Here is a 72,089-nt window from a genome sequence, read left to right as displayed (position 1 = left end):
ACCACTGCACATGCCTAGTAGTAGGAGCACTATGTATGTTCAAGTGGCTGCCGTGTTTCGCACTCCTCCGTCGTAAGAGTGGAAACACTTGCTGTAATCATTTTTTTCTTTAGAAAAACAGTGGACAAGCTCTACCATGTGGATCCTCCTCCATCCATGCACTAAATTACTAACTTTCGCCGACGTGTGGGACAGCCAGCACCTGGGTCCACCAGCCATGTACCAAATTACTCCGTAGTAGAGTGACGGTAGACTACCCCGATCGAACCGCCGCAGTAATGCCCAATGAGCCATCAAATCAAAAAAACCTCCTTTCCAGCAGTAAGTTGGACGGATGAAGCAACCATCATTTCACTCTTCTCTCTTAGCTTCCTCTCTTGAAGAAAACCCCACTCGCTTCGCTTCTCCCTCATCTCGTTCCTCCTTTCACTCTTCTCTCTCAGCTTCCTCTCTTGGATGGACGTTGGAGCACCGGCCGACGTGATGTCTATGGCTTTGGCCAAAACCACCGAGGCTCATGGTACGAAGAAGCGCAAGCACCCCGCCGAGACTACCACAGACAAGCTCAAAGCCATCGCCCTGTCCAAGCCCCCCTCTCCGGGATCCCTCATTAAGCAAGTCCAGGTAATGTCTCTTGTTGACGATCTTTTTCTCGATCTTGATCGTGTTTTTTCATCTAACACGCAGTACTAGTACTGGTAGTACAACTTTCTGGGTGATCTTGCATGTGATTTTAGTGTGCCAAATGACGGTTCTAAATTCCTCTTTTGACCAAAACATGCGAGAGGTTGACACTGATTTCTTATAGATTACTTTCAACTACTCCCTTTGTCCCAAATTTCTTGTCTTAGATTTGTCTAGATACGGATGTATCTAATACTAAAATGTGACTTGATACATCCGTATCTAGAAAAATCTAAGACAAGAATTTTGGGACGAAGGGAGTACTTTATGAACATCAATGCTACCTTTTAAGAGGGTATATTTGCCTCAGTAACTTGTGTTATGGATATTGCATGTAATCCCTCTGCTCTCAAGCCTTTGAAGACATGTTCTAGTGTCTTTGTTCACTCATTTTTGTGCGTATATGTAGTCATATATGGAGTATAATATCGAAAATCATCTTATATTTCGGGACGGAGGTAGAAATAAAATATGGTTTCTGTTTGAATTAGAACCAGGTCCGCGGTGGAGATGAAGTTCTCAAAGTCATGCCGTGTGAACTGGAGGACCTGATGATGAGTTCTACTGCTGAACTATCCAGCTGTTGTGTCCTTGTCGCCACGTGTCCAGAACTAGTGTTTTCCTGTAGCATTGTTGTCAGGCGTGTTCTCGAGGCTGTACTTGACCACAACAATTTCCTGGCTGTGCCTTCGATTACGAAGGGTGTGTTTCTTGTAAAGCTTCCCAACAAATATGATGCGGCATGTCTTCATCATCATGTTTATGAGTGGAAAGACCACTCTGTTAGGTTCTCCAAGGTTGATAAGATGGTGATGGTGCGTGTAGACATCTCACACGAAGTCCATGGCCTAGTCAGTTATGCGGGGTACATCCCGTAGGTCGGTGGCAAGAAATAGTCTGCAGAGTTTAGTTAGTGCAACTTTGCTTGTCTGTAGTAAGTACTATTGTTCAGTACTTGATTTGTGTTTGTGAACCCTGTATTGTTTATTAGTACTACTGCTTTTGGTGTGTGGTCAGTCCTGAGAACGGTCTATGTTAATGTCTGTCCACTCAATTCAGTCTGTATATTTTGAAGTATCCAGATCATATTTTTTGTGAGGACGGTTTATCAATTATGGTTACACTCCAATATCTATATGCATTGCAGGGTTTATCGCACCCACCAGGATTTCCAGTCCCATGGATGTTCGGTCCATATGATTTGTCATGACCTTTGGACTGTCCTGCTTGTGGGAGTAGGCGGGGCCCCTGCATGCCACGCGTAGTTGGACGATCAATCTTCTGTTTAGTACTTCAACATAGTGATTTCCTGGTAAGGATTCACTCATGTCACATCAAGTAAATCTTATTGATTTACTGTCTAAATCTTATTGATTTAATGTCATGTTTTCTTTCTTTTCCTGCAATTTTATGATGCAGGTTCTGCCATGTGACATTCATCACAGAATAAACCGTTTGGTTTGCTCTACGATGGCTATTTTTGCAGGTTTCACTAATTATGTCGTGTCAGTAATGAAGGCACTATCCATCACTTATATTACTGGAAAAATTGGATCAGTCTGTTGTCTGAGTACAAGCTGAATCCCTATGATGAACTGTAGTTTGGTTTAACAAAAACGCCACAATTAGTCCTTCTCGCATTTAAAAGAAATGAAGAAAAAAACAGGATCACGGTAACGGATCCTAGTCAAGTTAGAAAGCTGAGCATAGCAGACCAGAAACGATCGCCGCTATCTCGCACAGATCGAGCACCGGCAGTTGCTCTAGCACTGACAGCGGCAGCAGCTCAGTCTGATCCAGCTGAGGATTGGGCACCGACCGCGTCAGCGGATCAGTCTGATCTACCGGAGGATCGGGCATCGACACCGGCACCTGCTCCGACACCGGCACCAGCTCTACAAGGAGCACCATCTCCGGCAGCAGCAGCGGCTTCGGCCCCTGCACCAACACTTGCACTTGCATCTGCTCCGGCCCATGCAGTTGCATCGGCAACAGACTGGGCTGCAGTTCACACTTCATATACCAAAGTCCTTACAAAAACCGACATGTCCACCTTCTTGGTAAGCATTGGCCGCCCAAGTGCTTCGTTCTTTTTTCTTTCCATGTTGTTTCACGTGATTCACTGTGTTGATCTAACTGTTTGGGTATGTCTTCTTGTTTGCAAACAGAGAATTCCTAGAGCAATGAGGGAATCGTTCAACAATCCGGGCGACCGCGGCCAAGTTTCTCTTACCATGCGCAGCCTTGGTGTGAATGAACCTGCTCAATATACGGTAAGTACAAAGGATGGTCGCATGATGATTGATGCTAAAGGATGGTCAAGGTTCAAATCTAAATCATATCTTGCGGTAGGGGATGATGTCAAAATCGATCTTTCTCGGCAAGGAGAGCTGGTCCAAATCAACCTTGAAATTCTTCAGTAGCAGCACGCAACTGCCGAACTGATCTATCCTCCGAGAGATTTTGATGTAATAATCTGGCATGGTGAAACAAGTGTCATGTGTGTATAAGTAGTACAACAGTATTATTTATCACATGGTATATCGTTGATAGAATTGCAACTCTGATTGCTAGTTAGGAACTGTCATCCAATTTCATTCCAACAGCTGTTGTGCTTTATTCAATTTTGTGTATTCGCCTTGCGACAGCATCTAAAACCAGTGCCATACCGATCGCTTGCAATATGAAAAGCGCCAAGGTAGAACACATGGGCCCCCAAACATGCAGGGTCGGCCTGCGGCCCAAAGTCCAGAACCGTGAGCCTATCTGAGTATTATATTCTCAGTTGAACCCCATAATGCCCATGCGTTGCAGAGGGAGTATATTTCTCGGCAAGGTGAGCATGTGATATAAAAGATTTGTATATTTCTTTACAGAGGGAGTATCTCTCTGTCAAAAAATATATTTATGTGTAACTAGTTACACCTGTCTTTCTACTTCCTTCCGCTGATATGTGGGGCAACCGGCAACGGGGTCCACGTGCCATATGCACAAATTAGAGTGCAAAACTTCACAATAGACACACCCCGGTCGTAGCGCCGCGGTAATGCCCAATGAGCTGTCAAATCACAACCCCCCCCCTTTCCAGCTTTAGCAGTAAGCTGGACGGACAAAGCGGCAATATTTCACTGGGCCTGAATCCCCTTCTCCCTCGTCTGCTTGTTCAGAGAAAACCCCCTCTCGGCGATTGCATAGGGTTTTCTCATGGAGAGCCAGGTACGAATTCTTCATCCATCCCCGATAAATCCAAGTCCCTTGGTCGCAGGTAACGCTAGGATGGCATCCGTCGCCGTTGATGCATTTTTCTTCCTACTGAATCTAGTGTGTTTCATTTGTAGTGCCCAAAGTGAGAGTACCCTACAGGTTTCTGCGCCCTCGGCGAGACGCCACACTTGTTCCTTCTCATCCTAACACAGCATTTTGAAACGCGCACAGTATGTTCCTAGAATCCTCTTTTCTATCCGGGAGGGTGGGGGTTTTTTGAACATGTTGTGTTCTCATATTATTTTTCCTGCAGTGTATTATTTGCTCTACCAGAACACATGTACTCAAGATGCTCGACCTTGCCATAACTGAATACACTAGTTTAATGGTCACAGTGAAGACAAGCCATGGATATAAGTTCCGAGTTGGGTTCATGAACCAAGAAGATCGCTGCTTTTTTTATGGCCGAACTTGGATAAACTTTCTCAAGTGTTACGGACTGAAAGTTGGCGCACGAATGTTGATGGAAATAGCAGAACCTGGTCTCATCTTCACTGCGATCTTCCACCCCGACGTCGTTCCAATTGTTCATCCATGTTAGTTTTGTATCTGGTTCTTGCTTGTTGCCTCGATTACTTCTTAATCCACCTATTCTGTCTGACTAATCACAATTTAACTTTAGAAGTAGCAACAAATCTCTCACGAAGATGCTACTTCTAACTAATATTTTCTTATAATTGGTGGCACGTGTAGGTTTTTTCAGAGTTAAGCAGTTTGCTCATTTGTTACTCTGTAATAACTCGGCTGTTACTAATGGCACTGAAGTTGACTGGATCAACATCCACAAGTTCCTACACTTTATTGATCGTCTTGAGGTCCTTGTGGGGCATTTCAATGGTGGAAGGCCACATGGGATATGTGTGCCACTGCTGCACTCGTTGAACAGGTCCAACTGTGTCGAGAAACTTATGGTACGAGCTGTTTATGTTATATATGTTGTTCATAAACTATTGCTTATACACAGTTTTACAGTTGTTATCTTCTTGAAACAGGAACTGTCGAGTTCTATTGTTCCTATACAGATGCCTGACCATGGTCGGGTCAGACTTGTGCTTGGTCACAACATGATGTTTATATCGACCTACTTAATTCCCCTTGGATATGAAAAGATACTTATTCATGGGTGGTCTCAAATAATGAAGGCCCGTCCATCTTGGAGAATAGGACAGAAGATTATGTTCATGCTTTTCCATGGCTCTAAAGCGAATATCCTGTTTATTGACCATGTTGCAAGATGAAGCCGCTTTCAGAAGGTTGTGGATGCGCGGGGTGGCGCCTGGGCCTTGTCCTGGGGCTTGGCGGCCTCACCCTTGGTTAATTGTAGGCAAAGTAGCACTGGTCGAGGCGTGCTTTGTACGGTTGAACCTGTATGAGTACTCATACTGCTTTCAGCTTTGGTTGTTAAGTTCCCCTGCTGGTTTCAGTTAAGGTTGTTAAGTACTCCTGCTGCTTTTACAGTCTGTCGTGTTTCTTCAGTCCTGTCTTCCTCCAGCCGCCAAAACCAAACCAGCGCCGGCAGGGCCGCCTTCTTCGGCCCCCCCGCGGCTGCCTGCGCCTCAGCGCACGCATCGCCGCCCCACCGTCTCCTAAATTGTTAACGCCAATGTCCTCCGCGCGTTTTGGTGCGCTCGCCGTGGCGCCGCCCTCTCGCGTTGTCAACATGGTCAACAAACAACAGGAATCGGAAGAAGTACGTAGAGAGGATGACAGTAGGGGCCCACCACGTCAGCGTATGGAAAAATAAAATGCATCCTCCTAGTGTTTTCCTGACATCTGGGACCCACGACATTGTGAGCGTATATAGTCAATAGACAAGAGAACAGCACAAGATCGGCTGACACCTGGGACGTAGCTACTCGAGCAGTATTTTTTTGTTTGGTATTGTTGAGACGGTACAGGGTTTGAATTGGGCTGTGGCCCGTCTAGCCCAGGCTTATATTTTATGTTCACCATGTGACCAGCCAGCTATTTTTTCTTTGTGAAAATGAACCCAGTTTATTTTTTCTCAAGAATACCCAATCCAGGCCTACTTATTTTTCTACGCCCTAATGGGCTGCAACTCTTTCAAGACGCCTGCAAATCTTGAAAGTAATATGAAATGGGTTGTAAATATAAAAACAGATGACAAATTGGCAATTACTTTATAATTTCTGAATTTTTTCACATTTTCAGATTCCTATTTCACTGGGCATTAACCTAATTTAAATATATTTTCAAAGTACTTTAAATCTGGCTCGACATTTCGGTATTAAAAATAGTTTGGAACCCACAGAAATATGCGAAATTGGCCCTGGCCAACCAAAAAACGACTACAATAAATTGCATAATAAGTTGCCATGAGCTATATATAAATTATTAAAAAAAGGGAGTGGTCTGACTTCTGGGCCTATTTAGTTGACGCGTATGCAAGATTTTTTTAGTTATTATATACGTCAATGAACGATTCTAGCAGATGTAACCGTTGGATGTCAATCCAACGGTCGTCGTGTTTCTTCAATCTCTGATCTTCTTGCTCCAGCCGCCAAAGCAGCGCCGGCGGGACCGCCTACTCCCGCCTCCCGTGGCCGGCTGTGCTGCCGCGCAGGCCTCAGCGCCCCCTACTACTCCCACTGCTGGCCAGGGCATCCCTCTACTCACCCACACCCCCTGTTATTCTGCGGCGACGACAGCCTCACACCGCAGCCGAACCGGTGAACCCTCGTACTCCTCTCCGCGCGGGCTTCCACTGCGGCGTCTTCCCCGGCTCCGCGTCGTCCCCTTCCTAGGCCTCGTCATCGTCCACTGCCGTGGTGCTCTTGGCGCAGCGTGGTCAATGTGGTCAACGACCGACTTCCATCGGAAGAGTACTGTACGTGGAGAGGCTGACAGCTGGGTCCACGACAGTCGCAAGGAAGTTCCTCCTTATTACGCGGAAAATAATTATGCCTCCACCTGACAGCAGGGACCCACCGGACGGGCCACCAGTATTTCGTGAGAAAAAAACATTTCCCCCTGACTGCTGGGACCCACAGGACGGGCCACCGTATTTCGTGAAAAAAATGTCCCTCCCCCCCCCCCCCCCCCCCTGTCAGCTCGAACCCACCGGAAGTGCCTCCTTATTACGCACAAAAAATGAATACCCCCTGCTAGCTGGGACCCACCTTGGTGGGAGGCTGACTTGTGGGCCTACTAAGTTGACTGGGACGGAGGCCTTTGTCAACTTTAGTCAATATATGAACGATTCTAGCTCAAGTGGTCGTACGATGTCCATCCAACCGCCGTAGTGCTTCTTCAACCTCTGTTCTTCTTGCTCCAGCCGCCCAAAGCAGCGCCGGTCGTGCCGCCTGCTCCTGCCGCCCGTGGCCGGCTGTGATGCCGCGGAGGCCTCACCGCCCCCTACTACTCCCACCGATGGCCAGGCCATCCCTCTACGCACCCACACCCCCTGTTATTTTGCGCCGACGGCAGCCTCACACCGCAGCCGAACGAGTGAACCCTCATACTCCTCTACGCGTGGGCATCCACTGTCGCGTCTTGCCCGGCTCCGCGTCGTCCCCTTCCTAGGCCTCATCGTCGTCCACCGCCCTAGTGCTCTCGGCGTGGCGTGGTCAACGTGGTCAAGGAATGGCTTCCATCGGACGTGGACTGTACATGGAGAGGCTGACAGCTGGGTCCACGGCCGCAGCAAGGAAGTGCCTCCTTATTACGTGCAAAATAATTATTCCTCCACCTGACAGCGGGGACCCACCGGACGGGCCACCGTATTTTGCGGAAAAAAACATTTCCCCCTGACTGCTGGGACCCGCCAGCTACATCTTTGCACGCAAGGAAGTGCGTCCAAAAAAATGATTCGCCCCCCTGACTGCTGGGACCCACCAGCTACATCTTCGCACACAAGGAAGTGCATCCGGGCAAAAAAAACGATTCCCCCCCCCCTAACTGCTGGGACCTAGCAGCTACACCTTCGCACACAAGGAAGTGCGTCCAGGCAAAAAAACAAAAACAAAATGATTCGCCCCCCTGACTGCTGGGACCCACCAGCTACATCTTCGCAAGCAAGGAAGTGCCTGATAGTCGGGATCCACCTGGTCGAAGCGTACGTAGCGTTGTCATTCTGGTCGCGAACGTGTACGTACATATATACTGGTCGATGTAGAGGCGCGCATGTGTCGTAGTAGAGATGCGCACGTGTCGTAGTAGAGACGCGTACGTGTCGTAGTAGAGGCGTGCACGTAGCATGTACACGTACGTACAGCGGCTAGGGTGCAAGAAACAAAATACGGCCACATACATACATACAGGCAGGGTCTCGAACGCCTACTCGTCCATACGTACGGCCAGGGCTCGTGTACATTGCTTGGTCGGAACGGAGAAACAGCGTTGTCGTCGTGTTCATGGGGAGGCAACGGAATGCGTCAGGTTCATGGGGACGCAATGGAATGCGTCGTGTTCATGGGGAGGCAACGGAATGCGTCGTGTTCATCGGGAGGCAACGGAACGCATGGCAGCCAACCGGCTGGGTCGGAACGGAATGCGTGGCCGTGTTCATTGGGAGGGCTTGGACGGAACAGTCGATGGAAACGAGGCCTGGCGTACCGCAAAACGGAGGAAACGGCCTTGTGTTCGACCGGCCACGTTCGAAACGGGATCCTGTTCATCAGGAGGGGTCTGGCGTACCGCAAAATGGAGGAAATGGACCTCCTACAGTCGAAACAGGGGTCCTGTTGATCGGAAGGGGTGTGGCGTACTGCAAAAGGGAGGAAACGGACTTGTGTTGGAGCGCTACGGTCGAAATGGGGGTCCTGTTGATCGGGAGGGGTGTGGCATACCGCAAAACGGGACTCCACGGGATACTGTTCATCTCCACCGTCGACCTCCTCCAGCCTCCACGGGCTACCGTCGATTTCCTCCAGCCTCCACGGGCTCCTGTTCATCCAGCCTCCACCGCACGCTACTCCACCGGCTACTGTTCAACCACCCCTCCACGGACACCCCTCCATCGTCTACTGTTCATCCAGCCCTCCACCGGCTACTGTTCAACTAGCCCTCCATGGGGTCATGTTCGTCCAGCCCTCCACAGGGTTCTGTTCATCCAGCCCTCCACGAGGTCCTGTTCATCCACTAGCTCGATCGATCAGGGTACTGTTCATCCAGCGGCAATGGCCTCTACTACCACAGGGTCCTGTTCATCCAACCCCCCACCAGGAACTGTTCATCCAAACTCCGCCAACAACACTCACTGTTCATCCAGAGGTAGCATCGATCGACTTTAGTTAGCAGCAGTAGCGAAGGAATCGCTCGATCGGGTTCAGTTAACAGCCATCGATCGATCGCTCGGGTTCAGTAACGCGTAGCCTGCAGTGCAATCGCTTGGGTTCAGTTAGAGCCCAACGCCTCGCTCGGGTTCAGTTAGAGCCAATGCCTCGCACACACACGCATACGTGTACAAGAGAAACGTGCATCGCTCGACCCCCGACCTCCCACCATAACCGGGAACTCCCCGAAATTTTCCTCCCCCTCGCTTCTACCACGGTTTTTTCCGTCATGGACGGCCCAAAGAATGTCATGCAGCTGTGTCTCCGACCCGCCCAGGATGAAAAGCCCATTTTCTGTCATGATTTTTTGTCATAGAAGTAGGAGCCCACCACATCTATGATGATACTGGGTTTTGTCACAATTATCGTCATAGAAGTTTCATATGTATGACAGAAAAAAATTTCGTTCGGCCCAAAATGTCATGGATGTGTATTTTTTTTGTAGTGCACTACTGCGCCATTTCTTCTTCCTCCGAATCAACGACGGCCACACCTCGGGGTGCGCCAACTTCGTCGCAGCCGACAAAGCCAACGTGATCTCGAAGGCCGGCAAGAAGGCCGATGGCTTCAGGAGCAAGTGGGTCATGATGGATGCTAAGTGCGTCCACCCATGGTTGAAGCTGCCGACAGAGATGCCCCAGTCTGACGAGGGGTGGTCCCACATGAAGCTTACTGATGACCGGGCGAAGGTCGTGCTGGAGAAGATGACCGTCGACCTGAGGCCGGGCAATGCGAAGGCGGCGAAGCTGATGGGGGCCATTCTCCTGAGGGAGTTCCTGACGCTGCGGGTGGCTCCTCTCCAGGCGCGCTTCGCCCCTTGTGGACACTCGAGAATGGAGAGGACAAGCTTCGCCTGAGTCCGGAGGCTTTGTCTGAAGAGCAGCTGGCCGTGGCTCTCCACCTTTTGGTCGGGGACGACCAAGAGTATCCGCCGAGTGCCCACGCTCCCTTGTTCCTTCGGAAGGACGGGGCGCTGGTCGTGGCCGCCATGCCCACCTTTGACGGGCGCAGCCTAGTGCCGCCGGCGCCCTCTGGAGTCCCGGTGGCAATGACGACGGTGGACGTGTCTTTTGGCGATTCCTGCAGGGATGGGGAAGATGAGGATGATGAGGAGCATGACTCGGAGGCGACCCCCGAGGGAATGGGGGAGACCTCCCCCTTGTGACATCCTCTGCACCTTGCCTGATGATGATGACGAGGCCGACGTCCACCCAGAGAGGGAGGAGCTGCTCGTGGTTCCGACGAAGGGCAGGTCGGCGCTGCTCCCCTGGGACGACGCTCCTGCCTCGACACCGCCCGGAGCTGCTTCAGGTCCATCTTCTGCCCCTGCTTCTGCTCCTGGAGCCCGCGTGACTGCGCCTCGGGCCGCGAGGCTTTCCGGCTTCAGGCTTACGAAGCGGAGGGACTACGCTACGGTGGACCAGTAAGTCTTCCTGTCCTGCCTTGTTCTTACTTCTGCTGCTCGTCCTTGACTCTTCTTTGTTGTGCAACTAGGCCGACGCCTGTGGCGAAGAAGAGAGAGGGGGACGAGGTGGGACCGCTCGAGCCCAAGTCGCCTCCTGCGGTCGCACCCCTCTCAACGGACAAGGGCAGCGACGGCGCTCGTGCTTCTTCAGCCCGATAATCCTCGCGAGGCTTGGTGGAGCATCCTCGGGAGGAGTCATCCCCCGAGGCCCCGCTGGCTCCGGAGGTGCCAGCGTCCGCCTCGAGCGCTGGGTTCCCCGAAGCTCAGGAGCTTCTGGCTTCCCAGGCCCTGGTGATGACGTCGCCTCCTCCTCCTCCTGCCGCATTGTTGTCTCCGGGTTCTTCCGCCTCTCCTGACGCCCTCGAGAGTGCTCTTTCTGTGATGGCCCTACTGCGAGAAGATCTTCAAGGCACCGACCGTCGCCTGGTGGCCGGGCGCCTGGAGCTGGTCTCTGGCTAGCTTCATTCTGATGTGTCTGTCCGGGCGACGCTGGGCCAGGCTGCTGTCGACTCCGAGAAGGACAGAGAGGCCATCGCTCAAGCTGCGGCCGCCCGCGGGGTGGCGCTGAAGGATGCCGGGGCCGCCCAAGACCGCTAGCGGTCACTAGAGGCCAAGCTGGAGACCGTGCGGAGGGAGCGCATGAAAGAAGCCCAAGGCCGCAAGGCGGAGGAGGAGAAGATGAAGGCCCGAGAGGACGCCGTCAAGGATCGCGATGCCGAACTGGAGTAGCTGGCGAAGGCGTAGGCCGCGGAGCGCAGCCGGCTGGAGGAGCTGGAGCAGAAGCTGAACGTGGAGAAGGCTGAACTTGACGTCAAGGCAAGGGTCCTGGCTGAGGACCGCGCGGCCTTCAAGCTCCTTGAGGAGAGGTCTTGGACGGCGCTGCAGTCACACTACGAGAAGGTCTTGGAGGAGCCGCTGGCTGCCGACGACGAGGGGGCCGTCTAGTCGCTTCCTTATCTGGTCGGTGCGCTGGAGGACGTTGTGAGCGGCATCGACCCCGTGGCGGACGAAGAAGCCCGCGTTCTTTCCTCAGCCACGCTGACGCGTGTCTTCAGCCACCTCCATCTCCGCGATCCTTCCGCCCGCCTTGACGAGCTGCTGGAGCCTGTGAAAGATGAGCATTATCAGGCTGCTGCTGCAGCTGTGCAGGGTCAGGTGGAGGCCCTGCTGAAGAGGTTCCGTGCCTTCGCTCCCGCGCCGCCGACCGACGGTGCTACTGATCCTACAACTCCGGCTGGTGGTATAGGTGAAGACGATGCCGTTGGACAATAAGCATCCCTTGTAGGCGACGGCGGTGTCCAGGGATGATGGGACAACTCGCTGGTGGCTCCTTTCCTATTTTAGTTTCTGCAATATGCACCATGCCTCGTGGAGGCATTAAACTCGCGTTTGGTTTCAAGAGAACAATATGTCTTGTAATAGTTGCTTCGAAATTCTGTGATTTCCTTCCCATTGATTTATGTTCTATGTTGGCAGGGCCCGACCCCACGCATACCTCAGCTGTCATTGGGCCGTCCGGATCACCAGGACAGACCAAGGAGTGAGGGGCTACGTGATCAGTTAGGCTCCCGAGTCGCGATGCTTAGGAGTCCCCCTTGACGCGCAAATAGCCTATAGAAAGGAGATATGGGAGTAGGCCTAGTGTTCTAGGGGCCCGACCCCGCGCATACCTCAGCCGCCATTGGGCCGTCCGGATCACCGGGATGGACCAAGGAGTGAGGGGCTACGTGACCAGTTAGGCTCCTGAGTCGCGATGCTCAGGAGTCCCCCTTGACGTTCGAACGACCTTCGTACCTTGGCTCCGCTTGGGAGGGCACGCGACGACCAGGTCCGAGGGACTTGGCAGGGTGGTGTGCGCTTGGGCGTGACCCACGCGCAACCCCCGTGCCCAGCCCCCTCGCGCGACTCTCCCGAGGGGAGGTGTTGCGATGGGGCCAGACACTGAGCTCGGAGGGTCCCTGAGGTTGATACGACCGTGAGGACGCCCTCGGTTGTTTATCACCAGCACGGACCATGGCGCTTCCGCACTTGCACAGGCATAGCCGCTTCTCGGAAGTGTCGACTGCCAGCGCAAAACATGATGCTTCCGCTGGTACATGGGAGGGGACTCCCTACCGCGGAGAGCCCCCGGGGCGTGTACAGCCCCGCCCTGTCACGTGGCCTACACGGTAGGGCCAGACGAGGTGTGTCTGGGCACTCGTGAGCCAGCACGGGACTCACGAGGCCCTACCTCAAGGCGGGTTTCGGGTTCCGACAAAACCCTTGAGGTTCAGACACTAGGTGCGCACGAAGATCTCTCCCCCTCTCTAGCTCGCGCACACTATGATCTCACGACCTAACTCGACGGACCCAAAGAACAAGAGACACAAGAGTTTATAGTAGCTCGGGCCACCGATGTGGTGTAATACCCTACGCCAGTGTGGTGTGGTGGATTTCCTCTTGGGCTGAGGGTGAACAGTTACAAGGGAAGAACAGCCTCCTGAGGAGAGGTGTTCTTGTGCTTGGTGGACTTGTGTGGTTGTCGATGGTCTCTCTCTCTCTCTAGATGAGCCAATCTCTCGATGTCCTCCCCTGGCTGTTGCTTGATGTGGCGCAGGTCACCCACGGTCGGGGAGCGGTCGCGAGTGCCCTGGAAGTTGGCGACGAAGTGGTCGCTCATCTCATCCCAGGAGGAAATCGAGCCCGGGGGCAGGTTCAGGAGCCATGAGCGGGCGCCGTCCTTGAGAGCCATGGGAAACCAGTTCGCCATGACCTTTTCGTCGCCGTTGGCCGCCTCGATGCTCAGCTCATAGAGCTGCAAAAAACTCCGCAGGGTCGGGGGTGTCGTCGTAGCAAGAAGGCAGATCCGGCTTGAACTTGCCTGGCCAGACGATGCTACGCAGCTCAGGAGTGAAGGCGCAGCAGCCTGCCGTGGCCACCGGGGCCCGTCGTCGAGGCGGAGCTTCATTTTGGTGCCCCTGCGCCGCCACGGCAAGTGGCGCATGGCCCTGTCGTGGCAAGCGATCCTGACGTGGTGGTGCTGGGAGCGGTGGAGCGTTTTCTTGTGGACGAGGGATCTCTTGGCAATTTTTTTCTTCGTGCGTGAGCACATGGCGCGGTGGATCACGCCACGGGACCGCACATCTTGGAGCGAGGACGCCATCTTGACACGGAGGAGGTGGAGGCGCTCCATGAGCCGCACGTCTCGGTGCGAGGGCGCCATCTTCGTGTGGAGGGGACGGAGGCGCTCCATGAGCCACATCGCCCGCAGCCGGGGACCGGCGAGGCGGCGAGAGGGATGGTGCAGGAGAGCCCCCCGCGACGCTGACGATCTCGGCGATGCGGTCCAACCAGTCCTCATAGAGGTCGTTGACCGGGCGGTAGCGCAGGAGCTTGTGTGTCATGAGCAGCGCGGCCTACGCGTCCATGGGGGCACGGCGAGCGTGAGACGATGAGCCGGCTGGAGTCAGCGACGGGGTGATGATGCGGTCGTCTCGCTGCACGGAGGGGTGCAGTGAGGAAGCTAGCTGCTCGTTTGCCAGCGGGACGGTGGCGGCGTTGGCGGCGGGCGACGGAGAACGACGGGGAGGCCCGCCGACAGGGGCTGTCTGAGCGACACGGGTGGCGAGGGCGGTGCGGCGCTCAGCGCGGGCTCGGCGAGCATCGGCCATGAACTTGGTGGAGTGGCGAAGCGCGGATTGACGAAGGGGAAAGCTTAGGCGCACCCCTACCTGGCGCGCCAAATGTCGGATTTCAGGTTCCGGCAAAACCCTTGAGGTTCGAACACTGGGGTGCGCACAAAGATCTCTCCCCCTCTCTAGCTCGCGCACACTATGATCTCACGGCCTAGCTCAACAAACCCAAAGAACAAGAGACACAAGAGTTTATACTGGTTCGGGCCACCGATGTGGTGTAATACCCTACTCCAGTTTGGTGTGGTGGATTGCCTCTTGGGCTGAGGATGAACAGTTAAAAGGGAAGAACAGCCTCCTGAGGAGAGGTGTTCTTGTGCTTGTTGAACTTGTGTGGTTGTCGATGGTCTCTCTCTAGATGAGCCGATCTGGTGATGTGATTCCATCCTCCCTAGATGGTGGTGGCTAGTCCTATATATAGAGGCCCGGGTCCTCTTCCCAAATATTAGGCGGGAAGGGATCCCACAACGGCGAATTTGAAGGGGGAAAGCTAGTACAAGCTATCCTGACAAAAGATGGTCTTCGCCTTCCAAAGGCTCTGGTGGTGACGCCGTCTTGGGCTCCACGGTGACATCTGTCCTGCTGTCCTGCTGGTCTTGGTCTTGTTGCACCGATATGGAAACCTTTGCATGATGCCTCGGGACTCCTCGCCTGCGCTTGCCTCTTTAGCACCAAAGAGGAAACGAGGACACTGCGCGCTGGTGCCTGCCTGGCTCTAGTCGTCATGGCTTGCGTCACAGGAACCTCGTGAGGTATCCCTTGCCTTGATCTCTCCGCCCCTCGCGAGCCAGCCTGGTGAGGCCACCCCTGAGGAGGTCTTGCATTTTCCGCCTCGCGAGGCTTGGCCCCTCACGATGGTCTTGAGTGTTTGCTGGTGAAGATGGGTCGTACAGGGCCGCTGATGAAGCCACGCCACGGGCCGCAAGCAGGCAAGTCTGGGGACCGCCGTTCCAAGAACACCGACAGGTCCCACCGAAATGTCTAATGGTCACATTATGAACTAAATCGGTTCGACCAAGTTTTCTGATTCGGTCCCACCGAGTTTGGTGATTTGTGTGTAACGGTTAGATTTTGTGTGGAGGCTATAAATACCCCTCCACCCACTCTTCATTTGCGGAGAGAGCCATCAGAACGTGCCTACACTTCCAACATTCATTTTTTTAGAGAGAACCACCTACTCATGTGTTGAGACCAAGATATTCCATTCCAACCATATGAATCTTGATCTCTAGCCTTCTCCAAGTTGCTTTCCACTCAAATCTTCTTTCCACAAAATCCAAATCAGTGAGAGAGAGTTGAGTGTTGGGGAGACTATCATTTGAAGCACAAGAGCAAGGAGTTTATCATCAACACACCGTCTATTACCTTTTGGAGAGTGGCGTCTCCTAGATTGGTTAGGTGTGACTTGGGAGCCTCCGACAAGATTGTGGAGTTGAACCAAGGAGTTTGTATGGGCAAGGAGATCACCTACTTCGTGAAGATCTACCCTAGTGAGGCAAGTCGTTCGTGGGCGATGGCCATGGTGGGATCGACAAGGTTGCTTCTTCGTGGACCCTTCGTGGGTGGAGCCCTCCATGGACTCGCGCAACCGTTACCCTTCGTGGGTTGAAGTCTCCATCAATGTGGATGTACGATAGCACCACCTATCGGAACCACGGAAAAAATCTTCGTGTCTCCAATTGCGTTTGCATACTCCAATCCCATCCCTTTACATTCTTGCAACTTGCATGCTTTACTTTCCGCTGCTCATATACTTGTGTCATGCTTGCTTGATATGTATTGTGAATGTTTAAACTTGTGCTAAAACTCTACCTTAACTTGAGGAGAATAAAAACTGTAACTTTTCTTTGTTAGGAGTCTATTCACCCCCCTCTAGACACCTATTCTCGATCCTTTCAGCGCTGTAATCTGTTTCGGTGATCACTTTGATATTGTGAAGGAACAAACCTTCACCTCATGGCATGTTTCATCTCTTCCCAATTGTCAATGTGGTCACGGCCTAGCAGTAGATGATTTTCTTGCAATTGATTCCACCAAGTGGGTGCATAACCAGAAAAGTCAACACAAGCAACTCTCTTCGGATCAGCAAGGTTATGGATATGAAAAATCTGATCACACTGCTCTTCCAAATCAAAATATGCATTGGGGTCTTCCTTTCCCGTGAACTTGGGGACATGCAACTTGATTCTTGCTATGTCATCTCGACCATCTCGATCATGACGTTCTGCACGACGCCCATCTTCAGCAGCACGATGGTATGGGACACCATCATAATCATCAAAGTCATCTCCATGACCACGAGCAACACGCTCATGAGGGTCATAATAGTGCCCACGAGGACCATGGCATGGCCTCGAAGTTGTCCTCCTCACTGCCCTCCATGAGCAGTAGCACCACACCCACGAGCAGCAGCCACATGTCCACCATAGCTGTTGTTATCATCTTCCAAGGCACCGTCAACAGCAGCATGCGCGGAATTCTCATCCCCAACTTCCTCAAGTGGGTCAATAGGGTGTTGTTGGTGCCGAACCCTATCGCCACCTGCTGGAGGCCGCTCGTGAAACATCCTTCCAAGGTCTCGAACCATGTTCCATAATTCCTGAAAATCAGCACGTGTGACCGGGGCATCTTCTTCCCCATGGTTTTCTCCATGAACACTCGATCTAGATACTGCCATGTTAGTAAGGACAAAAGTGGAATAGGATAACTTTGTGGAATCACACAACCTCACCTCTTACTCACCAAAGTTCTTATGAGTTCACATCAGATTGTGCTTCTCCCGAATGTGTTAAAGCGATTGAAAGACATGGATCAAAGAACTAGCTTCAGTTTTTGGTGGAGCTCGATGGGGTAAACAAAAAGGGTCTTGTGCTGAAATCAAGTTGATGAAAACCAAGAAAATGTGAGAATAGATCTACTGCACCTTTGCACCAAGATTGAGAAACACACAACAGACAAACTTCTGAAATTTTTTCTACCAAGCTGAAACTTTTGGATCTTACACAACACTTTCTTTTTCTCCTTAACTTTTTTCCTGCCACTCTTTTCTTTCTCTCTTTGATTTTTTTGCCACTTTTTTCCTCTCTTTTTCCAAAGCACAACAACCAAATCTGAAACCAATTACGAAGATGAACTTGGTGCAGATCTAAAAGATGAAGAACATGCAAGGTATGCAACAACAAGATCTCAGCACCAACAAGGCTTGAATTTTTTGGTGGGGCTTTGGACTTGTAGGACAGAAAATATAGCATGAAAAACACTCGATCTAAAAGGATAATAGCAAGATAAACTTGCATAATAGATCCTACCGTGTCAACAAAGGCTCTGATGCCAGATGATAGGTGGGAACCCGATGAACAAGTTCACGCCCGAGGGTGGCCCGATCTTCACGTCGTAGGATCGAATCAGGAGGGATAACTAGCTTTATACCTGCCAAGGTTGGATGCAACATGTACGTTGGGTATGGATGACCGAAGCTACAAGAACTCCAACCCGCTGTCCGAACAATCACAGAACCACAAACCAGGACTAATCCACACAAAACGACCGGAACTGTAGAGCAAGAACTAGCGGGAACTATAGGCTCCTTCTCTCGAATCCGAATGAACTCACAAGAGCAAAGGTAGTAAGATCTCTCGGATCTCTCTAGCAGTCTTGCTGCATAAGCTTGTAGCTGAATGGTTTGACTAAAGGTTCTCTAGAGGATGGGGGAGTTGGGATTTTATAGCAGGGACAACCCCCCTTGGCTAGGTGTGAAAATGGTTCCAAAAGTAAGCAGGTTTGCATGGCTTCCTTGGGTGAATAAGCAGTCAACTTTGGGAGTTGTTGCAGAGCTCCTCAGAAATTCGCGAAGCCTTGACAGCCTGGATACCTTCCACGAGAATGACTTGTACTTTTGACTCACAACTCCAAATGATGTGAGGTTTTTTGCATTGCAAAGAAAATTTGATTTATCTTCTATTGATGTACCCCTATGGCCCCGTCTCTCCACCATATGGGTGTGCCACCACGAAACATCAGAGGTAAAAACTGATAGCATCAGCTTCACTTGAAATTTGTTTTCTTCTAACTCGTTCCTCCAGACCGGTTGCTTCAAGATCTCATAAGTTGTTGGATTTCTTCCATGTGATATCTAAGTTCAAACAATAGCAATGGGGATGATAGTTGTGTCATCAAGGTTATAAGGTAAAGTTAAGTTAGCGTTCACCTAGTCACTTATTAGTTTGGCGCGACTTCTTGTGATTGGACCTATAATTGTTGGAGACTTGTCGATAGTTGTGGTGTCCTCATCACCTTTGGTGACCATCTTCTGATATATATATATAAGTCATTTAACATAGAAGAAGTAAAGAGGAGGACTTTCGGGATGGAGCGCCGCTATTTCGAGGTGGAACTTGGGCAAGAGGACTTTTGCCCTCCTATAGAGTGATTCCGCCGGGGGAACTTCCCTCCCGGAGGGGGAAATCATCGTCATCATTATCACCAACAACACTCTCATCTTAGGGAGGCCAATATTCATCAACATCTTCACCAGCACCATCTCATCTCAAACCCTAGTTCATCTCTTGTGTTCAATCTTTGTACCGGAAACTCAGATTGGTACCCTTGGGTGACTAGTAGTGTTGATTACATCTTGTAGTTGATCATTATATGGTTTATTTGCTGGAAGAAAATATGTTTAGATCCATTATGCTATTTAATACCCCTCTGATCATAAACATGTTTATCACTTGTGAGTAGTTACTTTTATTCTTGAGGTCACGGGAGAAATCATGTTGCAAGTAATCATGTGAACTTGATATGTGTTTGATATTTTGATAATATGTATGTTGTGATTCCCTCACTGGAATCATGTGAATGTTGACTATATGACACTTCACCATAGTTGGGCCTAAGGGAATGCATTATGGAGTAGTTTTTAGATGATGGGTTGCTAGAGTGACAAAAGCTTAAACCCTAGTTTATGTGCTACTTCGTAAGGGACCGATTTGGATCCAAAAGTTGAATGCTATGGTTAGATTCTATCTTAATACTTTTCTCGTAATTGCATATGCTTGCGAGGGGGTTAATCATAAGTAGGAGGTTTTTTCAAGTAAAAACAGCACCTAAGCACCAATCCATCCACATATCAAATTATCAAAGTAGTGAACACAAATCAAGCCAACATGGTGAAGTGACTAGATGAATTCCCGTGTGCCCTCAAGAACACTTTGCTTATTATAAGAAACCATTTTGGCATGTCCTTTGCCACAAAAGGATTCGGCTATCTTGCTGCATATTATTGGTCGTTACCGTTACGTGCTCGTTACAAATTATCCTGCTACCAAATTATCAGTTACTTGCAATTTTAGCACTTGCAGACATTACCTTGCTGAAAACCATTTGTCATTTCCTTCTGATCCTCATTGGGTTCAACACTCTTACTTATCAAAAGGACTACGATTGATCCCCTATATTTATGGGTCATCAATGGGGCCAAGAAAGTTGTGGGAGATCAAGCTCGGCAATAGGGCAGGTCATCCCAACATCAGAAGAGGAAGACATCCTTCTGCCATACTATGAGCATCTCACCCCTACTAAAATTGAAGCTTTCAGGAGCATTGAAATGGTCCATGTGCAAAATAAATATGTCACTCGTGAAAATATTCTGTTGCAAGAGCACATCATCGCCCTTTGGAGCATCATTCGTAGATTGGAGTACCTCCTAAGCTTGAAACGTGACACTACCTCATCATCACCACCATCACCTTCTTTACCACCAAAGGAGACTTGAGTATCGGATATGGCACACCCCTTGGCTTGTGCCAAGCTTGGGGGAGGTTCCCCGGTATCGTATCACTCCACCTTCTTTTGCCTTTATCTATCTTAGTTCGATCTTTAGTTATCTTTTGAATTAGTTAATAAAAGTATAGTTCAATCTTTTTCGAGTGTTCGCTTAGTGATCTTTCTATCTATGTAATCGTGTGTGAGATATATAATAAAGTTTAGTTCAAGTTTTGCTTTCTTTACTTTTATGCTTCAAGAAAAAGAAAAGGAAAATAAATAAAAAAGAGCATATGCTACTCTTATGGTAAGTAATGACACCACATAAGGAAAAGTATAAGTGGTAAAATTTATTGGAGATTGACAAACATAGCATTGGTCAATGATGCAATTCATGAAAGAATTAATAAGGGAAGAGAAGATTCACATGCAAATACAGTATCTTGGACATCTTTTATGATTGTGAGCCCTCATCAAAATGTTTTATGCCAAAATTGTTGACGTTGGACAAGGAAGACAACGTAATGATTATGCTTGTTCATATTCACATAGAAGTTATATTTTCATAGATCCTTTAACATGTGGTGCTAGCCCAATACCTTTGCTAGCCAAAAATTCCACACTAAGTAGAGATACTACTTGTGCATCCAAAAACCCTTAAACCCAAAATCTTGTTTTGAGAGTCCACCATACCTACCTATGGATTGAGAAAGATCCTTCAAGTAAGTTGTCATCGGTGCAATAAGGCAATAAAAATTGCTTCTAAAAGTGTTGGATCATTCAGTGTAAGAGAAAATTGAGCGTTGTACGAACTTGTGATGGAAAACTAATAAAGGCGACAGACTGCATAATAAAGGTTGCTATCATAAGGGGCAATATAATGTGACATTCTTTTGCACTAAGAGATTGAGCATATAAATCAAAAAGCGTATGAAAACCTCTGCTTCTCTATGCGAAGGGCCTATCTTTTACTTTTATGTATTTACTTTTATGCAAGAGTCAAAGTATTCTTCCCTATTCCTTTTTATTCTCTCTTTTGCGAGCATCATGTGGTGAGGAAAGATCTAAGCACATATATCTAGTTGGATGTGAGTGAGCATGAATTATTATGTTGACATCACCCTTGAGGTGAATACGTTGGGAGGCGAAACCATAAGCCCCTATCTTCCTATGTGTCCGGTTGAAACTTTTTGCTCATGGGTATGAGGTGAGTGTTAGCTATCATAGAAGGTTATATGATAGTTGAGTATGTGGACTTGCCAAAAGGCTCCGATACAAGACCCTTTCCTAAAAACATGATGAATTGTAGTTGCAAAGTTGACTGAGAACACAATTTGTTGGTTTTCAATAGAGTTTATGCTTTATACTTCGATGTTGTGATGAATTGTTACTTGCTCATGAGAAGTTATATGATAAAAGTTTTATCATAAGATTTGTTGCTGTTATAATATTATGCATGATGCTTCTATGCGTGTATTTTGTTTTATCGACACCTCTCTCTCTCTCTAAGCATGTAGACATGTTTTTTGATTTTGGTTTTTCGCTTGAGGACAAGCGAGGTCTAAGCTTTGGGAGTTGATACGTCCATTTTGCATCATGTTTTCATACTGTTATTTATAATGTTTTTATGCACAATAATGCTTTATGGAGTAATTCTAATGCATTTTCTCTCATAATATGCAAGGTTTACACAAAGAGGGAGAATGTCGGTAGCTGGAATTCTGGACTTGAAAAAGCTATGTGAGAGTTACCTATTTTGCACATCTCTAAATGAGCTGAAAATTTACGGACAATTGTTTGGGAATATATGAAAAAAAAAACTACAGCAAATAACTATCGGAGGGGGCCACCCTGGTGAGCACAAGACACCAAGGCGCGCCTGGTTGTGCCCTCCTCGGTCCACCTCTGGTGCCCATCTTCTGGTATATAAATCATTTTGACCTAGAAAAAAATAAGGAGAGGACTTTCGGGACGAAGTGCTGCCGTCTCGAGGTGAACTTGGGCATGAGCACTTTTGCCCTCCGGCGAAGCGATTCCACCGGGGGAACTTCCCTCCTAGAAGGGGAAATCGAAGCCATCGTCATCACCAACAACCCTCTCATCTTGGGGAGGCCAATCTTCATCAACATCTTCACCAGCACCATCTCATCTCAAACCCTAGTTCATCTCTTGTGTTCAATCTTTGTACTGGAACCTCAGATTGGTACCTGTGGGTGACTAGTAGTGTTGATTACATCTTGTAGTTGATCACTATATGGTTTATTTGGTGGAAGATTATATGTTCAGATCCATTATGCTATTTAATACCCCTCTGGTCATGAACAGGTTTATCACTTGTGAGTAGTTACTTTTGTTCTTGAGGTCACTGGATAAATCATGTTGCAAGTAATCATGTGAACTTGATATGTGTTCGATATTTTGATGATATGTATGTTGTGATTCCCTCACTGGTGTCATGTGAACGTTGACTACATGACACTTCACCATATTTGGGCCTAAGGGAATGCATTGTGGAGTAGTTATTAGATGAGGGGTTGCTAGAGTGAAAGTGCAACTATCCCTGGGTGGTTTTGGTAATTCCTAACAACATATAGCTCATTGAACTAATGCTCTTTCAAGATGGTCATTTCAGAAATTTCAATGATTGGCATGGCATGGACTAGTAATGTGGAGCTCTCAAAATGCTAAGGACACATATTGGCAAAAACTCAACACTCTGCATTTTCATTTTAGTGATCAAAGATCACATTGAGTCCATAAGAAAAGCCAATACTATTAAAAGGGGATGAGGTGTTGCTTAATGGCTTGCTTGCTCAAAATGCTTAGTGATATGCTCCAAAAGCCCTCAACCACTTTCTCATATCCACATATGTCCCAAACCAAAAGTCAAACTCGGCCCCACCGATTTGATCTATCTGGTGCCACCGAGTTCATTTGACATAGCCATAGCTAGAAAACCTAATCAGTTCGGTCTCACCAATAGGGATCTCGGTCTCACCGAGATGGGATTGCAAACTCTCTGTTTCCCTTCGTAACGTTTCGGTCTAACTGAGATGAGCGATCGGTCCCACCGAGTTCGTAATGCAAACTCTATGTTTCCTTTTCGTAACGTTTGGTCTCACCAAAATGAGGGATCGGTCCCACCGAGTTTGCCTGACCAACTCTCTGTTTGCCTATTACAGAATCGGTCTCACCGAGTTTATGTGATCGGTCTCACTGAGATTACGTTATGCCCTAACCCTAATGAAATCGGTCCCAGTGAGTTGACATGTCGGTCCCACCGAAAAGCCTAACGTTCACATTTTGAACTGAATCGGTCTGACCGAGTTTGAGTATTCGGTCTCACCGAGTTTGGTAAATTGTGTGTAACGGTTAGATTTTGTGTGGAGGCTATATATACCCCTCCACCCATCCTTCATTTGTGGAGAGAGCTATCAGAACGTGCCTACACTTCTACCATGCATTTTCTGAGAGAGAACCACCTACTCATGTGTTGAGACCAAGATATTCCAATCCAACCACAAGAATCTTGATCTCTAGCCTTCCCCAAGTTGCTTTCCACTCAAGTCATCTTTCTACCAAATCCAAATCTGAGAGAGAGAGAGAGAGTTGAGTGTTGGGGAGACTATCATTTGAAGCACAAAAGCAATGAGTTCATCATCAACACACCATCTATTATCTTTTGGAGAGTGGCGTCTCCTAGATTGGTTAGGTGTCACTTGGGAGCCTCCGTCAAGATTGTGGAGTTGAACCAAGGAGTTTGTAAGTGCAAGGAGATCGCCTACTTCGTGAAGATCTACCCAAGTAAGGAAAGTCCTTCGTGGGCGATGGCCATGGTGGGATAGACAAGGTTGTTTCTTCGTGGACCCTTCATGGGTGGAGCTCTCCGTGGACTCGTGCAACTGTTACCCTTCGTGGGTTGAAGTCTCCATCAACGTGGATGTACGATAGCACCACCTATCAGAACCACGCCAAAAATCTCCATGTCTACATTGCGTTTGCTCCCTCCAAACTCCTCCCTTTACCTTCATATGCAATGATTTACATTCCGCGGCTATACTCTTAGAATTGCATGTGTAGGTTGACTGCTTGACTTGTGCTAAGTTGCTAAAGTCTTCCAAGAATTAAAATTGGAAAAAGGATAGATTTTTATTTGGTCAAGTAGTCTAATCACCCCCCCTCTAGACATACTTTCAATCCTATAAGTAGTATCAGAGCTTTGGTCTCCATTTGCCTTGATTTCCATAGCTTTGGTGATCATAGCCTTGGTTTCACAACCTAGAAGAGTATGACGTCTAGCGAGGGAAATTACCACCGTAGAGGTGCTTACTTTGATGGTACTAATTTTGTTAGTTGGAAGCATAAGATGAAAATGCATATTCTTGGACATAACCCCGCCGTTTGGGCTATTGTGTGTATTGGCTTGCAAGGTGAATTCCTCCATGGGAGAGAATCGAATCGTGAAGCTACCGCGGAAGAGTTGAGGATGCTAAAATACAATGCTCAAGCTTGCGATATCCTCTTCCACAGATTGTGCCCCGAAGAATTCAACAAAATCAGTCGTCTTGAGAATGCAAAGGAAATTTGGATACTTTGATTGATATGCACGAAGGTACCGACTCCGTCAAGAAATCCAAGTTGGATGTGCTTCAAAGTCAGCTTGACAAGTTCAAAATGAAGGATGGTGAAGGTGTCGCTGAAATGTACTCTAGGCTTGCTCTCATCACAAATGAGATTGCTGGCTTAGGAAGTGAAGAGATGACCGACAGATTCATCATCAAGAATATCCTAAGAGCCTTGGATGGAAAATATGATATCGTGTGCACATTGATCCAAATGATGCCCAATTACAAAGATCTCAAGCCAACGGAAGTCGTTGGAAGAATTGTTGCTCATGAGATGTCACTCAAGGATAAAGAAGAGCTTCACAACAAGTCTAATGGTGCTTACAAAGCCTCATGTGATGCTCCTACATCGTCAGGTGAGAAACAAGCCTCCAATGAGGAATTGAGCCTAATGGTGAAGAACTTCAACAAGTTCTACAAGAGTAGAAGCAAATAAAGGAGCTCCAAGTCAAGGTCCTACAATGACAAAAGATCTTCCAGTCGTGAGCGTAATTGCTACAATTGTGGAATACCCGGACACTACTCCAACGAGTGTATGGCTCCCTACAAAAGAAGAGAAGACTCACCTAAAAGGAGAAGTAGAAGAGAAGAATCACCTCCAAGAGAGAGAAGGAGTAGAGATGATTGTTGTGAACGAAGAACCTCTCGCAGAAGCAAGGATTCGGAAAGGAATGACAAGTCATCAAGGAGCTACACAAAACAAAGACATCAAGCTCACGTTGGTGAATGGGTATCCGGCTCCGACTCCGGTCATCACTCTGAGAGAAGTTATCACTCTGACTCCGAATATACTCAAGATGAAGGTGTTGCTGGTCTAGCACTTGTGTCGACCAACTCCTACGACATATTTGACTCACCAAATGAAGGAATTGAAAGATGCTTCATGGCTAAAGGCCCAAAGGTATCACACCCCGAGTATGTTAATTTCAATAGTGATGAAGATGATTTGCTAGGTGATGATGATTTACTTGTTGACAACTCTAGTGATGAAAACTATGATGAACTTGCTATTAATCATGCTAATCAAGATAAAACAAATGACGATGATATGAAGGAGATTGAGCGTCCAACTAAAGAGCTAAACACTCTTAAGTTAGCTCGTGAAACTACCTTGGAAGATCATCGAGAGATTTTAAAGACTCATGAGAAGCTACGCTTTGAAAAGCTCAATCTTGAGCAAGAGCATGGGTTCTTACAGGAAATCAATGATGATCTTCACAAAAAAAGTTCTTATTACATTGCCAAACGTTTACTCTTGTCTACTTAAAGTGCCACAAGTAAAATCTAGTAACAAGAGTAAGAAAGATTCTTCTTCTAGTAGTAACAATAATCATGTTAAATCCAATGTTGTTGCTTCTAGTAGTTCTCTTGATTCCACTAATGATTCTCTTAGCCAAGTTACACTTGAGCAAGAAAATAGCTTATTGAAAGGAATTATAGAGAAGGGTGTATACAATAGCCTTGCCGAAAGTAAGCAATTTGAGGAAATCGTACGTAAGCAAGCAAGGCACCGGAAGAATCAAGGTGTTGGTTTTGAACGGAAGTTCAATGCCAATGGAGTTGAATGGGAAGAGATCAATACCCCAAGGCGAAGTTTGTTCCTCAACAAGAGAAGTATGATCCTACTTCTTTCAAGGGGACACAAGCTCAAGATGATCTTCCACCACATGACCACAAGCAAAAAGGCAAGGACAAGCTTCAAGAAGAGATTGATGCATTTGAAGAAGCTCCCAAGGCCTTGGTCAAGTGGGTTCTCAAGACTACATCAAGTTTTTCCTCATCAAGTATGACTACAACTCCAAGGATTCCCATCAAGTTAGTTTGGACCCCGAAGAAGAAGAACTAGAGAGTTCTTGAGGGTGACTCCGCCAACATACTTCACTCATATCATTTTGGCGAGGACAAGTGCAAACAACTTTCACATATTGCACTATTTAAGGAGTCACAAACCCTCTTGTTGGTAAGACAAGGGACGGGGTAACCTAATGCTTTCATCGACATCATCTTGTGTGGATTCACTCTATGTCTATGGATATCCTTGTTTGTTCCTTGTGGGACTAACCCGTGTAGGTACTGAAAGTGCAACTCACTCCAATGGATAGCTCCGAATGATCTACATCAACATTAAGCATCCACATCTTCAACATCTACATGAAGTCATCATCGACAAAACCCAAGGTTAGTTCATCTCTCTTAAGGGGGATATCACATCTAGAGGGAGCTTTACTCTAAGATTTGAGCTAAAGCAACTCTAATGGTGTGAACACAACAATGCTTTATGTAAAAGTGGTAACCCCACTTGTGCTTAAACGATGAGTATGACCTAAGATCAAATGTTCTCATTTGACTCCTAAGTCAATATACTCATATATAGATGACCTAGTCATCGCCAATTGTTTGATAGATGCTAGAATGTTTGTGCATGCTTTGTCACATATTTCATTTGCCATTTTATTGTGTGAGCATGTTGGTTGCATATTTTACTCGTTCGAGGACATCTATTTGTTGCATTGATTGTTTGGCTCGTTTTATTTTGCCAAATGTATGGACAAGAATGCCTAAGAACCTCCTCTAGCTATCTATGCTTTTCTTGTCTCAAACTCTATTCATACTACATCACAAAGTTTGATCAAGTCATATTCGAACCCTCTGTGTGAGGAGCACTCGGAGTCACCGATTCTCCATAGACTTAAACTTCCAAAACCTCTCTGTGCATTTCGGTCTGACCGATTCATCCTTTTCGGTCTGACCGAGTTCACTAAGTTGACCTAGGTTTTCAATCTCGGTGCAACCGATTAGAACTTTTTGGTCACACCGAGTTGTTCCACTCGGTCACACCGATAGGTCAAATTTTGGAAATTTCTCCAAAACCTCTTCGCTCGCGCGTGTCCTGCTCTGCCATCTTGGGTCTCCGGATTTTCCTCTCGTCGCTAGCGACCTCCTGCCACTGGTCTACATTGCCGTCAACAGAATTCAACACCGCTGTTGCCACCATAGCAAGCTCATCACCGAACTAGGGTATGAGTTCGAATCTTTGTACGGTTCTTTCCTCCGATTCTTAGCACAAAGCAAATGCCATGTTTCTTACCACGTATGAGATCATCCTGTCCAGCAAAAACATCCTTTAGATTAGATTTGATTCAAAAATTTAGGGTTTGGTTTCCGCCAAACTCATCTTGGACCGACCGAGTTGTGGAAATCGGTCTCACCGATTTGGCTTAGGCCATTGCACTTGCACTTTTCGGTCTGACTGAAACTTGCAAATCAGTGTGACCGAGTTCAACTCTCAGTGAAACCCTAGCAATCTTGGAGCCACCGAACTGTGTCTCAGTCTGACCAATTTCACTAGTTTAGACTTCAAAATTTTCTTTGGTATCACCGAGTTTAACAAATCGGTAGCTTCGAAATGCTTTCTGTGGAAAACTAAAACTAAGTTTTTGACTCATTTGTTTTGCAAAACCTCTGCACTTTGTTATGCTCATCCACTCTATCTCATCTATAACTATTCACAAGGTCAGCTGTCAGCTTGCAGTGCCAAAATGTCTGATCAGAGTGATAGCCAGAATAAGTCTAAGGAGCAGGTGAATCTGAGTGGGGGCACTAGTCCCTCTGGCAGTTATGATGAGGGTAGCAAAAGCACCCCAAGAAACTTGCCCAAGGCAGTAACAAGGACAAGGAGAAAGAGAAACTCTTATTCAGAGGATGAGGATTATGTTGCTGCTGAGGAAGAAGTCAGCTCCAAGAAGAAAGTAGTTAAGAAAGAGTTTGGCACAGCTGCATCCACAAAGCCTGGTATGCACAAAAAGGATCCTGCAAAGAGAGTGCCCACTTCTAAGGCCAGAGCCTCCACACTTCAGACTTCCAAATCAACTAAAGAGGCTGCTGGTGAGGGCAAAAAGAGAAAGTAAAGGGTCAAGAAGACCATGGCCAAAGTCATTGGGAGTTCCTCTATGATGGAAGACCCGGCTAAGGATGAAGAAAAAGAGGAAGAGGATGCTGCACCAACAGCCAAAGCTCAAAAACTGATGGGGGATGCCATCAAGTCTGGGGCTGCCTCTTCTAAGCCCAAGACTGCCCCCAAAGATTCTGCTCCAGCTCCCAAGACTGCACCAAAGAGGAGCACAAGGAATATACCAGCTACTGAGAAGAACAAGGCCCCAATGCCTGAGACTGAGATTGAAGAAGAAGAAGAAGAAGAAGAAGAAGAAGAAGAAGTTGAAGCCCAAGTGCTTAGGAAGCTGAAGCCCAAGATCCTTGACCACGATGACAACCATCCAGTGGCAGAAAATATGAAGATCGGAAAGGATGCAAGTCTCAGACTATGGAGACAATCTGATCCATATGATGTGAGGAGAAGGACTGCTGTGGATTACAAGTTTCACACCATGGAGCAGCACGACTTCTATGAGACTATTCTGCTAGATAAGAAGCCCATTGTCTGCAATATGAAGTGGGTAGACCGGAAGTATATTGACAATAACGAAGAACACTTCCCAGGAGTGCATGAGAGCTTCAGGCTATGTGGGGTAGACAAATTTGTGGGTCAAAAGTTGACCAAGTGGAATGATGAACTTATCATGCAATTCTACTCCACAGCACATTTCTATCCTGATGGCAGAATTGTCTGGATGTCTGAGGGTACCAGGTACCAATCAACAGTTGCTGAATGGGCCAAACTGATCAATGCCCCTGCGGAGCATGAAGATGACATACATGTATATGCCAAGAAGAAGAAGAAGAAGGATCACAACTCTATGGCTAACATGTACAAAGAGATTCCTGACAAAGCCTTGGAGACTCACAAGATGGGCTCTGTGTACTATCTGTTGTCTGGTCTGACCACCATCAACACTATCTTGAGGCATACCTTGTTGCCCAAGTCAGGCGATAATAGGATGATCGGAGGACATTCCATAAACCTGCTGCAGTTGTTTGATGTGCCCCAAAAGTTTAAAGTGCTGAGTCTGATTGTTGAGAAAATTAAGAGGACAGCTGCAGATCAAAAGAGGTCATGTGGGTATGCTCCACACATCCAAGTGCGCATCAACTCCAAGATGGGCACATGCACTTACTTGTTGGACAAGAAACATTTTCCCTTGAGGCCTGATTTTGAGGACAACACAGTTGTCATGAATGCTAAAGATCCCACATCCGCAGAGGCTCAAGAGACGATGGAGAAAGCCAAAACTGAGAAGGCAGCAAAGATGCCAAGTGCTGAAGAGGCTTCTCAAGTGTTCCTCAAATCCAAGCAAGATCAACTTGGATATCTGATTCAAACCACCTTGAGGAATGAGAAAGGATTGGCCACCCTGACTCAGAACCAAGAGAGCCTGGAGAGGATCATTGAAACAAAATTCTATGATCTTGACTTGAAGATGACAGAGATGCAGACAACAGTTGAGCAGCTCCGGGAAGAAGCTGAGGAGAGAAAAGGGCAATGCTACCGCAGATGCCTTTCAGAGAGTGCCAAGGGGACAAAGATCTGCAGCAGTGCGAGTGACTGACACAAGAGCAACTACATCAACACCTGCAGCCACAGCATCAGTAGCACCTCCAGTTGCCACTCCACCAGCTCCAACAACTTCAACCGATGCATTCGTCCTTGGAGTCCTCTCAACGCCTCCTCCCGAAGATCAAGCCTAGAGAGATGCATAGCACTATGCATTTTTGAGCTTTTTGGTAACTTGTTCCCAAAGGGGGAGGAAGTGTATAGATCATAGGCTTCAAGAGAGAGAGCTTTGCTTCTTTTTGCCTCATTTGCTACTTGTTTGATACCTATTTATGTGCTTGCTTGGATGATACTTTATGTGTGTGTGAGATACTTGTTTGATCATGTGTTTGATCATATTACCTTAATACTTGTGCTTGAATAATGCTATTATTTATCTCTCATGTATGATCATTCACTTTGGTGATGAGTGCATATTTTACTTTCTATCATTTTGAGCACTTCACCAAGATGTATGTGATACGGGAGAGTAACCCATGATCCTAATCGATTGTGTATTCGCATTCAAAAGCAAAATTTAAATAATGCACAAACTTAGGGGGTCAAAGCGATGATGTTTTTCAATCTTATAATCATTTGTCGAAGCTTTAATCTATATGTTGTCATCAATTACCAAAAAGGGAAAGATTGAAAGTGCAACTATCCCTGGGTGGTTTTGGTAATTCCTAAGAACATATAGCTCATTGAACTAATGCTCTTTTAAGATGATCATTTCAGAAAGTTCAGTGATTGGCATGGCATGGACTAGGAATGTGGACCCCTCAAAATGCTAAAGACACATATTGGCAAAAACTCAAGACTCTACATTTTCATTTTAGTGATCAAAGATCACATTGAGTCCATAGGAAAAGCCAATACTATTAAAAGGGGATGAGGTGTTGCTTAATGGCTTGCTTGCTCAAAATGCTTAGTGATATGCTCCAAAAGCCCTCAACCACTTTCTCATATCCACATATGTCCCAAACCAAAAGTCAAAGTCGGCCCCACCGATTTGATCTATCCGGCGCGACCGAGTTCATTTGACATAGCCATAGCCAGAAACCCTAATCAGTTCGGTCTCACCGATAGGGATCTCGGTCTCACTGAGATGGGATTGCAAACTCTCCGTTTCCCTTCGTAACATTTCGGACTAACCGAGATGAGCGATCGTTCCCACCGAGTTCGCAATTCAAACTCTCTGTTTTCTTTTCATAACGCTTCGGTCTCACCGAAATGAGCGATCGGTCCCACCAAGTTTGCCTGACAACTCTCTGTTTGCCTATTATAGAAATCGGTCACACCGAGTTTATGTGATCGGTCTCACCAAGATTACGTTATGCCCTAAACCTAATGAAATCGGTCCCACCGGGTTGACATGTCGGTCCCACCGAAAAGCCTAATGTTCACATTTTGAATTGAATCGGTCCGGCCGAGTTTGAGTACGGTCTCACCGTGTTTGTTAAATTGTGTGTAACGGTTAAATTTTGTGTGGAGGCTATATATACCCCTCCACCCATCCTCCATTTGTGGATAGAACTATCAGCACGTGCCTACACTTCTACCATACATTTTCTGAGATATAACCACCTACTCATGTGTTGAGACCAAGATATTTCAATCCAACCACAAGAATCTTGATCTATACCCTTCCCCAAGTTGCTTTCCACTCAAATCATCTGTCTACCAAATCCAAATCTATGTGAGAGAGAGAGAAAGAGTTGAGTGTTGGGGAGACTATCATTTGAAGCACAAGAGCAAGAAGTTCATCATCAACACACCATCTATTACCTTTTGGAGAGTGGTGTCTACTAGATTGGTTAGGTGTCACTTGGGAGCCCCCTTCAAGATTGTGGAGTTGAACCAAGGAGTTTGTAAGGGCAAGGAGATCACCTACTTCGTGAAGATCTACCCAAGTGAGGCAAGTCCTTCATGGGCGATGGTCATGGTGGGATAGACAAGGTTGCTTCTTTGTGGACCCTTCGTGGGTGGAGCCCCCCGTGGACTCGCGCAACTGTTACCCTTCGTGGGTTGAAGTCTCCATCAACGTGGATGTACGATAGCACCACCTATCGAAACCACGCCAAAAATCTCCGTGTCTACATTGAGTTTGCTCCCTCCAAACTCCTCCCTTTACCTTCATATGCAATGATTTACATTCCGCTGCTATACTCTTAGAATTGCATGTGTAGGTTGATTGCTTGACTTGTGCTAAGTTGCTAGATTTTTATTTGATCAAGTAGTCTAATCACCTCCCCCCTAGACATACTTCCGATCCTATATAACGCCTGGAGTTCGGCGAAGAGAACGGGGAAGTTGTTGTGGTCCCAGCTTTCACCCACTATTGCGCGGAAACAACTCCAGAGGAATTTCGCGGACACGCAGGTGAAGAAGATATGGTTCGAATCCTCTTCAGGACCGCAGAGCGGGCTTAGCCTGTTGCCATGGCCCTTGTGCTTCAGAACCTCCACGCCGGACGGGAGGCGGCCGCGGATCCATTGCCACACGAATATGCTTATCTTCAAAGGGAGCCGGATCTCCCAGATGGTGGTGAGAGCCTTGGGTCTCAGGGAGGAGGCGATAGCCTGGTATAGCGATTTAGTGGAGAATTGACCAGATGGCTCTAGCCGCCACCTGGTGCGGTCATCTCCAATGCTCAGATCTGGCTCGTGTAGTGCGATGCAGGCAAGCGAGTCTTGCCAATCGGCGTTTTCCACCGGGCCGGAAGGCCTCCGGAACACCAGTTGCCCTAAGTCAATAAGGGTCTCCTCAACAGAGATCCGCGGTTCTACCGCAATGGCGAACAGATCAGGAAAGCGTGCCACGAAGGGGGCGTCACCAGCTCATCGATTGAATCAAAACAGTGTGGTTGTGCCAGATCCCACCGTAATCGAAGTCCCGATGCAAAGGACTGGGAGGAGCTGAATAATAGATTGCCAGAACTACGAGCCACCAGAGCGCAGACAGAAGACGAGCGGCTGGCCACGGAGGTATTTCTGCTGAATGATGCGGAGCCACAAGCCACCCTCTCCGTTCGCAATCCGCCAATGCCATCTAGTTAGGAGGGCAATGTTCATGCGTTTGGATGACATAATCTTGAGGCCACCCTGATCGTGAGGCTTATAGATCTCAGTCCACTCTTTTCCCCTCTTCTTTTTTAATGCATGATACACAAGCGTGTGCGTATTCTTAAAGAAAGAAATTTAATCTGCATACTCACCGGAGCATCCCATAGTGTAATTTGCAGGGATTTCAAAAGGAGATAATATTTTCCAAACCCACGGTTAGTTTTTGCCTCCATAAATGCATCAGCACCAGATATACTGTTCTCCGTAGCAGGGCAGGGATAGGTGTGAGGATTATTTGGACCATATTGTCTGGAATCACCTTCCAGATGAAAATATGAGCCCCACTTATGTGTGCCTTAATTGCTGTACATGTACTTGACAGTGAACTTTGAAATAACAAAAATGTTGACCCCAGCGATCAAAAATATGTTATTATGCTCCTGAGTCTGACTATATTTCCGCGTATTGGCCAGGTGCGAGAGGAAGAATGGCTGTGCCCTGCAGCCGCTTCAGTTTGTGATCATTCCAACAGTGTCAGCAGCTAGAGCTCCAGCGGGCCGCAAGCTGCAACCAGCCTAATCATGTTCGAAATGCAAGCAGAAGCAGTGACGCGCTCATCGCTCGTTTGATTACTTTTTTGAATAATGCAACAATTTGCCCGCGTCTCCGCGATATGCGCCATGTGCCCCTCGCCTGATGCATGGGCGCCCAAATGACAGGTCCACGAGGAGTTCCACGCCTTCCACTACCCCAACGCGCAGGCCTCGTCGCTCCTCTCCTCTCCACCGCCACGCCCAAAGTCACATTTGCCCATCTCTTTTTTTATGCCAAGCACGTAGCTGGAGCCTCGATGGACCTGATTGAGTTTGACGACACGAGGGATATAGCCAGCCAGCCATAAGTCAGAAGAAAGAGGAGGGGAGGAGAGGAGAGAGCTACAGCCTAGAGCTTTGCTTCCACGCCATGGGTAACTGCTTCGGCTCCGAAGAGGCCGACGTGGAGGCTGTCAAGGCAGTGGCGCATCATGCACATGCCAGAGGTATCGCCATGTTTCTCAATTGATCTTGTTCTACCTTGACTCCTTGATTCACCGTGTACTTTGGTCGATATTTACAACTTCTGACGCTTATGCAATCTGTGCTCATTCTACTCTCGCAGCAGCGATGGCGAGGCCCGGCATGGTCGCGCCCCAGCCCAATGCACACGCAGCGGCAGCAATGAGCTCCCCGGGGCAGCCTCGGAAGTCGCCGAGCGCGCCCACGACCTCCGGCAGCGGCAGCGGAAGCAGCCGTCCGGTGGCTGCAGGCGCCACGAATGGCGGCAGCGAGGCCAGCCCCAGCCGGGAGGGGAGGATCCTGGAGGCGCCCAACCTCCGGATCTTCACATTCGCGGAGCTCAAGGCCGCCACGCGGAACTTCAAGTCGGACACTCTCCTCGGCGAGGGCGGGTTCGGGCGGGTGCACAAGGGCTGGGTCGACGAGAAGACCATGAGCCCGGCCAGGAGCGGCGCCGGCATGCCCGTCGCCGTCAAGAAGCTCAACCCCGAGAGCCTGCAGGGCGTCCAAGAATGGCAGGTGAATGAAGCTACGTGGCTTTTGGTCAACCCGAACCATGTTCTGAGTCATCGACGTATTCACGTGGGCTGCGCATAGCATTGCATAATTCCCAACCGAAATGTGCGTGTGTGCCATCCATGATTATGCATGTTGAGTGATTGGCACGCACGTTGGCATGATGCCATTGGAGTTGCTGATTCGTGGCGGAATTGGTGTTGCAGTCGGAGGTGAATTTCCTGGGAAGGCTCATCCATCCCAACCTGGTGAGGCTGCTGGGGTACTGCTGGGAGGACAAGGAGCTCCTGCTTGTCTACGAGTACATGGCCAAGGGCAACCTCGAGGATCACCTCTTCAGAAGCGAGCCACGGAGTAAGTCCCGGCACATACATATCAACTGATTAGAGACGCAGACGGGGATAGCTAACACGACTAGCATTGTGCTCACCACCACCAGAAGGCGCGGGCGCGTTTCAGCCGCTGTCGTGGAGCCTCCGGCTGCGCGTGGCGATCGACGCGGCGCGCGGGCTGGCGTTCCTGCACTCCTCGGAGAAGCACGTCATCTACCGGGACTTCAAGGCCTCCAACATCCTCCTCGACACGGTACGTGCCGTGCGCTCGCCGGCGACCCTTCACGTTCCGCATGCACCGGTCACACGCGCGCGCGCATCGCGCACGTCTAACCTAACCCTCCTCTCCCGCGCTCCGCATGCAGCAATTCCACGCGAAGCTCTCGGACTTCGGGCTGGCCAAGGACGGGCCGGCGGGCGGCAGCAGCCACGTGACCACCCGGGTGATGGGCACCTACGGCTACGCGGCGCCGGAGTACGTGGCGACGGGGCACCTGTACGTGAAGAGCGACGTGTACGGCTACGGCGTGGTGCTGCTGGAGGTGCTGACGGGCCTGCGCGCGCTGGACACGGACCGGCCCAGCGGCCAGCACAGCCTGGTGGACTGGGCCAAGCCGCACCTGGCGGACCGCCGCAAGCTGGCGCGCCTCATGGACCCGCGCCTCGAGGGCCAGTACTCGTCCAGGGGCGCGCAGCGGGCGGCGCAGCTCACGCTGCGCTGCCTCGCCGCCGACCACACCAACCGCCCGTCCATGAAGGAGGTCGTCGCCGTGCTCCAGGAGGTCGAGTCCATGTCCAGGGGCGGCTCCGTCGGCTCGGCGTCGCCGCGACCGAACGCGCGGGGTGGACACGGTCACGGACAGTCGCCACGGCCAGGGTACATGTCGGAACGGGCCAGCCCGGCCGGCAGCCAGCACCCGTCTCCTCGAGTGAGGTAGCGACTGAAATTGTGCTGCGGCACTTGGATTTGCACGTGCCCCGTGATAATGATGTTGCTGCATCTGTCTTCTGGGCATGTTATTTTCATGTGTCATACATATGAATGTGCGGTAATCTATAGGTTGGCATGTTCGTATCGGAACTCAACTAGCACATCGTCAGCCAAAAAACGATCCACCCTGGAAGCCAGTTCAAATTTTGTCGCGAATGCCAGAGATCACACGGAGTTGCCTTTGCGGAATAAGGAAATCATGATCAACTTGCAGCCCTCACATTCTATTAGAGCATCTCCACTAAATCCTCTAAATAAGAATTCAGACACTTCTTGCGCAGCTGCTAAAGCAGATTGTCTAAAACCTGCCCCCATTTTTTTTTCCTATTTCTCTTCCTTCAGTGCATGGAGTACAACTTATTTGAACTCATGTTTGCATCACGATTATTAAAACATTTGTGTATTCACGGCATACAATTCAATAACATTTCAAGTCCATAATTCCAGTATAACATATAATCCAAATGAACGGAATGATGTATCGGTGAATCATGAAGACAAAGAACATTATGGAATAAAACTCTTTACCCTCGCAAAAATAAAATGAACAAACTATTGCCCACGGAGCTGCAACGTATGCTCAACTAGGTCATCTCGAAATTGCTCTGCTTAGTCTTCTATCTTTGGAGGCACTTCAATAGATGTGTAGGTTTGGTGCTGATGTCGCTCTGGTATCATGGTTGTCCCCACACGATCATACTCAAAATTCCTCTTTGATCTCACATGATGTCATCGTTTGCCAAAATGAGTTTTGATCCAAAAATCTAGCAAGTACATGAACAACCACAAAGCGATTTGCAATATCCCAAATGCTCTCTCAACATCCTTCCAGGCTGATTGAACCTTATTGAAATGAATTCTCTTCTCATCTTGTGGGTTAGAAATTTCTTCACAATTTCAAACCACAAGGGATATATGCCATCATCAAAGATAGTAGTCCACTGGGTATTGGTGACCATTGACTATAAAGTTCACCACTAGAGCATCACCATCGATATTGATGTCATTGTGCGACCAAGGTTTCCCAACGTATGAGTGCCAAATTTACAAATCTTGAGAAAGCAACAGCTTCAAGGATGATGTTTGGATTTGGTGCAACACTTTTGAATATTTGATATCGGGGGCAATGTTTTTCCTCCAAGACCAAGTGCACATGCTCACAATAAAAATAATGTTCTTTTAATAACATACCTGATTTTACAACAAACATGATTGTGTCTTCTAAATGCGAGTTTTTTCTCTCTGAAAAAACAACATATGCTGTGGAAAAAGAAAAAAAAACTATGCTCTAAAAGCTTTTTTACATCACAACATATGCCATTTCTTCACAAAACATAACACACACGTACAAACACATGAACATGTTTTTGTTGACATTTTTTTTTACTATTTTCTGAATTTAGTGCTCATCCCGGAGCATGTGAGCCTAAGCTCTATTTTGAATACCAGATCTGGTGCCACCATTTATGAGTTTGTTCGACTGCAACTGTTACGGAAATATGCAACTTGATCTTATTAGGAGGCCAAAGCCATCATATATACATGTACAAGAGAATGCCAAGAGGCTAGAATACAAAAGGCCAAAGGCCATCATCAATATAACTCTAACACCCCCCCTCAAACTCATGGTATATCAACAACACTGAGTTTGGAGAGGTGAAATCCATGCTGCGCTCTAGTCTGTGCCTTCGTGAAGAAGTCTGCTAGCTGTAACTCGGAAGGCACATACTGAAGACCAATAACATGATCCTGCACAGCAGCGCGCACAAAAAAAAGCATCAACACCAATATGCTTGGTAAGCTCATGCTTCACCGGGTCCCGTGCAATACTGATAGCACTTGTACTGTCTGACAAGAGGGTGGTAGGTGTAGTAACAGAAACACCAAAATCCTCCAATAACCATCGTAACCAAGTCACCTCTGTCGTCAGAAGAGCCATAGCTCGCAACTCAGCCTCTGCACTCGAACGAGAAACTGCAGTCTGTTTCTTCGTCTTCCAAGCAATGAGAGAACCACCAAGAAAAACACAGTAAGCAGAAAGTGAACGGCGGTCCGAAGGATCACTGGCCCACGTAGCATCTGAATAGGCCCGGAGCTGTAACGAGCTGGAACGGGGGAAAAAGAGACGACGAGAGATGGTGCCACGAAGATATCATAGAACACGAAGAAGGTGACTATAGTGAATTGAAGTGGGAGCAGAAACAAACTGACTCAGAATATGGACAGGATAGGAGATATCCGGACGTGTGACAGCAAGATAGACAAGACTCCCAACAAGATGACGATAACGTGTCGGATCAGACAATGGCTCACCATCTGAGGCACGAAGGTGAAGATTGAGCTCCATAGGAGTCTCAACAGTGCGCTCATCACTAAGAGCCGCACGAGTAAGAAGATCCTGGATATACTTTTCTTGGGAAATAAAAAAGCCATCAGGGGTGGATGAAACCTCAATCCCAAGAAAGTAACGAAGAGGACCAAGATCAGACATTAAGAACTACTCACTGAGGCGGGCCTTGACAATGGCAATGTACTCAGAATCGTCGCCAGTGATGATCATGTCATCAACATATAGAAGAAGAAGAGTCCTACCACGAGCAGAAAGGTGGACAAACAACGCTGGATCATGAGCACTGGGCAAAAAACCAGCGGCAGTCACCACAGAGGCGAAGCGCTCAAACCAGGCACGGGGGGCTTTCTTAAGGCCATAAAGAGAGCGACGAAGACGACAAACCATGCCATCAGGAACAGAATACCCAGGTGGTGGCTGCATATAAACCTCCTCACGCAACTCGCCGTTTAGAAAGGCATTCTTCACATCAAGCTGAGACACAGACCAATGGCGAACAGAGGCCACGGCGAGAAGTGTACGGACAGTGGTCATATGGGCCACGGGAGCAAAAGTCTCATCGTAATCGCGACCATGCTCTTGCTGAAAGCCACGAACCACAAGACGAGCTTTATAACGCTCAAGAGAACCATCAGAGCGAGTCTTTATCTTATAGACCCACTTACAAGTGATGGGACGAACACCGGGAGGAAGAGAAACCAGATCCCACGTGTCGGTGCGCTCAAGAGAAGCAATCTCCTCTGCCATCGCAAACTGCCATTCAGGATGCACAATAGCATCTCGACAAGAAGTCGGCTCAAGAACGGTCGAAAGACCATAGCGAGAAGGAGAATATCGGACAGGGGGCGGACAAGGCCGAGAACGAAGACCATAAGTCGGCTGAGAGGAGGAAGATGACACACTAGAAGTAGAGGGCGCATCAGTAGACTCATCCACAATACGTGGACGACGAGTATAATGAAAAGGAAAGGAGGGAAGAGGTGGAATGACTGGAGACGGAGATGGGGAATGTATCGATGAAGGTGGAGAAGGTGAAGGTATCGGTGATGAAGGTGGAGAAGGTGATGATATCGATGATGAAGGTGGAGAATCATGTGATGAGGGAGGAGAAGAAATCGTTGGAGAGGACGGCGTCGAATCTGCAACAGCGGGACGAGGAGTAGGAATACTGGGCACAGAGGGAGGTGTATCGGGAAAAGTAAGAAAATAGATGTCCTCCGTGGAAAAGGTCGAGGAGGATGGACGCGGGTAGAAAGGACGAGACTCATCAAAGGTCACATCCCGGGAAATACGCATCCGACGACCGACAGGATCCCAACACCGATAGCCCTTATGCTCATCACTGTATCCGAGAAAGACACACTCAACAGACTGAGCGGTCAGTTTGGTGCGTTCACGAGGGGCAAGCAAAACATAGCAAACGCAACCAAACAAACGAAGCGCCGAATAATCAGGAGAACGACCAGAAAGATGCTCGAGAGGAATACCACCCTGTAGGGCAACAGATGGCTGAATGTTGATGAGATATGTGGAAGTGGTAACAGCCTCAGCCCAGAAGTGAGGCGGAAGAGAGGCGGCGATCATCATTGCACGCGCTGTCTCAAGAAGGTGACGATGCTTGCGCTCAGCCACACCATTCTGAGCATGAGCACCAGGGCAAGAGAACTGAGTAAGAGTACCTTGCTCCGCAAGGAATCATCGCAATGCATGGGAGATATACTCACCAGCTGAATCTGCGCGAAATACACGAATAGGAGTGGAAAACTGGGTATGAACCATGGCAGCAAATTTTTTATATATGGATAAGACCTCACTACGAGAAGACATGAAATAGATCCAAGTGTACCGAGAAAAATCATCTATAAAGATAATATAGTAGCGATGACCCCCTTTCGAAGCGAAGGGAGCTGGACCCCAAACATCAGAGTGAACGAGATCAAAAGGGCGCTCGGACACTGACTCGCTGTGAGGATAAGGTAGCTGAATCTGCTTACCAAACCGACAACCCAGACAATCCAACGAAGCGTTACCAGAGACAGAACCCAGAACACCGCGATGAACCAAAGACGAGAGACGAGAACCACATAAATGGCCAAGACGATGATGCCACTGCTGAAAAGAGCTAGTAGATGCAGCAACAGGGGCTGCGATACTAGCGGCGGTGGCAGCAGACGGAAGGCGAAGCCAGTCAAGCTTCCAGAGACCATCAGGGCATCGAGGGCCAGCACCAATCAGAGCGCCCGTGCGACGATCCTGAACGGAACACGAATCAAAGTCGAGAATGACCCTACAACTAGAGTCAACAATCTGACCACCAGATATTAGTTGCATGGTAAGTCGAGGAACATGAGCGGCAGAGGGAACATGAAATGAAGAAGTGCTAAGTGTGCCTCGACTAGCTACGGGGAGTGGAGTGCCATCAGCCGTAAGAACACGAACATGAGAGTCGACAGGTCGAACGGAGGTCAAAGTGGAAGAATCGTAAGTCATGAAAAGATGCTCCAGTATCAAGAATCCATGGGGATGTACCTGAATGAGTAGACAGTGGTTTCTCGATGCCAGAAGGGTCAGTCACAGAACCCGCAGAACCTGTCGATGAAGAATCCCAAGTAGCAAGTAGGCATCGCAGCTGCGCAATCTCACGCGCAGACAGAGACACGGCGGAAGAGGTCGAAGTAAAAACACCCGTGGAAGCCGATGATGAGCAGTCGCCACCATCCGTGGAAGCCGTGTGTAGAGTCGACTGAGAGTAGTCACTGTCGCGCGCGGAAGCCGCGAGAGGTGTCGGTGTAGAGTAGGCACCGCCTCTGCAGGCAGAAACCGCGAGAGGAGTCGTCGAATAACCTCCATCACAGTCTGTTGAAGACGTCGTAGATGACAATATCACAGATGGACCAACACCAAGCACCGAGCGACGGCGTATGTGCGAGACGGGATCAATATATGGAACACCGTCAGAAGTGTGCGGACAGCCACGAAGACGCGGGCGAAACATCATATCAGGTTTTCCTTCTTTTTTTTATTGAACAGCCAGATCACGAACGCAGTGGCGGTGGCGGCCCACGTCAAGCCCCGATCACGATCGATTCAGGCAGCGATCGCACGGCAGACGTGAGGGAAGACGCGGGCGTCGTTGGCTGGCCGCGCGGGAGACGCCGTGACCAGCGTGTACCAACCGAAGCACGGGAGGCCAGCCAAACTAGGACCAAATCGATCCAGAGGAGCAGACCACAACGACTCGATCCAGAGGAGAAACGGCGGCCGGCGTCTGGATGTGGAATCGGTGGCCAACAGCTTGGATGTGGAATCGGCGGCCGGCGGATTGAGGCGGAAACGGCGGCCGGCTACACCACACGAGCAGGCGTGGTGGTGATGCACGGGATCCGGCGGCCAGCAGCAGCAAACGACGGCCGGTGGCTGGAAGCGGAATCGGCGGCCGGCGGCACCACACGAGCGGGCGCGGTGGTGAAGCACGGATCCGGCGGCCAGCAGCAGGAATTGGTGGACAGCGGCCAGCACAAGAATCACTGGCCGGCTCGATCTGAAGATTGGAACAGAGAGCAGCTTACTCGGAGCAGCAGCGTTTGACAAAATTTTTGAAGGTGTGGCAAGCAGCAGTCACCGGAGCAGAGGAACGGCCACGACGAAAGTGACAGCTGGCAAAGAGAGAGCACGGCGGCGGAAGGAAGCAATCAAGCACGAGTTGCGAGTGCTAAAAAAAACCCTAAGCTCTAATACCATGTTACGGAAAAATGCAACTTGATCTTATTAGGAGGCCAAAGCCATCATATATACATGTATAAGAGAATGCCTAGAGGCTAGAATACAAAAGGCCAAAGGCCATCATCAATATAACTCTAACAGCAACATCTAACCCATTGTCCAAAAAAAAACCTCTCCTAACCTTATTTACTAACCCACATAGATTTTTTTTTTATGAAAAAGCAATTACCCCAACCTCTGCATCACATGATGCACACAGCCAAGCACACATAGATTGGACACAATTGACAATTTCAACGTAATTCACGCTAAGACTCGACATGTACAGAACAATACGACCCATGAGCAGATCATGCCACTATTGCACATTCAAACATTCAGTTATAATATAGAGGCCAAAAAGCAATGACAGCAGCCAAAAAAAATTCCAAGGGATTCAATGCGCTGAATATTGCACAGTACATGCCCATGACACAAAAAACTAGCACTTGCCCATATTTACCTGCTACTTCAACAGCTGTTCTATTCTGATGGACCAACGGTTGCCTGCGCAAATCTCGGTCGGCTACTAAGACTCAGAAGTCAGAATTTCTCCACAAAAACTAAAATCCGTCAGAAGCATTCGCCCAGCACATTCAGCACCGATGCCACCTGATGAGGAGATGATGATTATATTCCACAAGCTTTGTTTGTTGGCTCTACGGTCAGATGCAAAATCAGGCTATGAAGCTTTAGCACTCTCTCTGGACAGCATTTCTTCTTCAGCATGTCTCAGAGTCTCCCGGAAAGCTTGCAGCGAACTGGACGCGAAGCTCTCCAAGGACTGAAGCACCCGGCTCAAGCTCACCTGCAGGCTGTCTGCCTCAAGAAAATGCGCCTGGTACGTTTGCGCCGTCGGAAGCAGGCTCTGCCGGCCCGGCACCAGGGCCAGCTTCCTGTTCAGTGTGTCTGCCTCCCTGTTAATCTCCACGGACTTCCTCTCCAGAATCCTGTTCCACTTCTCTCTTTCCCGGGTCACGAAGATCAGCTCGCTTGGCTCAACGGCGGCTCTGTGCTCGCACTGGTTGCGCACGCTGGACACGAGGGCCTGCATGGCGGTGACCACTTCCTTCTCAGAAATCCGATCCATGGCCTGCGACCAGGTGTTGCAGATGACGAACACGAGAGGCGCGCCCACCCTTCCGGGAGAGTAGGGAGGAGCTCCGTCGGGCGTCTCCTCCTGCTGATAGTTGAGGCACAGCGCCAGCCACCCGTTCAGTGCCTTCACGAAGCTCCTTTGCGCGTTTACCCAAGAGCAGAAATTCACAATCCATTTAACCAGGTCCACTTCAAGCTCCATTGCTAGATCCCGACTGATCCCGCCGGAGATGGTCGAATCCAGGTTCTTCGCCTCCGATATTGCTTCACACTGAGTCTGGTAGCAGTCCAGCTTTTCTTGCCACATCTTTACAAACCTGCAAAGAGGGATTTGTCAGTATTTTGATGCAAGCTAGGTTCTGTGGGATAAGAAATGCAAGATTGCAAAGAAAGAAACCGAGAGTGTTCAGGAAAGTTCACCTAGGGTAAATGCATGTAGGGATATTGATTACTCGAAAACATGAGTTTTTTTTACAAAAAAAAACATACATGTGCACTGTAAATGCAGGACTGTAGAGTTAGCCTCTACACAATATGTAAAAATTTCCAGGCAGCTGCACTGAAACTTAATAACCTACTGGACTGAGAATGTTACTCCCTCCGTCCCACAATATAAGCGGGAGGGAGTACTTCCTAATACTAGAAGATTGTACAAACTAGACAAGCAGACAACCAGTGTAAAGGCGGAAGTAGTGTACCGACAGGGAACTAATTGAAATATGTACCTAAGATGTCAAGGCAAAAAATTAGAGCGTACCCTTGGATTAAGGCCATAATTTGTGGGCACAATTCCTCATCCCTAACTCTGTTTATCTTTTTTGAAACCTTAGCAATAACTCGCACAGCCATTCTTATTTTTGCCGACAGCTTCCTGACCAAATTTTGAGTCGCCTCGATCTTCTGAGCTTCAGCACCCTTTTGGTCCAAGAACTTCAGCCGCTTGGAGTTCTTGGCTAGCAGGAGGCGCATTTTTTCTTCAGACTGGAAGAGGAAAACATAACAAAAATAATCAGATGTAGCACAGTAGTTAACACGGGTGCATATGAGAAAAATAATCTCAGTTTAAAAGAAAAAACAAGTCCCACATTATTGAAACTAGTGCTGCATAAGAGATTTCCATACTAAAATGATCATCTGTTTACTAAGGAGCCAACAACATAGTTTAAATGAAATCTAATATTGTTATGCATAAGAAACCTAGTAAAAAGGTATCCGTGTGTAGCATCATTTTTTTTTGCATGGGTTAGTGTAGCATCCTTTCAAATGAAACTAAACATCAGAAGAGAAACCCACAAACTCAAAAGTACATCTAATACCATTACAGAAGTGTCTAAATTACTTTAAATATGGCACATAAATTTAAATATTCCTAATCTGGCTATTTGGTCTCCAGAAAGGAGCTTTTACACGATATTACTAAGACCTTTTCCTAAAGAAGCAGAACACCTGGCATTCCATTGATCTCAGCCTTGCCATGCCAGGATCAACATTTCATCTTACTGCATAGCTGCCTATAGGCACCAGCTTACGGATGTTGTCATTGCGCAAAGATGGCACTACGAAAGGATGACACTCTGCTTTCAGTAAATATTTGTCACCAGTAGTATTTAGTAGGAGTCGAACAAAAACAATTGCACCCTACATATCAGTTAACTTGAGAAAGTACTCCAACATACCTACGAGCAGTTACTAACATATCATTCCAGCACAGAGTAAATTCAGGTATTACTTCAACAGAATCGGAGGTGAATACATACCTTAACCTCATTATATAATTTCTTCTCCCAGATATAGAGTTTCTGCAGGGTGACCGATAAGCTCCTCCCCCCTTCAGCCACCTTCTTCCAACCTCCAACATCCAACTCTTCACCTCCGTACGCTGAATTTGGTAATGCAGCCGTCGACACCATCCGAGACGAAACTATTTCGAAATACCAATAAATCGATCAGTGACACCAAGAATCGACGACATCAAAGTATATCAGAGTATATATACGCCACAGTGTATATCAGAAAATATGCCAGTTCTAGAAGCAACAAATAGTTCGCCATAACATCAATGAATCTAAACTAATCAGAGTACATGCATGAACTCACCATGGTACACTGAGCTGCGGGGGTGGTATTGGTAACTCCGCCTGTCCACCTCCAGGATCGGTGCGACCGCCCAGACTGCATCCGCCGCTCGAACAAACTGCGCCTTGATCTCCCCGGCGAAGTCTGCACTCTCCGATGACTTCCGGTGAGTCCGCACGGAGGCTGAGACATTAGGCTGCGCTGGCGCATGTTGCCGCGCCATGCCACCTCCGGAGAGCACTCCCTTATCGACAACACAATTCTCCTCTTCGCTGCTGCTCATGCCGCCGACCGAGCTGCGTCGGCTGCGAGCACCGCCACTCCCGGTCATATAGTGCTCGCTGGACACCTCCTTGACGACCGCGTCGTCCTCCTCGAGCTCCGGGATGCCCTCCTCCTCCCGCACGTCCCGCGAGCACCGGCTCGGCGTGTACGGTGTCGTCGCCGTGGTCCCGGCGCCGGCAGCATCGTAACAGTAGTTGTCGTGCACTTGGTAGTCGTCGAACACATTGAAGAAGTCCCACGAGCTCGCCCTCGGCGGCGACGGCGGGGGAGCAGGCGCCTTACCTGCCGGCGTGGCCTCTCCTCCGTACGAGTAATACCGCGCGTTCCCGCCCGCCGGGTCGGAGGAGCCGAAGTAGACGCGCTCCGACGCGGGCGCGCGCTGCTCGACGGCGACCGAGGCCGGAGGCGGGCGGCTCCGCGCGTAGTAGAGCTGCAGCGACCCCGGCGGGTACCCGAACGGTGGCTCGGGCTCGTAGCCGTACCCGTACCCGTACCCGTAATGCGGGAACAGCAGCGCGTGCGGGTGCGGGTGCGCGTGGTGGAGTTGGTCGTGGACGCGGCGGGGAGGCGAGGAGGCGACGGAGCCGGAGTCGGATCCGGAGGAGGGCGCGAAGTCGATGTGCGAGGAGGAGTGCGGGGGCGAGGAGGGCTGCGGCGCCGCTGGCGGGGGGTCGACGGCCTTGGCATTGGCGGCGACGGGGAGCGTGATCCCCGTGCGCGGGCGGGCGGAGGCGGAGACGAGGAGGAGGTGGAGCGAGGAGGAGACGGAGAGGAGCGAGCCGGCGAGCGCGGCGTGCGCGGCCCCGAGCGCGTCGCGGTGGCGGACGGCGACCGCGAGCAGGTCGGCCCGGCCGCGGCACAGCGCCACCGCCTCCTGCTCGTCCAGCTTGGACCCCTTGCACCCCATCGCCGGCGCGTCCTTGTTACCTCGGTTGTTCGCTAGTGCAACTGCCAATCAACACAGGCAGGAACGATCGATCGGCCCCGGGGCCGGGCTTATAAGCGGCCGTGTCGTCCCGCCACGATGATGACACCGACGGACCTGGGGGGTTGATGGGGAAATGATATCGAGGCGTGCGGAGAGGAGGCGAGGGCTGCGTGTGTGTGTGTGTAGTGGAGGCGGAGCGGAGCGGAGCAAAGTGGGGGAGGGGGTGGGGGTGGGAATCTGCTCTTGCCGTTTTGCTTGGGGAAATTTGTTTGCACTCGCTCCACTCGCCCCTTCCTTCTTTTTCCGGGCTCGATTTGGCAGGGGCAGGGGTGCTGCTGCGCCCCTTGTTTTCTTGCGGTGGGGGAAAAGGCCAGGCGAGGGCAGCACCACCAGGCCGTCATGTTATTTTCGGCTCTCTCCATTTAACCAGTTTTGTTTGTTTCCTTTTGGAAGCGAGGCGAGGACTGCTGCGGCTGCTGCTGCGTCTGGCGCGCCATGGAGTTGCGCGCAGGCTTTGGCTTCGGCCTGGTGGCATGGCGCAGGCAGGCATTGACGCCCGGCTTGAAGGCCGCGGTACGGCCTTGACCGGTCTCCATCCATCTCCATCACCGGATCAACGCCAACTGCCCTGCCCTGCTCTGCTCTGGCGAGAGGATACGCTGCGGTGGCGCGCTGCTGTTTTCCCTGCTGGGGGCTGCCGTGCCGCGCTAGGCTTAAGGTTTTCGCATTGCCATTGCATTTTTTTTCTTTTTTCTTTTGTTGGGAAAGGCCGAAAGGGTACTGGAGTGCCCATCGATTACTGTTAGTAGGGTGTGCAGGACTCTGCAAAATCTCAGCCGAGTAAAAGAGCAAACGTACCGCTGCCCGAATGAGATGATGATCATGTACCGCCCCGGCGACAGGCCGTCTTTTGCTTTGCCTTTTCTTCCCCTCTTTGCAGCCCATGCCACATTGTTGACGCTTCTTCCACGATAAGGCTTTCGCTATTTTCAGGATGGAACATGCACCTGATATAATATGCCTCACGCTTCAACTAGGCACGCAAATTAGTCAGAAAGAAATTACTGAGCCAAACAAAGCGGATGTTTAGAATAAGTCCATGTTATCATATCTTGTGGCATTGTTATGCTTTCAACTTCAAAAGTGTCACCCGTAAAAAAAAAGACTTCCAAACTGTTGTTCTGATACCGAGCTCATGTGAGCTCGGGTAAACAGTAAAATCAAAAGAAACAAAAAGGTAAAAAAAAAATCTGATTTTTCTTTTTGTCAAACATTAACAAATGTTTTGATAGCTTGCAAAATTTCATCCTGAAATGATGTTCATGGAACACGTGGCAAATAAAAAAAATATCGATACTCCAAAATGGGTTTGAATAGTAACATTTTGTGGCATCGGCTTTTTTGCCACGTTTCCGTGAATGTCATCTGGTGGTGAAATTTTGCGAGCTATCAAAATTTTTAAATATATTTTTTAAAATTTTAATGTTCACCTGAGCTAAGAACATCTGCATCCTTTCAACTTTGACTACATTGCTTGGACTCAAGTGCATTATAGAAGGAGGTCAACGATCTAAGCTCATGAAGAAACAAAGTTGCAGAGACGGGCAAGTAAATCATATGCTTTTAGCATTTGCCTCTGGTCTTTTGTTATTTGAGCACCATCCTCAAAGAGCAACATGACAATGGGCGTACAAACTTGTTGGATAAAATAGTAAAAAAATTATTGAATTAATTAAAATATATATGAAATGGCATTGATAGTATTAATCCTGTACTGGTATTTGACCATGCAAACATGTACTATGCATATAGCTGAAGCATCTATGTAAACAACAAGTATGACTAACACAGGAATAAATAGGAGAGGATAAATGAATTATACCCACCGGTCGGCCAGGTTGCGAGGAATATAGTTGAACTTTTCTTTGGTCGCTGATTTGCCTTGGAATTCTGGGACTTTGTCTGACCTGCACGAAGAAGAGGCATCTAAATTATGGGATATATGGAAATTGTTTAACAATATACTATTGGCCACGAAATTGCCATTTTGGGATGTGGTGCATTTGGAAAGTATGTAATTGCAAAATCTTTGATGGAAATTTCATATTGGAAGCACCTACAGTAGGATTGAATCTTGGAGAGTTAAAAAATTGTTGCATGGTTAATTATTATGGTAAAGTGTATCAATTCCCTTGAACTCATAAGTTTATTCCATGTGGCCGAATGATTACCCTAATCCTCAAGCTTGCATGCCTGCAGGTCGACTCTAGAGGATCCCCGGGTACCGAGCTCGAATTCGCCCTATAGTGAGTCGTATTACAATTCACTGGCCGTCGTTTTACAACGTCGTGACTGATTTAGGACTCCTTGGTGGTAGGATTAAAGCCCCGGAAGCTGCTTATTGTGTGGTGTGGTCCGGGATGTTTGTAAAGTCCCGGTTGCCTTCGAGACCAACCACAAGTGATTTGAGACTCATCCATTGGTTTACTTAAAGGGAGACTAGGGTGAGCCACCTGGGGTGCTCCGGAGCTTAACAAAGATTAGCACTCCCCAATGACTGTGAACTTCGGGATACATCTGTGTCTTTGACTTGTGTGATTAATCCGTTTACGTACCTTTACTTATGCTTGCTTGCTATTGTTGCTCTTGCTTATTTACTTTACTATCTTACTTCCCACGTAGGTTGTTCCCACCATAGATTGCATATCTAGAGAGCTTACTTTATCTTCATCTACCCTAAAATTTGGAAGCTAGGCTACCACTTTGTAGTCTCATATTCACCCCCACCCTCTAGTCGGCCGATTTAATTCTTTCCGATGCATATGTTGATTTAGTTTGAAGTCATCCCACATTCACCCAATATCATTCATGAAATGTTTCTAAATATATAACTTGATGAAATAGTTAGTCCATAGGAATGTCATTATTTACTAAATCTCAATATGTATCTTAATTTTGATGGCATTCATCCTCAAATCAACCAATATTCTTCATGCATCACCTATGGAATCTTCATATACAACTCAATGGCATCGTTAGTCCATAGGAATTGTCAATTACTACAAAAATCACACTTCAGAGTAACAACTTTCCATGATCTTCGCAGAAGACCTTTGTATGTAGCTCATTAGCATTATAGTGAACTACATCAACGGCTCATAAACTTTGATCTTGTGGTTTTTTGGTCCAGAAACTCTCAAAACCACTATTTTGGTCCCTACACTTGAGTCTGTGCTCCATTTTGATCCAAATCACATTCTCTTGGTAATTTTGGCATGCATGGATTTGGACAATGGTTTGCTTTGTAGACGTGGTATCCACGTGACAGGCGGCTCACATGGTCCTAGCATGTGACCATCTAGTAGCCTTGTCTTTGTTTAGCCTTCGATGTTTTTCAATGTTGTATATGCATTTACCACCTAATCTTCCATCATGGACACCAAAGGGAAAGAAGGGGGTGAAATGGTGAACTATCGGCGGTGGTGATCGATCACTTTTTGTAGTAAGTGAATTCTAGTGATGTGTGGTAAAGAGTGTGGAAAATCAGCCACTCGCTACGATTGTCACCTACATGTTGAGTTTTCTCCCACCTCTATGCCGCTCGAGTGTCGATAAGACAATCAAGGGAGTAAAGTCACAATTGGGTCAAAGACTTAGGCCATATAAGCACTCGCAATGTCTTCTTTGTGTTAGTCCATGAAACAAGGGTTTCTGGTTCTAGCTCTATGGACTTTATGTAAATGTGTTACTATCCGAGGTGTTTTTCTTTTCTTTTTGTTGAATGTAAAACCGTAAATGCCAATAATAATCTCTTCAATGTAGAGTTGTCTGGTAGATTTAATGGTGGCGTTTGATCTAGTTGATCCTATCTAGATGGAGCACAGACCTAAGTGCCTGCTCAATGGCTCTTTGTCTCTCTTTATATAAGCAAATGATTTAAGTTTATTGATTAACTTAAATAGAATAAACCAAATGAAAGAGACAAAACAAACACAAGCAATAGAAATCCATGGTAAAATTAGAGGTTGCAGCAAGGTAATTCAAAGTATTGCTTCTAACTTCACATTTTACATCTTGATCTTCAAGTGCGATTCAGGAGAAGAAACCATAGATGTCCTAACATGCACATAGTAGACTAATTGTAATGGTTTCAAAATGCTACATGAGACCCCTCTTGAAGTAGCCCCAAATACAGATTAATATTATATCCCGGTTGTTTCGGCCCTTGAATCAGCATGCTCATGTCTATGTACTTTGACTTCATGCACACCCAGGGGGGATATTGTACATCCAAACAAACACGGGTCATGTGCTATGGTTGGTGTTTTGGTTGCCAAACGGATTCATGCCATTGGTACACGTGTCAAGCACGATGTTCCTTGCATCACATGCGAAATATCGATATTCTCCATTGAACGCTCTCCACTGCCTTGCATCCGCGAGGTGTCTCAGCTTTGGATCATCTACATCATCGGGCTTTGTCCTCTCCGCGTGCCAACGCATGAGCTTTGCTTCCTTGGGATCTACAAAATAATGTTGTAGACGGGGAGTGATCGGTAAGTACCTTACAACTTTCTGGGGAGATTTATTTCCGACCTTCTTGTATCGAGAAGCATTGCACACAGGACAACTGGTTTTTTTCGCGTGCTCCTTCCGATAAAATATGCAATCATTGATGCATGCATGGTATCTAACATGCGGCAGATCAAGAGGGAACACGATCTTCTTGGCCTCATCCACACTAGTGGGAGATAGATTCCCCGCGGGAAGAACATCCTTTAGGTACTTGAGAAGCTCATCGAGGCTAGTGCCAGTCCATTCGTTTTTAGCCTTCGTCTTCAGAAGTTCGAGCGTAAAACTCAAGCGGGTCACCTCGGGATCGCAACCATCATACAATGGAGTGTTCAGTCTACCATCGATTGCTCCAGCTTGGCCTCTTCTTGTAAGTGCATCTAGTGCCACCCCTAGTTGGTTTTGGAGTATTGATGACAAACCTAGTTGAGGGACTAATGTGTTTGTGAGAATTGCAGGATAACACAGGTAGAAGTCCCTCATTGATTCGGTTTTCCTACCAGAGATGACCCCTAAAAATGTATGAAGACATTGAAGTCAAAGGTGGTATATGAAGATATTCACACTGAAGACTATGACAAGAGAAGGCACCACATGAAGCCTATGGAGCTCGAAGACTTAGATCTTTCGTAGTTCTTTTTTCTTTTTGTGTTGAGTCATAGGAACCACCGTACTGTTAAGTGGGGTCCAAGAGAACCAGTCGGAATGACTGAAGTGATGCCTAACCAAAAACCTATGTCTTCGAGTGAAGACTATGAGAGCGAATCTTGTCCAGAGTCGGACAAGTCAGCTTTGCTTGTAGCCCAAGTAAAGTTGCCGTGTGAGTTTGAAATCTAACCGTTGGAACACGTGTTAGTTCCTTAGTGACCCAGGGTCATTTCAGACAAATCAGGTCGGGTTGCCAAGTGGCTATAAATAGCCCACCCCCTACAACCATAAACGGTTGGCTGCTCAGATTGAGAGTACGGCTTTTGTCGTTTGAGAGCAACCCACCTCGAAGCCTTTGAGAGAGAATTCCTTGCGAGGATAAAGCCCTAACCACCCAGAGCCAAAGAGAATTAGGCATCACTTAAGTCTTCTTGTCTCTGTGATCTGAAGACTTATTACACTTGAGGACTGTGCATCCTCCAGCCGGTTAGGCGTCGCGTTCTGAGCATCCAAGAGACATTGTGGATTGCCGGTGAACGAAGTCTGTGAAGGTTTGGGAGTCTACCTTGAAGACTTACCAGAGTGATTGGGCGAGGTCTGTGTGACCTTATCTCAAGGGGAATACGGTGAGGACTGGGTGTCCTGAGCTGCGTGTTCAGGACTGGGTGTCCGGGACTGTGTGTCCTAAGGTTTAAATACCTAGCCGCCCTAACCAAACGTACAGTTGTCACAGCAACTGGAACTGGTCCAACAAATCATTGTCTTCAGCGTGTCACTGGTTTCATCTTCCCTTCTCTTTACTTACTGTTGCTCCTTGTGAAGTCATTGTATGTTTGTACTATCTTTTGTCTTCACTGAGTGACTGCATGATATGTTAGGCTTCACAATATCTTCCTACCTGATCCTTACTACATTGCTGCTATTAGTCATTGTGCTTTCACTCTATTGAATACTTGACTATGGCTTGCCTAGTGTAGTCTACCTTCCGTTGCAGGGTATTAGGTTTATCTCTATCGTTTGTCTTCATAACTCCCACGTTTTGAAGACTTTCATAAAAATCGCCTATTCACCCCTCTCTAGTCGATATAACGCACTTTCAATTGGTATTAGAGCAAGGTGCTCCCTTGTTCTGTGTGATTCGGTTTAACCACATGGAGTTTTAGCTATGTCGACTGCAGGGATAATTAAAGTCTCCGCTGCGTGCCCCGTCTTCGATGGAACTGAATATCCCTACTAGAAGAATAAGATGCGCATGCATCTTGAAGCCATTGACGTCGACCTATGGTATGTCGTCGAGAACGGCGTTCCCAAGGCTGAAGAAGGTGTCACTGCTGCTGATGTCAAGAAATTCGTTCAACTGGACTCTACTGCCAAGAATATCATATGTGGTCATCTGACCAAAGGACAGTATGGCCGCGTGAGTGCTTTGAAGACATCTAAGCTGGTCTGGGACTGGCTCTCCAAGGTCAATGAAGGCATCTCAAGCCAGAGAGATCAGAGAATCAGTGTCCTTTGCAACCTCTTCAACCGCTTCAAGCGAAATGACAATGAGAATGTCCAGCACACATTTGACCGACTCACTGACATCACAAATGAGCTTCAAGCCCTAGGCGCCACTGAGATCACCAAACATGAAGTCGTCAAGACACTACTGAGATCACTTGATAGCTCGTTTGACATCCTAGCCCTGATGATTCAAGAACGTCCTGATTTCAAGACACTCGATCCATCTGACATACTTGAGAGGCTCAACACACATGAGTTTCAGCTTTCTGAGAAAAGAGACATCTACGGTCCAAACTATGGGCGAACTCGTGCCTTGAAGGCAAAAGCTGTCTCCTCATCTGAAGAAGAATCTGGCAGCAGTTCTGATGATCCTGAAGACATTGGAAGGGAACTTGCTATGCTTGTCAAGAAGTTCCAAAAATTCACCAAGAAGAAAGGCTTCAGAAAGTCTTCCCGATCAAGCTCAAGGAATGATGAAGCTTCTGCTCATGACTACAAGAAGAAAACATGTCACAAGTGCAAGAAACTTGGCCACTTCATCTCTGAGTGTCCACAGTGGGACAATGAGAACAAAAAGAAGAAGAAGAGCAAGGAATATGACTCTGACGACAAGAAGAAGAAGAAATACTCAAAGTCTTCTTCCAAGTCTTCCTCAAAGTCTTCATCACACAAGAAGAGGTCATCTGGCAAGGCACGTGCTTTTGTTGGCAAGGAAATGGATTCAGAGAAGGAGTCTGCTTCTGAGGAGGCAGAGGTGGAGTCTGAGGAGGAGTCCGATTCAGGCATCGCAAGTCTAGCTACAGCATACGTTGCGAAGTCCATCTTCAACACTGAAGACAATGACTTCATCACCGACACCGATGCAAATGACAAGGACTACTCCGCTTCTACCTACTGCTTCATGGCACGCGGTGCCAAGGTAAACACACGCACTACTCACTATCAAACATCTAGTGACGATGACTCTGATTGTGGTTCAAAACCCAGCTACAAAACACTTGCTAAAATTGCAACTGAACAACAGAAAGCTATGGAACATATTCAAAAACTGTTAGACAGAAGCGATGATCTGTTAGGTGCTGAAATGACTCGATCTGAATCCTTAATTGAAGACATAAAAAATCTTCACGTTAAGTATCAGGAACTTGAAAGTCGTCATGAAACTCTCTCAACAACTCATGAAAAGCTTTCCTATGATTATCTTCAAAGGAAGCAAGATCTTGAGAAATTGAGAGCGGCTCATGAAGATCTTCAAAAGGAAAGCGAGTCACTTTGCGCCAAACAGATCAGTTCCGCTCAGGAAGGATTTAAACCACCATGTCTTAAATGCATTGAGTGTGATAATGCTACTTCTGTTGCTGAATGTTCTACTGCTACTGCTGTTGCAATATCTTCAACTGTTGATGTGGTAACTAACCCCTCTGTTGAGGATACCACCGCTATTGCTGATGAGAATGCTAGGTTGAAGACATTGCTTGAAACAGGGATGTACAAAAGTCTTAAAGGGCATCAGACACTATGTGATGTCCTCAAAAAGCAGATTCTGAACCGAAACCCGAGGAAAGAGGGTGTTGGGTTCGTAAGGAAAATGAATGCTGATGGCTCGTACTGGAAACCTGAGCAGTACCCCAAAACCATGTGGGTTGCTGCAAAGGAACCTTCAGAAGATCCATCCAATCTATCTGGCTTCACTTGTGCTAACCCCATTATCATTGATGAATCCTTTGATGCAAACTATATACTGTTTAAGAATCAGAATGGTGAAGTGTTTGCCAGGTACATTGGTACTAACTGCAGGAATGGACCGCATATGAAGAAGATCTGGGTTTCGAAAAGGTGTCTGAAGAATCTTCATGTGAATGTCATCATGACACCTCACGTGAAGAAGACAAACCTCAGACCAAAGGCTTCATACGGTCCAAAGGCTTCATACAGACAAAGGACTCACCTGAGTCGCACTAACGCAAATGCTTCGCAGGGAAACCATACTCAGTCATATGAATATGAGAGCGGTTCATCAAACCGCCATGTTCATAAGACCAAGAACTATTCTGCTTATTCTTATGAGTACTATTGTCCGCCTGCAAGACTGTTTGCTAGGGCTCCAAAGCCAAAATTCTCAGATGCTGCACTTAGACTTATTGCTTCTAAGCCACCCTTGAAGATGTGGGTGGCTAAGAAAGCTTAACTCTCTTTTGCAGGGAAAGGTCTCCAGCAGAAAACCAAAATCGTCTGACACTATTGCTGGAGACCTTAAACATCTTGTAGGGCGCAAGATCAAATGCCCGAATGGTCTTACTATGTACTTCGTTCCTGAATCGCTTGCTACTCTCCCTATTAGTCCTAATCTGGATCTAAGCTTTCATAACCCATTGGTTCGTCAAATGTTTTTGCTTCACAATGCTCTTGGTGAAGCCTATCCCCCTAACTGCACTGTAGGGTACGACACCAGTGTCTTCAGAATGGATTATTGATAGTGGGTGTACAAATCACATGACTGGCAAAAGAAGCCTTCTTATGGACTCAGCCTTACGTCCATCCGACAAGAGCCACATCACATTTGCTGACACTGGTAAAAGTAAGGTATTGGGTCTAGGTAGAGTTGCAATCTCAAGGGATCAACACATGGATAAAGTCATGCTTGTTGAATCCCTTGGCTTCAACTTAATGTCTGTCTCAATGCTTTGCTATTTGAACATGATCGTAATATTTGGAAAATATCGTTGCCTTGTACTAATGGAATCTGACAAGTCTCTAGTATTTGAAGGGTATCGAAAAGATGATTTGTACGTGGTAGATTTCTCAGCAGGACCACAGCTTGCCGTATGTCTTCTTGCAAAAGCTTCAGAATGCTGGCTCTGGCATCAGAGGCTAGGGCATGCTGGCATGAGGAACCTCCACACCCTTGCAAAGAAGAAGCATGTCATAGGCATCGAGGGCGTCAAGTTCAAGAAAGATCACTTATGCGGTGCCTGTGAAGCCGGGAAGATGACGAGGGCCAAACATCCCTCGAAGACAATCATGACCACTACTCGACCCTTCGAACTGCTTCACATGGATCTTTTCGGTCCCACTCATTACTCAACTCTTACTACTACTGCTTGTCTCTATGGCTTTTTCATTGTTGATGATTATTCTAGATATACTTGGGTGCACATAATCCTTTACAAGACTGAAGTGCAGGATGTCTTCAGACGCTTCTCCAATCGAGCTATGAATAATTATGGCGCCAAGATAAAGCACATCAGAAGTGACAATGGCACTGAATTCAAGAACACTGGCCTTGATACATATCTTAATACCTTGGGCATCACACATGAATTCTCAGCCCCGTACACGCCACAGAGAATGGCGTCGTCGAACGCAAGAACAGAACACTCATTGAGATGGCCAGAATGATGCTAGATGAATACAAGACTCCAAGAAAATTCTGGCCTGAAGCCATTGATACTGCATGCCATACAATCGATCGTGTTTATCTTCACAAGCTTCTGAACAAGACATCTTATGAGCTCCTTACTGGCAAGAAGCCAAATGTCGGTTACTTCAGAGTATTTGGCGCCAGGTGCTGGATCAAGGACCCACATCACACCTCAAAGTTTGCACCAAAAGCATATGAGGGTTTTATGCTTGGATATGGAAAAGATTCGCACTCCTACAGAGTCTTCAATCTCTTTCATTACAAAGTGGTTGAAACAGTGGATGTGCGGTTCGATGAGACCAACGGTTCACAAAGAGAGCAACTGCCAAATGTGCTAGATGAAGTTCCATCTAGTGAATCAATCAAGCTAATGGGAACTGGAGAAATTATACCTTCTGAAGCTCATCCTGAAGAAGAACTTATCATCTCAGCACCTGATCAACATGAAGACAATGCTCAGCCTGAAGACATTCCTTCTAACAACGACAATGATCAGCAAGAGCGAAGTCTTCGCCCTGTACATCCTCGCGTTGCCAATGAAGTGCAGATTGAAAGAATAATTGATAGCATCAATGCACCCGGTCCACTCACTCATTCAAGGGCAACTCAGCTAGCAAATTTCTGTGGGCACTTCGCATTTGTCTCAATAACAGAACCCAAGAAAGTTGAAGAAGTCTTCATGGAACCTGAATGGATTCAAGCTATGCAAGAAGAGCTTCAACAGTTTGAGCTGAATAATGTATGGGAACTGGTTAAGCGTCCTGACCCACGGAAGCACAATATAATAGGCACCAAATGGATATACCGCAACAAGCAAGATGAGCATGGTCAAGTTGTCAGAAACAAAGCTCGTCTCGTTGCTCAAGGATATACTCAAGTGGAAGGCATTGACTTTGATGAAACATTTGCTCCTGTGGCTAGACTTGAAGCCATACGCATACTGCTGGCCTATGCAAATCATCATAACATACTTCTATATCAAATGGATGTGAAGAGTGCTTTTCTCAATGGCAAGATTGAAGAAGAAGTGTATGTTGCACAACCGCCTGGCTTTGAAGATCCAAAACATCCTGACATGGTATACAAGCTCAACAAGGCACTGTATGGCCTCAAACAAGCCCCTCGGGCCTGGTATGACACACTCAAATACTTCCTGAAGAGCAAAGGCTTCATACCTGGTTCCCTAGACCCCACTCTCTTCACGAAGACATATGATGGTGAACTGTTTGTGTGCCAAATATATGTGGATGACATTATCTTCGGATGCACCAACCAGAAGTACAGTGAAGAGTTTGGATATATGATGCAAGAGCAATATCAGATGTCCATGATGGGAGAGCTGAAGTTCTTCCTCGGTCTTTAAATACGACAACAACGCAACGGCATCTTCATATCTCAAGAGAAGTATCTCAAAGATTGCCTGAAGAAGTTTGGTATGCAAGACTGCAAAGGCTTCACAACACCAATGCCAGCCAAACATCATCTGGGTCCCGACGACAATGGTAAAGAGTTCGATCAAAAGGTATACCGCTCCATGATTGGTTCTTTACTTTATCTATGTGCATCTAGGCCAGATATTATGCTTAGTGTTTGCATGTGTGCTCGATTTCAAGCGGCACCAAAGGAGTCACATCACTTAGCTGTGACGCGAATTCTTCGATATTTGGCTCACACCCCAACTCTAGGATTATGGTATCCAAAGGGCTCAGAGTTTGATCTGGTTGGATTCTCGGATGTTGATTATGCTGGTGACAAAGTTGATCGCAAGTCTACATCAGGCACATGTCACTTTCTGGGACGATCACTTGTATGTTGGTCTTCAAAGAAGCAGAACTGTGTATCTCTCTCCACTGCTGAATCTGAATACATTGCTGCTGGATCTTGCTGCGCTCAGCTTCTGTGGATGAAGCAAACACTCAAGGACTATGGCATTCATCTGAAGCAAGTGCCACTTTACTGCGACAACGAAAGCGCCATCAAGATTGCCAACAACCCAGTTCAACACTCGAAGACAAAGCACATTGAAATTCATCATCACTTTCTCAGAGATCATGTTGTGAAGGAAGACATTGATATCATACACGTCAACACTGAAGAGCAATTGGCAGATATCTTCACCAAGCCCTTGGATGAGAAGAGATTTTGCAAGTTACGGTGTGAGCTAAATATCCTGGAATCCTCAAATGTCCTGTGATCAGGCACACATCCTAACCCTTATGCATATTGATGACTTAGATGTGCAACACACGAAGTAAAGTATATCTTCAATCAATGAAGACATACATTCTAAGTGTGAATACATTAATGTGGAATTTGACTTCGGAGCGCCACGATAATTGTGCGCCGTGTCTGGGTCTAATACTTCCTATACGGTGGGTAACGCCACCACCAAATGTTCTGTTTGAAGTGTTTCACTCATGGCGTTACATTTGCTATGTCTTCACATTTGGTTTGGCTTCAATCTCAACATATCTTGATGATTATCTTCACTATGTTGATTATATATATATATATATATCTACTAGTGTTCTGTCCTCTACAGCATTCACTTATAGCTATGTCTTCTTGTTGAATCTTTTGAACTAAGTGAATGTGATCGGACCCTAACCTCTCTATGCTTTCTATCTCAAATTCTATCTCTCCAAATCATATGCATTCTATTGAAACTGTCGAATGTCTTCTCTGCGTCCTTGTCAGCAGAAGATACAGAGACAACCATTAAGTCCGTTTTAAATGCTCATTCCTCCACATGACACCCGGAGAAGTAGGAACGACCACCCGACAATCCAGGCGTGCGTGGGATGTGGAACAAACCCCAAAATTCCGCATAATGGCCACGTGTTCCTCAGATGCGAATCGCCAGGGGCACCTGTGTAATAGCGCAGTGCCGCCCATGTACCTATAAATACACACTTCACAGCGGTCATTATCTCTTCTTCCACTCTCGCACGAACCCTAGCGCCACCGCTAGCCCTCGACGACACCGGCAACGAAGCGCTTCGCTGCCGCAACCTCTCTGACGCCGTCTTCACGCCGACCGCGGACATCGTCCTCTCCGCCGTCACCGTAGGTGTCCTCTGTCGCCAAGTTAGGGCACGGAAGATCGAACTGCTCGGCCTCATCTTCCACTCCGTCTAGCAGTTCTTAGTGTGGTAAATAAAACTTCCTTTTTACAGCACCATTGATCCAATGGATTTGTCACTTTCTACCACAAGCAGTTTCTATTCACACAAGTTAGATCTGTTTCATACTGCATCTCAAAACATGCCTAGTATATTCACTTGTGTTTCACAAAGTAGTTAGATTCCTCACCTGTACTGATCTGTGGATTCGTACAAATCTGGAACCAACTCCTTATCTATGAGTGAATGTCTTCGCACGATGAGGTCAATGTCTTCTAAACTGATTTATCTTCAAAATCTTCTGAGAATGCATATGACCTCTTCCCCTTCCCTCGCACCTTAATGCTGTCACAGGTACATGTTCGTGGGAGAATCCTTTGGTTCTCATAGTCTGCATTCATTTGCAGAATTCTTACAGCATCACATAAATTCTCCCGAAGCCAGTTCCTGTTGGTCCAGCAAGCGAAAACCTTTGAAGCCTTTGAACGTGTTGAAGCCTTTCAAGTTAAAGTTTATGGCTTCAGAGAAATCAGCAAGGAAGGGTGGCAGAAAGCGTCATGGAGAAACATCCAGAGATCTGCCAGATGACCTCTCAGAACTGTACAAGACAGATCCTGAAGAGGATTACAATCAGCGCAAGACCCGAATCCAATGGATTCGAAGATATTGGGCAGAACAATGGTTCAAATACCGATTTGTAACCCAGGAATATGCTGAGAAAAACGCCATCAAGAGACCGTGGGGAGACATCCTATACAAGAATCTTCTACCCAGGTCCAGAGATGAAGCCATTGAACAAGGCTTCTATCCATGCATGGTCCGTGGGCCACAGCCTGCTGATGCACACCCATCGTCACTACTATGGTGTCGTGACGACAATCTATTCAAGCGCAACTTCAAGTTTGCCCAGAACTCAGCGAAGCAAAACAAGAAGACTTTGGGGTTGGACTTCAACCCCGGTCCCTCAGCACCAAGGGCAGATGGCACACGAGATGCAGAACCAAATGTCATCGGCCCTTTCTGCAACCTTGAAGGCCTCATCACCCGTATCTTGGTTCAAGGGACTGCAGTGAATGAGCCTGCAGCTGACGCTAAATCAGAAGAAGCGCCTGCAGTACCGAAGACAAAGAAGCTGAAGAAGCCTAAAGCTTCAAAGCCCGCCCCTTCACCAAAAATCTCACGGGCGAAGCCAATGGCAACTGCACCTCCTGAAGACAGGGTGCAGTCCGAAGACTTATCACACATCTCCAAGCCCCATAAGGTCAAAATGCCTCTGCCTCACACCGGCCAAGAGCTAACAGCTGCTGCCATTCTGCGCAATGATGACATTGATCTGTCAAGTGATGAAGATCTTGCAGATGACGCTCTTGAGCAACTCATCAAGAGCAAAGAAGAAGCAGAAATCTTCAACGATCTGCCTCTCTTTGATGTGACAATCATCCACAACTTCATTGACGAGTGGTTTGACACGCCCAACATCAGCTTCGAAGATCTGCAGCTACCCATTGGCCTCAGTGTCGCCTTCCAAGGCGCCATTGCTTCAGAACTAGCTGTCGCCCAGCGCATTGTTGAACTGAAGCAAAAGATTGACTATGAAAAGGCTCAGTTCAAGAAGCATATGGCCAAGCTCAGTGTGCAAGAAGCGAAGAACTTCAAGATCATGATGCACGAGCTCAAGGAAGCCTTTCTGAAGAAACGTGCAGAAGCTCAGGGTTCGCGTGAGCGCATGAAGACTCTGGCTGACAGATGTGTGCAAGCCTACAACGAGGCTGAGAAGCGCAAGGCCCTTGGGCGTCCTGGCATCGACCCCAGGATGGCCGCAAAGAAGAAGAAGAAGCCTGCTACGGCCGAACCCGAAGCACCAAGGCAGGAAGCAGTTCCGATTGTCTTCCCAACTAGACTGACTGGCTCGAAGCCAAAAAGTCGGTCAACCGCTTCAGAGCACAAGAAGACAAGGACTGCTGAGGCTGAAGCCAAGAAAAGGAAACATCCTGAAGCCTCTCCTACTGCCCCCTCCAAGAAGAAGAGGAAGACCAAGAAAGATCAGGCTGCTCCCACAGAGCCTTTGATAGTTGAACCTATTTCTATGGTCTATCCTGAAGTTGAACGCCAACTGACAATCCATGAGCCTGCTTCCACAGAGGCTCATGAAGCTGAAGACTTTCCAGCAGCTGACCCCATCGCTGCTGAAGACATTGGTCACCATGGCCATGTAGAAGATGGTGTAGTCCTTCCTCAGAACAGCGAACTCATCAGCATTGGTCATCCACTGACGCCAATTGCACAGGATGCTTCATGGGCGGATCGCCCACAAGAGGAAGAAGACTATGAGGCCCAGCCTACTCCAACTCCACAGGCGTCGCCCGCGTTGCGCAGGCTTCGCAAAGGTCCAAGGCCTCAAGTCTCTGCTGAAGACAATCCGGCTGCATCAGCCGCGGAAGAAGAAGTCCCACAAGTTCCCACTCCCTTGTCCCACCAAGAAGCAGTTCTCAAGGAGAACGTGCTTGTGACCGACCCTCCAGCTCGTCAAGTGGAGGATGAAAATCTTGAGGCTACCACAACCACCAATGAAGCTAATGTGGAGCCCTCCCCAACGGAAGAAGAAGACAACGAAGCCACTGATCCTGTCACTTCTGTTCCTGAGTCTGCTGCCGGTCCCCAGTTCGACTATCATGTTGGGCGCATGCCTCAGGTACAGAAGCCAATCCCAAGATTGCCAAGGTTCCCAGGTCCTGCATCAGCACCTGGCTCCTTCAATATCAATGGCTTCAGGGCAGACAACACATTCTTCGATAGCTCCAGGAACCCCTACTCAAGGGAAATGGTATCATATGATCGGTTCTGGAGCTATCCTCAGTGAAGCTATTACTCATGCATTCTTTACAACCAAGGTCGCATCTTCCCACACAAGCGCCTTGACACTGAAGCTATAGCTGGTCTGCCCTGTCTGGAAGAAGCTTTGGATTGCTTCAAGGAAGTTGGACTGCTGCCGTTCGTTACTGACCAAGAGCATTGGAATGAAGAGCTGCTGCTCCAATTCTATGCCACACTTCACATCAGTGGGTATAGCAGAGATCCGAAGACTTGGGTCCTGGAGTGGATGACTGGAAACGTTCATCACGAAGCCAAAGCCTTTGACATCATTGAGCTCACTGGCTTGCCCACTCCTGGCGATCTCTACGAGCATGGCTGTCAGCTGCATAGTGAAGCTATTGAGAGCATCTTTCAGAAGCCTGAACCTGATATGAGTCAGATGCTCAGCATGATGAAGCCATTGCCCCAAGATGCTGCTTATCCCACGGAGTTCTTCGTTGAAGACCTTGAGTATCTGCCAAGAACCATCTATCACATCATCAGGCGAACTCTCTGGCCCATCAAAGGGCACTCTCCAAATGCCAAGCTTGAGGGTGCAATGAAGACTTTGGTCTTCAATATTCTTCATGGAAAATGCTTCAATGCACAGGACTTCTTCATTCGCCAACTTGCTGCATCAGGCTCTGATCTGTTTGGCTTGAAGTTCTATGCACCATGGGTAATGCGGCTAATCAAACTTCACTCCGATATCTCATATCAGCCATCTGCTCGCAATCATCGGATTTTTCTGCCTGATGTGGATATCTCTACTGAAGCCATCTATCCTGAGCCTGCCAAGGAACCTCTAAGTCTTCGGAATGCAGAGCATCAGAGTTTCTCTCAGAACGTTGAAGGAGTTGAAGCAGTCACTCGGGTGTATCCTTTGGCTGGCACTACACATGCACCACACCCTGCTTCCACTGAAGCCACTGATAGTACAACTGCTCCAAGACCCAAGAAGCGCACTCGTGTTCTTAACGACCGAGAGCTTCTTGTGGCTCTTCATCAGAAACATGTAGGCATCATGACTGGCTAAAGCGTCATATGAAAAGCCTCTTGGTGGATGTTAATCGCATTCGCAATCTTGCCACCAAGAATGCTTTCGTTGCCCATGAAACCTGTCGCCGCACATGGAAAGGGCTAACGATGATGTGTTCTGAAGATGATCTTCAAGCGGATGGCTTCACTGAGCGATTCAAGTTTGACTCCACACCTCCTCGAAGAGCTGTGCTGCTAGGAACTCCATCCCTTGAAGACTTCGAGTTCTCTTCATCTGCTGCAACAGTGTCTGCCAGAGTTATCGAAGATGAAGACGATGCTACTTCACCGCCACCTCCTTCAGCACGCTTCAACTCTGCTCCAAGCTCTTCAGCACCGCCAAACACCACCAACGACCCTGCTACTTCACCTACTCCTCATGGGAACGAGTAGATGCTCTATGTCTTCAAACCTTTTTGGTCCTCACTGACAAAAGGGGGAGAAGCATATGAGGTTGATAGTCTTCAAGCGGGTTCATATGGGCGGGTGCTTTATATTTTGCTTCGTGCTTACAACTCTCGTTTTGCTACATTTGGTTCTTTGAGTTGTAACACTTAAACTCGATGGTCGTCTGCTACTTATCTGCCACCTTGTTTTGCGATGATAAATTCCGCATGTGCGACGATAAATTCCGCACTTAGATCATTCTGTAGACGTCCATATTCCATTATGCATGTCATTATCTTCATATACTTTCACATGCATAGTGGATTGTCGTCATAAGTTGAAGTGGATCTCCACAAGTACAACCTGCCATGTGCATTTGCATTCCAAAAGCAAACTACTTATATGCACATCTTCAGGGGGAGCCCTTGCAACTTATGAAGACAATTCCTTCTCCTTTACAATTTCACAGATTATATTCCCCGTTGAAAACTTCAACTAGTTTGTCATCAATCACCAAAAAGGGGGAGATTGTAAGTGCATCTAGTGCCACCCCTAGTTGGTTTTGGAGTATTGACGACAAACCTAGTTGAGGGACTAATGTGTTTGTGAGAATTGCAGGATAACACAGGTAGAAGTCCCTCATTGATTCGGTTTTCCTACCAGAGATGACCCCTAAAAATGTATGAAGACATTGAAGTCAAAGGTGGTATATGAAGATATTCACACTGAAGACTATGACAAGAGAAGGCACCACATGAAGCCTATGGAGCTCGAAGACTTAGATCTTTCGTAGTTCTTTTTTCTTTTTGTGTTGAGTCATAGGAACCACCGTACTGTTAAGTGGGGTCCAAGAGAACCAGTCGGAATGACTGAAGTGATGCCTAACCAAAAACCTATGTCTTCGAGTGAAGACTATGAGAGCGAATCTTGTCCAGAGTCGGACAAGTCAGCTTTGCTTGTAGCCCAAGTAAAGTTGCCGTGTGAGTTTGAAATCTTGACCGTTGGAACACGTGTCAGTTCCTTAGTGACCCAGGGTCATTTCGGACAAATCAGGTCGGGTTGCCAAGTGGCTATAAATAGCCCACCCCCTACAACCATAAACGGTTGGCTGCTCAGATTGAGAGTACGGCTTTTGTCGTTTGAGAGCAACCCACCTCGAAGCCTTTGAGAGAGAATTCCTTGCGAGGATAAAGCCCTAACCACCCAGAGCCAAAGAGAATTAGGCATCACTTAAGTCTTCTTGTCTGTGTGATCTGAAGACTTATTACACTTGAGGACTGTGCATCCTCCAGCCGGTTAGGCGTCGCGTTCTGAGCATCCAAGAGACATTGTGGATTCCCGGTGAACGAAGTCTGTGAAGGTTTGGGAGTCTACCTTGAAGACTTACCAGAGTGATTGGGCGAGGTCTGTGTGACCTTATCTCAAGGGGAATACGGTGAGGACTGGGTGTCCTGAGCTGCGTGTTCAGGACTGGGTGTCCGGGACTGTGTGTCCTAAGGTTTAAATACCTAGCCGCCCTAACCAGACGTACAGTTGTCACAGCAACTGGAACTGGTCCAACAAATCATTGTCTTCAGCGTGTCACTGGTTTCATCTTCCCTTCTCTTTACTTACTATTGCTCCTTGTGAAGTCATTGTATGTTTGTACTATCTTTTGTCTTCACTGAGTCACTGCATGATCTGTTAGGCTTCACAATATCTTCCTACCTGATCCTTACTACATTGCTGCTATTAGGCATTGTGCTTTCACTCTATTGAATACTTGACTATGGCTTGCCTAGTGTAGTCTACCTTCCGCTGCAGGGTATTAGGTTTATCTCTATTGTTTGTCTTCATAACTCCCACGTTTTGAAGACTTTCATAAAAATCGCCTATTCACCCCCCCTCTAGTCGATATAACACACTTTCACTTCTCTAGAAGCAGCTCTGTCAGTACTCGTCTCCTTGCGAAGCAGTTCTTGAACATGAGGGTCCCACACAATTGAACTTAGTAGCGACGAAGTCTGCGGCATGTAGTCCATGTTTTCTCCACCGCCTTGTCCGACCTCTTCTCCACCGCCATTTCCGGCCTCTTCCCCGCCTCCATGTCCAGCCCCTTCTCCGCCGCCATTATCGGTCATCTCTTCGTCTTGCCTCGTGTCGTCATTGCCTGCCCCATCGCGTCCTCCTCCTCATCATCATCTTCAATTATCCACCGAGTATAGTCATCCATGAAACCAGTCATGAGCAAGTGCGCCATCAAATGACCATCCTCATAGGGTCGAGCCAAACTCCTCCTTTGCATCTTCGACACAAACATAAAATATCTGTCTGGTTATTTTCATTCATGTCCTGCACTGCAGACCGCAACCACCTTTCCACCATCGTTCCACTGACCATCATGAACGCCTGCACGGTAATAATAAACAAATTGATTATTAAAATGCATGCATGCATCAAAGTCATACAAAAATTCGGCATGACCTTCCCTAAAAATAGGACATATAGAGTTTACCCGAAATTCGTCGAAACGGAAATAAATCGACATTTCGGTAAAACATAAGCAACTCAAGAACAATTCGGCGGCAACTCATGCCACACACACACTTTGCATCATATCGCCCGATTATGTCATATCGCACACATACACATATTTTCATTCTTGCAAAAGCACAAATTTTTAGTCACCTATCTCGAGATCGAGCACGATGATGATGATGTCGATCGGTGTCACTACACACCTAAGGAATGATCAAAAGTGGACAAAGCTTACTTCTTGACATGGCTAGATCTAGTTAGGGAGGTACATAGGTCACTTCATTAAATAGTAGATCTACCTAGCTAGTTGGGAAAGGAGATGAGTTTAACTAGTGGAGGGGGAGGAAAATGAGAAAGGAGATGCATTAATGGAGATGGTGTAATTAGCTAGGAGCAATAAAGAGAGAGAAAAAGAGGTAGAAGAAAGAGAGTAACACTACTAGGGAAAACCATATACACAGAAGTATAGCAGTAGCGTTGGCCAAAACTAAGCGCTACTGCTACTTAGTAGTAGCGCGTATCGAAAAAGCCCGCTACAACTATAGTTTCATCAGTAGCGCGTCTGCCCAAAAAAGTGCTACTACTATAATTCCCACACTGTTGCCGGTAGGCTAGGAATAGTGGTAGCGAGCCTAATAGAAACACGCTATTGCTAAGAGCCTTGTAGCAGCGCGTTTCTGTTGTAGAGCGCTACTGCTAAGAAGAAGAAAATAAATAGAAAAGTAAATGAAAATGAAAGAAATAGAAAAAGGAGAAATGAAAAAAAGAAAAAGAAAAGAAAAACAAAAATAGTGGAGAAAGGCATAGCAGTAGCGCTTGTTCCCACAAAGCGCTATAGCTACATTAGCAGTAGCACGTTTTGTGTTCCCGCGCTATAGCTAAGTTCCTTAGATAAAAGGAAAAAAGGAAGTAAATAGCTACTTCCTGTAGTAGTAGCGCGCTTTGGTCGAAAGCGCTATAGCTAACTTAGCCGTAGCGTGTTTTCCCTACCAACGCTACTCCTAGTTTGACTTAACCACGCGCGGGCTCAAAATTTTGCTAAGTCCTTTGCCCCCTCTCTCCCCCTATTCCCCCAACTCCCCAACTCCTATGTCGCCGCCGTCGATCGCACACACTCTCGACCTCACCGCCACGGCCAGAGGCCGCCCTTAACCTCACCGCCGCCGCCCGAGGCCGCCCTCGACCTCACCGCCTCCGCCCGAGCCCGAGCCTGCCCTCGCCGGCAACCGTAAGGCTCTCCCTCTCCTCTCCCCTGCCCTCATCTCTCTCTCTCTCTCTCTGGTAGGGTAATTCATATGTTGCTGCTTGATGATGTTCATATATATGAACCCTAGGTGTTCATATGAACCCTAGATTTGTTTAGGGCAGTAGACATTTTTTAGCATTTAGGAAAAAAAGATGAGCAATTTTTTTAGGAAATTAGCTAGGGCAAATTTTGATGAAAATGCCTAAATAGTGATTCCATTTAGCTTTAAATTAACAGAGGGTATATAAATTATAGTAGCATTTAGCTTTAAATTAATAGAGGCTATAAACAAAAAATAGTAGCATTTAGCTATAAAAATTATTTGGACTATAGACCTGAATCTGGTCCAAATTTCATTCAAATGAAATTTGAATTATTTGGACTATGGACCTGAATATTTTTGAAGAAATTGGGTGTAGGTACTAAGGTCTTGCTGTGGAAATTTTGGTGAGGTCAGAAGGAATATAGAAAATGGAGTTCCTTTGCAATTTCTAATAAGGTCAAGTATTGTTGGAGTATTTGCTTTAAAACAATTTGGATGGAAAGAAAATAATGTGTGTGTGTGAGAGAGAGAGAGAGAGAGGAATAGCTAGAACAGAATTTGTGAGGTCATTTTGCAAAGGTTTTTTATTTTTGAAAAGACCACTATTTTTCAAGGAAAAGAATTTAGCCAAGTTTTATTTTAAAGATGATCCCTTCCTAGAATTTTATTGTTGATCATATCTTTTCATTGAAGTGGTCATGTTATATCTTTTCATTGAAGTAGTTCGATTGTGCCCAAATGGCCTTTTGTTGTTTCCAGGGAATGAAGCCGAATGGCCTATGTTTTGCCAGAATGTTGATTCATTTCCGTTCAGGCAAATTTTAGGTGCTCGATTTGTCCACTTTTTTAGCAAAGGTCATGCCGAAATTTTTCCGTGAATTTCGGCATGACTTGTGCTATAAACTAGGACATATCGAGTGCCCGGGATTTGCCGTACCGGGAAGGAATCAACGTTCCTGCAAAACATAGGCCTTTTTATGTCATTATTCATTTTATTAGGTCTAGAATTAATTGACTAGATTTAATCGTAGGAAATATGGCTAGCAACGATGAAGGAGAGGGTTCTGGTGATTGTGACGACGTCTACCTGGCGGCAAACGAATTTTTGAACCTTGCCGATGATCAACGGTTGTTGTTGCTAGGCCGACCTATCACATCGGAGACTGAGACCGTCGCCGAGACCGGCATTGAGACTGAGACTAGCGCCGAGACTGGCGGAGCCGGTATAGAACCAAAACCAAAGAGACAGCAGCGCCTAAGAAAGCTCATCACTACTAGAGTGGTGGTCACAGAGGTGGACGACGGCAATTTTGAGCCAAAAGAGCCCGAGGAAGCGCGATCGTGCTACGACAATCAAATAGGCTGCATCGTACGGGCAACCGCCACCATCAACAATGAGAAACTAAAGAAGATAGAAAATATGAGGCCCTCCCTCCTAAAGAAGCTGCACCAGGTATTCTTGTTCCCGGGCCGGGATGAAAAGAAATATACTGATCCAGATAAAGACCCGACAATGAATAAGATAAACAAACACGCCATGACCAAGTTTAGCGACGCGTTGGCCGCCTGGAAAGTAAGGGTGAAACATTGGATCATCAATAAAAAGGAACCCTACTCCGAGATTGTAAAGGATAATCCGACAATCACGGCAGAGCAGTTTGAAATATTCAAGGCGGCTTGCGATGCCGAAGCTGCCAAAGAAAAGTCGAAGTACATGAAGGGGCTTCAAAAGAGGAACATGAGGTGCCACCACCTCGGAAGCCGTGGTTACATGGGGAAGAGGTCCATATGGCCCAAGGAGGACGCGGAACGCGAAAGTCTGGGCATCCCAGACCCCTTGGCGGAGTTCACCGTGAAGGAAATATGCCCTAGAGGCAATAATAAGGTTGTTATTTATATTTCCTTATATCATGGTAAATGTTTATTATTCATGCTAGAATTGTATTAACCGGAAACTTAGTACATCTGTGAATACATAGACAAACATAGTGTCACTAATATGTCTCTACTTGACTAGCTCGTTAATCAAAGATAGTTAAGTTTCCTAGCCATAGACATGAGTTGTCATTTGATGAACGGGATCACATCATTAGAGAATGATGTGATTGACTTTATGCATCAGTTAGCTTAGCACTATGATCGTTTAGTTTATTGTTATTTCTTTCTTCATAACTTATTCATGTTCCTATGACTATGAGATTATGCAACTCCCGAATACCGGAGGAACACTTAGTGTGCTATCAAACATCACAATGTAACTGGGTGATTATAAAGATGCTCTACAGGTGTCTCCGATGGTGTTTCTTGAGTTGGCATAGGTCGAGATTAGGATTTGTCACTCTGATTGTCGAAGAGGTATCTCTGGACCCTCTCGGTAATGCACATCACTATAAGCCTTGCAAGCAATGTGACTAATAAGTTAGTTGCGGGATGTTGCATTACGGAACAAGTAAAGAGACTTGCCGGTAATGAGATTGAACTAGGTATGATGATATCGACGATCGAATCTCGGGCAAGTAACATACCGATTACAAAGGGAACAACGTATGTTGTTTTGTGGTTCGACCGATAAAGATCTTCGTAGAATATGTAGGAGCCAATATGGGCATCCAGGTTTTGCTATTGGTTATTGACCAGAGAGATGTCTCAGTCATGTCTACATAGTTCTTGAACCCGAAGGGTCCGCACGCTTAACGTCCGTTGACGATATAGTATTATATGAGTTATGTATGTTGGTGACTGAATGTTGTTCGGAGTCCCGGATGAGATCACGGGCATGACGAGGAACTCTGGAATGGTCCGAATATAAAGATTTATATATGGGATAATAGTGTTTGGTCTCCGGATGGGTTCCGGAATTCACCGGAAGGGGTTCCGGATGTTTCCCGAAATGTTTGGGTACGAGAACACTTTATTTGGGCCAAAGGGGAAAGCCCACAAGGTTTTTGGAAAGCGCAAAAGGAAGTTTTGGGGAGTCCAGGGGCCAGACGCCAGGGTCCCTGGCGTCTGGGTCCAGACGCCGGGAACCCTGGCGTCTGGTCCTGGAGTCCGAGAAGGACTCTTGCCTTTCAGGTGAAACCGACTTTGTGTAGGCTTTTACTCCAAGTTTCGACCCCAAGGGTCAACATATAAATAGAGGGGTAGGGCTAGCACCCAAGACACATCAAGAAACACCAAGCTGTGTGCCGGCAACCCCGTTCTCTCTAGTTTATCCCCCGTCATAGTTTTCGTAGTGCTTAAGCGAAGCCCAGCAGAGATTGTTCTTCACCAACACCATCACCACGCCGTCGTGCTGCCGGAACTCATCTACTACTTTGCCCTTCTTGCTGGATCAAGAAGGAGAGGACGTCATCGAGATGAACGTGTGGTGAATGCGGAGGTGTTGTAAGTTCGGTACTTGATCGGGATGGATCGTGAAGGTGTACGGCTACATCAACCGCGTTGATAAACACTTACGCTTTTGGTCTACGAGGGTACATAGAGGCACTCTCCCCTCTCGTTGCCATGCATCTCCTAGATAGATCATGCATGGTCGTAGGAATTTTTTTGAAATACTGTGTTCCCCAGCAGTGGCATTAGAGCCAGGTCTATGCGTATATGTTATATGCACGACTAGAACACAAAGGAGTTGTGGGCGTGGGTATATACATATTGCTTGTCGTCACTATTTGTTTCTTGATTCGGCGGTATTGTTGGATGAAGCGGCCCATACCGACATTGCATGACCGCGTTCATGAGACTGGTTCTACCGACGTGCTTTGCACACAGGTGGCTGGCGGGTGTCAGTTTATCCAACTTTAGTTGAATCGGATTCAATGAACAGAGTTCTTTCTGAAGATCAAAAAGCAATCACTATACCGCGTTGTGGTTTTTGATGTGTAGGTAAGAACAGTTCTTACTAAGCCCGTAGCAACCACGTAAAACTTGCAACAACAAAGTAGAGGACGTCTAACTTGTTTTTGCAAGGCATGTTGTGATGTGACATGGTCAAGACGTGATTAGATAAATTGTTGTATGAGATGAT

At 47.4% G+C, this 72,089-nt stretch overlaps 1 protein-coding gene and 1 pseudogene across 1 annotated transcript; one reads left to right on the top strand and one right to left on the bottom strand.

Moving 5' to 3' along the window:
* The first annotated feature begins 34,203 nt into the window (after nucleotides 1–34,203).
* LOC125514063 lies at nucleotides 34,204–36,420 on the top strand (annotated as a pseudogene).
* A 6,189-nt stretch (nucleotides 36,421–42,609) lies between these two features.
* Nucleotides 42,610–46,913, bottom strand: LOC125514062 (protein ALTERED PHOSPHATE STARVATION RESPONSE 1-like). The gene is made up of 4 exons (XM_048679311.1): nucleotides 45,521–46,913; nucleotides 45,181–45,344; nucleotides 44,181–44,404; nucleotides 42,610–43,740 (listed from the first exon to the last, which is right to left on the bottom strand). Exons 1-4 carry the CDS (start codon nucleotides 46,689–46,691, stop codon nucleotides 43,008–43,010), a joined length of 2,292 nt encoding a protein of 763 aa, XP_048535268.1. The 5' UTR covers nucleotides 46,692–46,913; the 3' UTR covers nucleotides 42,610–43,007.
* Between the last annotated feature and the right edge of the window lie 25,176 nt (nucleotides 46,914–72,089).

Source organism: Triticum urartu, chromosome 6 (assembly GCF_003073215.2).
Source record: "Triticum urartu cultivar G1812 chromosome 6, Tu2.1, whole genome shotgun sequence".
Classification (NCBI taxonomy): domain Eukaryota; kingdom Viridiplantae; phylum Streptophyta; class Magnoliopsida; order Poales; family Poaceae; genus Triticum; species Triticum urartu.
The sequence above is the reverse complement of the archived record's forward strand: the minus strand, read 5'-3'. Positions and strand labels throughout refer to the sequence as shown.

Coding starts and splice junctions, on each gene's coding strand:
- LOC125514062 (XM_048679311.1), bottom strand. CDS start 46,691: ATGGGGTGCAAGGGGTCCAAGCTGGACGAGCAGGAGGCGGTGGCGCTG. Junction 45,345..45,520: donor CCGCAGCTCAGTGTACCATG/GTGAGTTCATGC, acceptor ATTTCGAAATAG/TTTCGTCTCGGATGGTGTCG. Junction 43,741..44,180: donor ATTATGGCCTTAATCCAAGG/GTACGCTCTAAT, acceptor CCCTCTTTGCAG/GTTTGTAAAGATGTGGCAAG.